The sequence below is a fragment of the Vigna unguiculata genome, chromosome 10 (genome assembly GCF_004118075.2).
Source record: "Vigna unguiculata cultivar IT97K-499-35 chromosome 10, ASM411807v1, whole genome shotgun sequence".
NCBI classification, from domain to species: Eukaryota; Viridiplantae; Streptophyta; class Magnoliopsida; order Fabales; family Fabaceae; genus Vigna; species Vigna unguiculata.
This window is the reverse complement of record NC_040288.1, coordinates 33068101-33140189: the sequence shown is the minus strand read 5'-3', so window position 1 is coordinate 33140189 and position 72089 is coordinate 33068101. Positions and strand designations below refer to the sequence as shown.

Sequence of the window (72089 nt, the reverse complement as noted above, 5' to 3'; positions counted from 1 at the left end):
ATTACAAAAGTGGAGAGGATATAACTTCATTTTGTTGATTTTTTTTTGTTGAATTAATCATTTTATTAATTATGAAAAGAATTAAATTGTACGGTATCTAAATTGTGATAATCGAATTTAACATAGACATTTTAGTTGAAGAACTTGTTTGTGATAAATGTAAGTTCAATTCTTTACCTAAAAGGCAAAAATAAAAAGATTTTTTCTTTTCCTGTAACGTATGTACTTAAACTCAAATGTAAAATGTCTCCATCATCATAGAAAAATAGAAATTTGATTGAGTATCTTTTTGGTCAAATAAAATTTTATCAATAGGATTGAAATAAAATAAATTTAATACAAATAAAAAGGCTTTTATAAATATCTTTATTACAAAAACTAGATCGAGACTAATTAATATCTCGTAGGCAACGATTAATAATTATTCAATTAACAAGTATTGGTACATGAGAACAAAGTGCATCAGCGATCTAATGGTAGGATTATACCCTACTTCGGTTCTGACCAAACTGGGCTCGATTCCCGGCTCGTACAATTCTTTTACTTTGAGTTCTCTTTTGCTGTTTCTATTATGTCTTTGGGTAATAAACTTTATACACGAAGAAATATTTCTATAATTTAAAACCAACACCTTCTTGTACAACAGGACAACTTTATTGAAAAAAAATGCTCATTTTACAACTTAAGAACCATAGGACATGCACACAAGTACATTTCAGTATTGTTCATGAAACACGACATGTCCAGAGATGCAATGCTCAGTTTCCAACTTATCCACGGAGCATCTTTCTCAACAAATAAAATCATGTCAAGTTTATTAACATAAAAACATTCAACAACTTATAATTTAAACCAGTTCAAATCTCCTAAAGCAACACGCTATCTTTCCTATAATTTAAAGGCAACACGCATTTGCTCCTTATGAATATAGGAACAACACTTATTGACAAACAACCTTATATATGTTGAGAACCATTCATGTTTCCTGTAGGTATATAGGGAAACTTAATTCATGAACACTGCACTTCAACACAAAGAAAAAGCCCTCTATTTGTTGATAGTTATAGTCATGTCGCTGTCATTTCCTTCTTTGAGTCCCCTGATTTCCTGCAACTTGAATATTTTTTTAAAGAAATACGGTTAGAGAGTGGAACAATTTAAAACTCGTGGGAAATTAAGTTGAATTTGTTCATGAGTGCAGTAAGTGAAATCCCAACTTTGAGAAGTAAGAGATTCACAATTTTTAAACTGGATCTCATAAGACATGAGAAAAATTGACTATCAAAATTTTGACAGTCTGAACTAGTGTTAAAATTCTAGTTCTGACTAGTGTCTATGCTTTATCAATTTTTTATGTCTGAACTTTCCTTTCCTTCCAATCTTTGAGGATAAACTTGTATTATAAAGATGGAAAATTATAAATACAAGAAGAAAAATATACTCACTAACATTCCATGTCTTCCCTGATTGTCTGCTTAATATAAAAATCAGAAAACATGTTTTCAAGGGTACCATAAGCGAACACAATGACAATAAGTTTCTTTCAGCTGACACAATTTCGTGAAGCAAATTATTCACAAAGAGGAGTTGATTAGAAATGACCAACACAGATTGGAGAAAAATATATTTTAATTTAACATTTCATATTTCTCCATTTATGTGAAATGCAGAAACAAAGAAAAGTAAATTAGATATGATGAATGCATTCACACCAAGTCAATAGCAGTTGAGCAGCATATGCCAATTCCATTTCGAAGAGGAATAAATAATGAAATAATGTACTTACAAGTGAAGGGAATTTGTCACCAAACTAATTCAGGAGGCCTCCTCCTCAAACTGTTGCATGATCAGAGCATTTTTATCACCACTACAACAGATTCCATCTATTATCACCCTAAATTTTAGAGGCACTTTATCAGGATGACGGAAAATTTTGGCTTTGAGGCATTTTCTGACAACCACTTTTCTCAAGGATGGGAAATTCAAAGTGGAACTCCCCGTGTAAAAGCTTTCTAATTTGTCTAATGAGACAAGAGTCAACTCCTCAAGCTTCATGAATATCATCTCATTTTCATATTTATATTCACCTTCACCTTTGGGTTCATCTTCATCTTCCTCTTTGGCCACTATTTCTTTTAGTGATTCACATTCTACGACTGTGATCTCTTTGAGGTTCACTAACTCTTTTGCGACTGAAGATGTAAATAAATACTGGAATTGGGGACATTGGTATGCACACACCTCTTTCAAAAAACAGAAAGACATTGTAGAAGTAGAATGCACTCCTATTTTCTCAACATTAGGGCATTCGAATGTATGCATTTCGTGAACCTTCTCGAAGATTGTGTTTAACCATGATGAGTTCTCTGATTGGTTGGTCCGGATAGCAGATACACAGAATAGTGTCAATTCTCTTAATTGTAAGAGCATCCCATCCTCACCAATTTTGGGGTATTGACCAAGAAAAGTATCTGTAGTATTGCAATTGTCTATAATCATCCCCATTTTTTTTAAGTTGGGTGTTGTATGGAGAATTTCATTGAGCACTATAGGAATCTCACTCTTATCACCGTCCAAGACCAGAATCATTTCATTTACAAATTTGAAGACGCCAGAAAATTGTTTAGACCTAAGCCTTGATCTTAATACCAGAATATGTTTCCAATCAAGCTGCAAACTTTTCAGGTTGGAAATGACCTGACAATTAAAGAAAAAACAAATCCAATAGAAATTAAGGACTGTAATAATTGACAAAAAAAGGGAAAAAATTGAGAGTGTTGATTCTTTGATGTGCACTTACCTCTAGACTTGAAATTAGAGGTTTTCTGTTAACTGAAGTAACTTCCCCCATTAAATCTGCACCTTGAAATAACTCCAATTTGTCACAGTCCGACACATATATTTTATTTAAGGCTGGGCATTCCAAAGTGAATGTGTGAGCGTAAAAGCAATTGAGTTGTGGCAAGGAAAGAAGAGCCAACTTCTCTAAACAAGGGAGCACAAAATTTGCTTCTGTGTCTTCTTCTTTTTCTACAATTTCACGGAACTCAGCACAACATTCTATTTTAAGATTTTTTAGACTTCGTAGATTTTTTGCCAGGGAAGCAGGAAATAAAGTTTGCAGGTTTTTACAACTTCTAACAATGACCCGTTGCAGATTTGGAAACATGAGAACTCCATTTTTCTTCTTTTCCCAAACTTGCGTCAGCTTCGATAACCTTTCTAAGGTCAAAATCCTCAACTGCGAAGCTATTTTTATAATCTCATTGTCATTCATATAAAAAAGTACCTCTATTGTTGCACTATCCCGTACTTCCAACTCTTTTAAGCTCTTTAGAAGAGAAAGAATAACAGATGGAATTGCACATGGGAGAGTACAGTTTTGTAGCTTCAAAGTAACCAAATCTCCCAACCATTGGTTTTGCAGGCCAAAATTACACTGCAGATCTTCTTGTAGCTCAATATTATCAGAAAAACACTCCTTGTCCACTGCTTCAAAAAACTTCTGTAAATATTGCAAAAGGTTATCTTCTAAATTACTTGTAAATAAGCATTCAATATGATAAGACCAAATAAATTATAAATTTCTTTCCAAACATATCATTAAAATTTTTACCTTTCGTTGTGAGATCCCTTTTATTCTGGTGTTAAGATCTTGTGGAGGGTGTACATCATCCGCTCCCTGGTCCGTGGATAACGCAACTCCCATAAGGGATTCATTTCCATGGGAGAAAATCTCCATGTTAGGGCAGCTCCGTATTGCCACAGTTTTCAAAGATGATAATTCTATATTGTCACTTCCAGAATAAAAGCATACTAAACTTGTTAAAGATTGTAGATAAATGGTGTGGAGTCGATCAAATTTAATGCCTTCTGAACTTGCATCTCCCTCTTTGGAAACTATTTCTGTTAGTGTTTCACATTCGGTGACCCTAATCTCCTCAAGGTTCATTAAATCTTTGGCAGCTGAAGATGTAAATAAATACTTCAAGTTTGGACATCTGTAAATATTTAGTTCTTTCAGACAAGAGAAAGACACCGCAGAATGTACTCTTAATATTGTTGTCAAATGAGGACATTGGGAAAGAGTTAATTTGTGGAGCCTCTCACAGATTATGTTTAAGCTTGAGCAATACTCTAACTCGAAGAACTGTGTAGTGGATACATTGCATAGCCTCAATATTGTTAATTGTCTCAGCATCTCCTCCTCGCCAATCTTGGGGTTTTGAGCAAGGAAATTTTCGATATTATTGCCATTGTTCATATCCAGTTCTATTAAATTTGGTGCCTTGAGTATTTCATTGGGCAACATAGGCACTTCATTTCCATCAATGCCAAAGAACGACAAGGAAATGGTGTTAAAATTTGTGAGGCCCTCTGTAGATTTTTGTGACTTAAACCATAAGCTTAATGCCAAAATTTGTTTACAGTCAAGAGTCAGTTTCTCCAGGTTGGAAATAACCTAACAATTAGAGACAAAAACGAATCAGATCGAAAGATGTGTGAATTAGATGAAAGGTGAAAAGAGAAAAAATTTGGAACTGCAGATTCTATGATGCTTCACTTACCTTCGGATCTGATATAAGAGGAAGTCTGCTGCTTGAAGTACCCTCACCCATGGGATCATACACACTTTGAAATAACCCTAACTCATCACAATTCCTCACAGATAAGAATTTTATCGAGGGGAATTCCAGAGTGAATGTTTTAGGACAAGTGACCTGAGGCAAGTCATTAAGTTCCAAATCCTCTAGACAAGGGAACACAAACTTTTCAGTTACAAATGTTGTTTCTTCCTGTTCAACAAAGTCATGCAAATTTTCACAGAAATCTATTTTAAGCTTCTTTAGATCGTCAAGACATTTGGCTAGGGAAGCAGGAAATAAAGTTGGCAGCTTTGAACAATCACTAACAACAACCTCTTGCAGATTGCGAAAGATTAGAATTCTGTGAGTGTCCTTTTCCCATACATGTGTAAGCTCTGATAGCCTATTTAAAGTCAATATCTTCAACTGGGATTCTGTTTCCTTAATCTCAGTGTCATCATTCATATCAAAAATTGCCTTTACTTTGTCGCTATCTCGTACTTCTAACTCTTTTAAGTTATTTAAAAGACAAAGAATAGAAGATGGAATTGCATATGATAGCTTACAGTTCTGCAATTTCAAAGTTTCCAAATTCGCCAACCAATTGTTTTGTAGACCAGTTTTACAACGAATGTCTGTTTGTAGCTCAAGATTATCAGAAAAGCATTCCTTGCCCACGGCCTTAAAAAACTCCTGTAAATATTACAGTAGGTTTATCATCAGATGTATCCATTGCATTCTCGACTTATTTTACGTATAAAAAATACTATAAATCTACAATGGTTATTGTTTTAGATTCTTTAAATTTACTCAAACTAGAGTCATAATTAATTTATTCAGAATTGAAAGTGGTTACCTGTTGTAGGAACACCATCTCTACCGAAGAGTTAAGATCATGGTAGAAGACCAAGTCATCACTTGAGCCGTTTGAAGCTTGAATTCCTCTAAAAGAAGAATTCAGGTGTATCTCTCCTCCAGAGAAAAACTCCATCTTGGGGCACATCCATATGCCCACTTGCGTCAAGCAGGGTAAGTGTAAAGTGTCATTGCTTGAATAAAAATATTCCAATTTTGGTAAAAGAGTTAGATCCATGCGCCTTAACTTCTGCAATTTGATCTCTGTTGCAATGTCTTTCTCTTCTTTCAAGACTATTGCTTCCATTGATTCACAGCCATTGATTTCTATATGCTCAAGGTTCTCTAACTTGTTCACTGATGATAATGTGAATAAATACTTCAATTCTTTACAGTTGTTTATGTACATTTTTTTCACATATGTGAAAGACACTGAAGGAGTAGAATGCACCAATGTTTTCAAATCAGGACAATCGATAACATGCAATTCTTGGAGCTTTTCACTATCACAAATCACGTTTAACCATGGTGAGTCCTCCGACCCAATGGACTGGAGTTTTGACACACTATCTAATGTCAATGTTTTCAAGTGTGTAAGCACCCCTTTTTCATCAATTTCCGAGATTTGAGTTTGGAATACCTCGAGGCAACTGCAATAGTATATACTCATTTGTGTTAAATTGGGCATCTTCTGGAGTATTTGAATGGGCAAATAAGGTCTTTCATTTTCATCAACAAGAAAGCACAAGTGAATATGATTCAAAGATTCGAGGTTGTCCATAGGTTCTCCCAACTTTGTCCTTAATACCAATATGTGTTGCCAGTCAAGTAACAGTACCTCAATGTTGCAAATATCCTAGTGAAAGAAAATCAAATAAAAAAGCAAGGATTGAGTATTAAAAGGTGAAACGTAGAATACATACATAGAGAGAGACAGACAGAAAGTGCGCATTTAATGTTACTTAATTACCTTTAGATCAAAGAAAATGGATTGTCTGTTAGCACTTCCAAATAGCTCCAACTCAGGGCAACCCACCACGGCCAATGTATTTAACGCAGAGCAATCCAAAGTGAATGATTGTCGGTAAAAGTAAATGAGCTCTGGCATATCGCAAAGATAAAGTGTAGTTAAGCAAGGGAGAACAAACATCGTTGTTGTGTCCCCTTCATTTTTAACAATTTCATACAATCCACCACAAGATACTATTTCAAGTTTGACAAGCTTCTTCAGATTTTTTGCCAAGGTAAAAGGAAACACAGTTTGCAGCTTTTCACATTTACTGACATGGACTAGTTTCAGATTTTGAAAGCTCTCAGTTCCTTTACCGTTACTTTCCCACACATTCTCAAGTTTTGGCAGCTGTTCTAAAATCAATTTCTGCAACTGAAATGTTGTTCCAGTACCTTCTTTAGCATTCATCTCAAAAATTACACGTACATTGTTGCAACCTCGTACTTGCAGTTCTTTTACGCTCCTCAAATAAGGAAGAATATTTGATGGAATTGCACATGGTCTAATTACACAGTTCTCAAGCTTTAAAATTTTCAAACTATAAAACTGACTATTTTGCTCTTGCAGACCAGCTCCACGTTTCCAGCTTTTATGTAGCTCTTTGTGTTGGGAGAGGCTCATCTCCTCCATACCCTCAAAAAATTTCTGTCAATATATAATTTGTAAGTTCATTGTAGGATGACATATTACACTCAAACAATCACTTGTCAATAATTTTTCTATTTTTTGTCTAGATGATAATTGGGTAGCGTTTTTAGGTTTTTGATTCTCTAAAAAGATAATTGAAGCCAAAAACATAATTATTTCTCTCATTTTCTATTACCCACAAATTTATACAAATTTTTAAATAAATTACTTTCACTGTTTTAAGTTAACTTTTAAAAATGGCTAAATAGAAAAGAAAAATTCAGTGAAAAAATGATACATAATTACATACCTTTTCCTCGAATATTTTTTTTATTGTAGCATTTATATCTCCTTCCCAACACAGTCGTTTGTTCTCTTTTCCATGTACAACATGTATATTCTGTAAAATTGGTGAGATGGTGACTGTTTCAGAAAATTTAGCCATATTATAACATGCACTCACTACCAATTTCTCCAATGATGGGAATTCAAAGCCACAATCAGAGACACAAAAACTCTTGAGTTTCTTCAGTGAAACAAGCTCTAGGGTTTTCAATTGTTGAAAAACAACTCTGTCAAATTTTTCTCCATCTTTTCTTACTATTTCCATCATGGATTCACATTTAACTACCTTCATGGTCTTGAGCTGAACCAAAGTTTTTGCAGTAGATGCTGACATTAGACTTTGCAATCTATCACAATTGACCACTTCTAGATTTGTCAGACGAGTAAAAGATACAGAGGAAGGTGCTATAGTAATCATACAAGGACAATTCTTCAAAATCAATAACTCTAGCCTTTCAAGAATTATGTCTGGTTCAAAGCCTATCTCTTTGAGATTCGGCAAGTCTATCAACGTTAAGCTTTTCAGATTTGGAACTACTCCCAAGTTTTCAATTTCAGTACCTTCCTTTGGAGGTACAATCTTCTCAAAGAAACAATTATTCAATAATAGGCTTTTCAAATTAGGATTTCTATGTAGGAAAGAATATAAAATGTCAGTATCCATTAATCTAGATAAGGAAAGCTCTTCTAAGTTATTCCTTCGATGGTTTCTTTTACCCATATAACTGCTTGGTGACTTTGCATGCCAAGACTCAATTTGCATGGACTTCAAGTTATTGATCACCTATAATTAACAAACATGTAAAGAAAATGATGAGTATATTCATATAAATGTACATATATTTGTCAAAACATCAAGGCAAAAGAAAGCATAATATATGGCATGATTTCTTTGTTTAGAAAAGCTAAATTGCATTCTTTAGTCTTTCTTTCTTAAATAGGAGGCATAACATATCTTTTACATATATATGAGAGATCAAGGAGATATACAATGAAGAAGAGGATTATAGGCGATTTCTTGAGAGTAACATTCCTAACAACTATAAAAAAGGTGTAAAATTGTTAAATACATGTATACACATTAATAATACTTAAATAAAAGTGGAACAATGTGTTACCATTTTGATAATTTTCTATCGAAATTAACAAGAACTAGAAAGTGTTATTGAAGAGTTGAGAGGCATAGTACTAGTACCTCTTTAGGAAAGAATACATGTCCATGATTTCTTTGTGCATGCTCTGTTCCTTTGCTGAATGGTTCTAGATTGTCACAAAGTTCAATAGACAACTCATTCAATGGACATGATAAATCATAAGTTGTTGGACAGAAACTCGTAAGTTCTGGAAGTTTTGAAAATTTGATGGTGCTTAGTTTAGCAAAGTTAAATCTGGCTCTATCTGTGTTGGTAGTTTCCCTTTCAGCAACAATGACACTCAATCCATAGCAATCACAAACCACAAGAGATTCCAGATTATCAAGACTCATGGCTACAGAAAATGGAAATATATATTCCAAGCTGTGACAATCTTGAGCCCATATCTTCTTCAGATTGTTAAACTTAGGAATCCCAACTCTATCTTCATAATTCATTTTCCATACAAGCTTCAATTTAGGGAGTGTTTCTAAATGAACATCTTGCAAGTTATTAGCTGCATCCCCAACTTGCTCACGAATATTAAATATTGCTTGCATGGACATGCAATTTGTAACTCTCAAGTTACATATACTCACAAATATTCCTTCCATTACATTTTCAAGTTTGTCACACTCCTCAATGATTAGAGTGTCTAGTTTGCTAAAGGAGTCTGAAGCGAGCTTCGGATTCCATATCTGACTCAGACTCTTCATGCTGCAAAGTTTCATATTCTTCAATTTTGGAAATATGTTACCCTATTTTGGTACATAGTAGCCAGAAGTTAATCAAATTATATGTTAAAATAGAGAAACCAAATCAATAGACAGAAAATGAAAAAAATATAACATTTATAGATCTACAAACAAATAACATTAGTTATCATACTATTTAAAACTACGATTGTCGGTTTGCAATTTCATATTTTAATACTAAATCTAATCAGACCAAGGTTCTTACCGTAACATCCTTCTCTCTATTTTGTTCAAGGAGGAAGATACTTCTCATCTTCTCACAGTCACTTACATAAAGGCTTTGAAGATTCACCAGACTCTTGGCCATTGTAAGTGACATCAAATATTTTAATTTCCAACAACCATTAACGTCCAAATGTGTCAAATTTTCAAAAGATAATCTTTTTGAAGATTGATCAATGACACTCCATATTACGTCAATCTGGATCGAGGACAACTCCAGTCTCTCTAATTTTGAAACTCTAACCTGCAAAGAGACACACGTGATTAGTGTCTCCAAAAACTTAAGGAATTGATTTTGACTTTCTTAACTTAATTTTCATAATAGATAAATAACCTTCTTGTATTTTTAAAGTTGAAATCATTACAAACTATTGTTTTTAGTTTAACAGAATAAAATGCGAAAAAAATTTTAGCTGTAAAAGATGAAGAAATTTAGAGGATAATTTTAAGCGCACCTTTTCATGGAAGAGTTTTCTTTCCTCTCCTCCTGTCTGAGGAATGGCATCAAACCCAACAAACTCACATAAAGATTGTAGCTTCAAATGTCGTAATTCAGGAAGCATAAGAAGCTCAGTTTTTTCAGGGTTGCTTTGTGGTCCCATATCAATAATTTCTTTCAAAGAGTTACATTCAGAAACCTCAATTGTTTCAAGAAATTTTAAAAGTATAACCATAGAAATTGAGAAGACATTCTTCAATTCACCGCAGAGACTGATCTTGATGACTTTCAGTTTACCAAAAGAGGGTTCTGAAAGTTTACATGAGCATATTTCATCCATCTTAACATTATGGAGACTTAACGACTCTAATTTTGGAAAAGCTTTCTCATGTTCCTGCCTGTCCTTTGGATGGATGAGAGATTGAAGGGTAGAATTATTTACAATCCATAAATGTTTAAGACATGGAAATCCTTTTAAATTCAATCTATAAAAAAGGTCGTGGACAATATTATGGGCTTCATGAACACTATTGCGCTTTTCATGGACACTATTAAGTTCTAGGAACAAATTCTCAACTCCTTCAAACAACATTTTAATCCCCTTCAGAGAATGAATGTCAGACCCATTTTTCAATTGTATTGCTAGAAATTTTATCATTTCATATTTCTCCGGCATCTTGAAATCAGTCTCTGAAAATGAACTCAAATCTCCAATAATAATCTTGTAACTATATAAGTTGTCAAAAAACAAATTCTTTGGCAAATAGGAAACATTTGGGATTTGTATGTCTAGAGCAGTTAATTGATTCAAATGTTTCAAATCAGAAAGAAGAGTTATTTTACTTTGGCGTGATTGATCTTCATCCTCCCATTGAATCGAGGTATTTCTCATATACAACTCCTCCAAACTTACCAAGCTTGATATGACACCATATGGAATTTTTTTAAGTTTAGAGCAATTACTTATGTCAAAAATTTGTAGCATTTTCAACTCATTCAACTCATTTGGCAAACTTTTAATATTAGATCCTGAAAAACTTAGAATTCTTAACCTGTTCAGCTCTCCTATGATGGATAGTTCCTCATCTTGCATGCGACATTGCTCCAAACAAAGCATTCTAAGCTTATGCAAGGATGAAATTGATGAATCAATAAGGGGGAGATGAATACCAGTCAATATCAACACTCTGAGTTCCTTCACTCCTTTGAAGAAGTTTTTGGGCATTTTCGAACGTGAAATATTGTTGACAATTTCAAGGACCCTAAGTCTTGGGTAATTTATTGTCGCAGGAAACTCTTCAATGAAGTTACAATGATGTAACGAAATAGCAGCATATTGTTCAAGTTCATCGGGCCATTCATCTACCTTTTCCTTTGTCATTGTAAATAAATGATTTTCCTCATATGCTATGGACAAAGCTGCTCTGCGAACAGTATCTGGCATGGTAAAATGGTCACTTGAATAACTGTCAGACAACATACCTAACTCTTTTAACTTTGCAACCAATGTATGTACTTTGTCTCTGGTTTGCCTTGCTGTGTTGATTCCTCGAAGAAAACCAAAACCAATACAATATTTCACTAAGTTCATAATCAATGCATCATGACCCATACGAGCACAAAGCAAGAAAGTGTACTTGAGTTCTGCATCTTCTAAAAGCTCATAACTCAACCTTGTAGAAAATTCAGGTGCTCCAGTTAAGTTTTGAGATTCAAGTTTTCGATTAGTTTCGTCCCATATCGAAAGGCTCTTATTTTTCAATGCCCTTGCAGTGGTAACTATTGTCATTGGCAACCCTTTACATTTGCTAGCAATTTGAGCTGCTAATTTGTCATATTCAGAATTCTTGGCATCTATTCCAGCCTTTTTCTTAAACAACATCTCTGCTTCCTTCTCCTTCAAGACTTCCACGGGGAAAATATACTCTTCTTTCCCTTCCATTTGATTTAGCAACACTTGTTTGATTTCAGAAATCATCAAAATCTTGCATCCTTTGTACCGAGGAACGGTTTTTTCGATTTTCGCCCGATCAGAAGCATCAATGGGGGGTTTTCCTTCGTTGACATTCTTTAAAGCACCCTCAAAGAATTCTCCTTTCTTGACATCCACAGAGTCAGCATAATCGGGGGATTTTACTTTTTTTTTGAAACTTGCCGAACCATCAAGGACGGGGGACTTTCCATCACTGAAATTCTTCAAGCTATTAACATCAAGGGATTTTCCTTTCACATTTATTATGCCATCATCTTTCTCTAGTTCACGTGGAATCCCCAGAAGGTTAAAGTTCACTTCTTCCCAAAGATCGTCTAGGATTATGAGCGTGCTCTTATTCTCATCATTCAATATCTGGTGTATCCTAGCAGCTCTTGCAATGTCACTTTCCTCCTCTAATACAACCCCCAACATGTCAGCAATTTGTCCTTGTATTTTGCTTACGTCGGGATTTTTTGTCATGCTTGCCATGGTCACCACTTCGAACATCTTATCTTTCAAGGCTTTCTTCACAACCTCTTTCACTAAAGAAGTCTTGCCAACGCCACTCAACCCATGAAGACCAATCATTCTAACACCTGGCTTTTGAAATTCATCAGTAATCTTTTTCACAGTATCATTTCTTGATGAATAACTTTCATAACCAAGGTTAGAAAAAAAGGCAGCCATGGAGGGTGGGCCAGACCAATAAGATAAAATGTCAAACTTTGCATTTTGTAGTAACCCATTTGCCTGCTTTGTGATATCATCTGCTTTTCTACTTCGACGATACCTTATCCCTGGCTTCGGAAGGAAACCACTCTCGAAAAATTCAAACACCGCACATTTATGGCATATTTCGTCATTATGGAAATTCCTATATATGAGAATGAGTTTATCCACCTTGTGCATCCATTCCTTAACTTCAACGTGAATTTTTCTTCCATGTCGACGTTCTTCCTCGTCCACTGTATTTTGAATAGAATCTCTCTTCTTCTTGAGCTTCTCCACAACATCTTCTACTTTACCAACTCTTGTCTCGTACAAGTCCAGTTGAATCAATTGCTTCTTTAGCCACGCCTTTGCTCGAGGTGATAGCGTTAGGAATTGACAACACGCGATTAGAGCAGCCATGCTACATCTCAACTATATATTTTCTGCAACACACAAGTAAATCACAAAGTAATATTAATTAAGAGAGGGTATAGTTGAAGTAACAAATCGATAAAATTAATTCCTGAAGGCAAATCTGGTTTGGGTCAGGTTAAGTCCTGCTGGAGATGGAACAAGACAGACTATCTTGTCAATTTTTTTAAATTAAAATAAAAAGAAAAATAATGTAAAAAAAAAAGTAATTTTCTTTTTTAATAGGATTTAAATGATGAAATATATAATAATATTTTAATTTAATTTATTAACACTTACAAATTAATATTTGATTATAAATTATAATAAAATAATTTAACATGTAAAAATAATAACTATTTTAATTTAATTTATTTAATTAGAGACATAAACTAGTTAATTAAAATTTAAATAATGCTTAATGTATACTTTTAATATATTTACACATAAAAAAAATTCAAAAATTAAAAATTAAAAAAAATAGCAGTCCCTATGTTGGTCTTTGAAAAAGATTGGATATTGATATTTTGACCCACTTCTAATCCACCATTATAATCACCTTTGAATTATTGCATCACATCACTAAACAAAAATCAAAATAAATAATTAAATAATGATCGAAATAATGAATTAAAAGTGGATCAAAAATAAATAAGCAAAATATCATTATCCGATTTTTGATCTCCTATAATGAACTAGCATCTTTTATTTTATTTTTGACAAGTCAACAACAAAAGAGTCAAAACAAGACGAGTTTGTACGTTTTGGTCCTTAATATTAGATGAAAAATTGTATTTTGTAAATACTATGTCCATATTCTTTTACCATTTTTATCTTTATAAACATAATTAATTTTATTAATTATAATTTATAAATATTACTCACTATAAATATTAGAAAAACTATAAATATTATAACAATTAATAAAATATCGTTATTTTATGTATATACATTTTATAAATTAATAATATTTTTTGTTTGAATAATTATGATAACAATAACAATAACTTTTTTTAATTACATAATTTTTTATTATATTAAAAAAATTAACAAGCATACTCATAAAGTATTTCTTTTTTACTTATGGATGACAAGGACAAACAGACATGAGTTTGACTATGTTATCTTATGCGATGGTGATAATAGATAATAAGATTAGGAATCAAGTTTGACTATTTTATCACAATCCGATGTAAAAATTCATTTTCATTCATATTCTTATACTCAACAAAGTATGAGATTTTTTCTCTTTTCTCATTTCTCTTGGGAACATGTATATTGTATCCTCTCTTCGCAGACTTACCTCTTTACTCTTTCAAATATTAATTGAATAACATTTAAAAAATAAATAAAAGTCACTAACAGAGATATTTTATGAAGTAGTCAATGTCTAAAGATAGAAAATTTTTGGTTAAATTACTCTTTTGGTTCTTTTATTTAAAATTTCAGTTTGGTTTCGTTATCTCAATTTGGTCTTTATTTTCTTAAAAATGATTCAATTTGGTATTTGCTATTAATTTTGACAAGACGATGTTAAAGTCAACGCCATGTGTCAATTTTTGATTTTCTTGAATCTTTTGAATATTTTTTTTATTTTTTTGAATTTTTTTTTTGAATTTTTTATTTTTTACATGTGTCACTTCACAGTTATGCCACATGTCAAAATGACTCAATTTAGTCTCTATATTTGTTTTTAGTTTCAATTTAGTTCTAATTTTTGTAAAAATAAAACAATATTGTCCCTTCTTGTATTGACACTCAATTTAATCTTTGTATCAATAAAATTGACGTTTTTATTAAATATTTGTAGAAATATTTTTAAATAAGTTTTTTTTTTAGTTTTATTATTAAACAAAGTTAAACCCCAAACTTAATTTCAAAAATTAACAATTTTTTCATCATATATAAAGACATCAAGTGTGTCATATTATACAAATTTAATGAAGATTAAAAATCAAATAACTTGTCACACATAAGTTTAGGAACTAAAGTTCAAAACAAAACCAAAGTCTAATGTTTTGTATAGAATTTAACGTTAATTTAAAATATTTATAGAAATATTTAATAAAAATGTTAATTTAGTAAAAATATCACCATAAAATTTATAAAAAAGTAAATTTAGTGTTAATTTAAGGAAGGACAATATTACTTCATTTTTACAAATATTGGGATTAAATTGAAACTAAAAACAAATATAGAAACCAAATTGAGTCACTTTGACACGTGACACAACTATGAAGTGACACGTGTAAAAAATTTAAAAAAAATTCAAAAAAATCAGAAATTGACTTTAACACCGTTTGGTAAGAACCAATTTGAACCACTTTTAAGAAAATGAAAATCAAATTAAGACAATCAAAAATTTGAAAACTAAACTGAAATGACAAATAGAATGATAAAAAGAGTAATAGAATAGAGTAAAAGACCCAAATAACAATTGGATAAAGATGGAACAGTAATAGAATAGAGTAAAAGTATTAAATCTGTCATAAGTTATGAAAATAACAAACAAAAGTTAATATAAATGTTTTAAATTAGCTAATACTGAAGGTGTGTTACTAATTTAAAATGTGACAGGACAAATATTGGAACAGGTTTGAGAATGACGATGGAGATAAGGTATATATATATATATATATATATATATATATATATATATATATATATATATATATATATATATTTACATTTCTGTTTTCATATTCAATTGAATTCATAGTTGTATTTAAATCAATGTGAAGATTTTCAATCAAAATTGGATGGGTTCAGACAAAATCAAATGAATAGGTTTATTTGTTATTTTTAATATCATTTTCATTCTTAAAGTAAAATTTTATTCTTGTTCCCAACTCAAGAACTAAGATTTTTTTCTTTTTCTTTTTTCTCTTCTCCTTAGAAAATGGGTATATTTGAACCTACATTCAGTGGGGAAGCATCTTGGGGGAAGGCAGATGCCACGGTCTCCCAAGTTGAAATTATGTTCATTAATGAAAATTTAAGAGTGTTAAATTAGATGGATTTTAAATTTTTTTATGAAGTAAATTATTTAATATTAATAAGTAATAAAATTAAAAATTAAAAATTATAGAGAATAAAAATGTTGATTAAGATATTTCTTTTTATTTTTTCTCTTCATACGTCCTAAGTTTCTCATTGTTTCTATTCATCTTTTATTTTTCATATCTTTATTTTTTGTTTGAAAAAAAAGGAAATTAAGTACAAATTTATTATTTCGATTCTCATTTCTTACTTGTTCTGTGTGAAGAAAAAAAATTGCTTTTGATATAGTATAATATTTTTCTTTTATCTTATGAATCTTTCTATAATATTTTTTTCAGAACATATGAGGGAAAATGACTATTATATGATGATAGTTTCCCTTTTAGTAAGAACTCTCTTAATATGTAATTATTAATTAGATTTTGATAGTTTTTTTTTCTTATATTAATGACCCTATTCTCAAATTTTGATAGTTTATTTTTCGGTCATAAACTTTGGTTTTTTTAAATATGTACATTAACGAAGAATAAATAAATAAATTTATTTGTTTAAAAGTGATAAAAGAGAAGTTATATTTGAAAATAAGAATAATACAAATTTAACTTCTTCACTTATCATAAATAAATGTATTCATGATTCAATTGTTCAATTAGAGATTTCCTTCTTTCCTCGTGAACAAATTTTATCTTTTAGATTTTAGTGATCAAGAAAAAACTAACTTAAAATTTTTACTCAACATTTTATTGTTGATACTCCTACTTAGCTATCCAACTTTAAAAAATTTATCAATTATACTTGAATTATGTCAATAACAGAAAAATCAAGAATCTTAGTTCATTGATCGCTCAATTCATCTTTTTTTAAATTTTTGTAGTTACAACAAAAATATCTTTTTTTTTTTAATTAGGATTATCAAAACAAGATTGTAAAATAAAATTGAAGATCAATTTGTTGTAAACAATATGATTGCTTACATTAAAAAAGACTGTGAATATTTTAGTTTTGATTCAATTAGATGAATTCAAACATTTGAAGAAACAAAAGATAATTATATATATATTAATTATTTTTATTTTTGTACTCTTTGAATATATTATTTTGACTTTTTCAATATTATTGGTCAAGATCTCTGGTGTGGCTACTTACACACCTCCTTATTGTTCCAAATATTAATTAATTGTTTTTTTTTATCTAAAGATAAAAATCCTAGCAAAAGAAATAAACTATAATGTATACAATCACAATTAGATAAAGTTAGATAAAAGTCAAATAATTATAGAAAATAAAATAAAAGATTATATGTGTAATCTAAAAATAAAGTACAAAATTAAGGATCAAATAAAAGTTAATATAAATATTTTTAGTTATGTAATAAATAAAAGGTGTTTTAGTAATCTAAACCAAAGATAAATATGAGCACAAGAATAGATATTGGGACCGAGAATGGAAATGAGACAAATGTTTCCATATCCATTTTCATCACCATATATACTTAACATATTGAATATTACCATAGACATATATGTACTTGATCAATATTACCATAGGTTAATTTCACATTTCTATTTCCATTATCTATATATGTAATTGAGTCAAACTAGCTTCCTTTAATTTTGGTGGGATTCATATTTTTATTCATGATTTCAAATCCCATGTTAAAAAAATTATAAATTTGGTGTGCATATCTATTTTTTAATTGAACCTTAATCTAACGTATGTATTTAAACTAGTACGTAGATTTTGGATGATTCATACACCTAAATTTCAAAATAAAAAAAAAAATCATTCGTATAGGTATTCTTAAGCAAATATACAATATACATATCTAAATTGTACAAGAAAAAAAAAGTTGCAAATCATGGGGAACCAAAATTAATAGTTTAGTATAAAATCTCTTTACTACTTATGATTGATCAACAAGTACTTAAGTGTATACATGTTAAAGTGAGTCAATCCACGAACCAGGTTGAAAATGAGTGAATTCAATCCGACTCATTTTATGGTGAATCAGAAATTTTACAACCCACCTCAATCCATCACGGGTTGGTGGGTTGACTCACCAACCCACATAAAAAAATTATCTATTTATTTATTTTTAAATATTCAAATATTTAAATACTTTTTTAAATAACCCATGAGATGACAATCACAATAAAATCAAGAATCAATGTCTTAATCATGCTTACCACCAATATATGATGAATTATTTCCAAAAAAATGTTCATATAGTCCAAGAAAACATGGCTAATATTACATATTTTCTATTATGCTATTCAACAAAATATAAATAAAAAAATTACACATTTTTGTCATGCTAATTTATAAAATTTTGTTTGTTAGACGGTTGCTTGAGTAATTTACTATAAAGATTATAATTAAAGATTAAGGTACGTGTATAACTTGATAATTAAATTAATTAAACATTCAAACTATTTCAATATTATTGAGAAACATTCTAGCATTTAAAAATATGAAATTGTGAACCTATATAATTAGGAGTAGTAAATAATTATTAAAAAAATTGTAAAAAAATGTTGGTAGATTAAGTGAGTCAATTCACCTTCAATCCGACTCGAACCCGCTTAACTCGTAGGTTAAGTAAGCCGGGTTGAGATCAACCCACCTTTAAAAAATATAAAATTTTCTCAACCCAACTCCGCTCAAACCCGTGATGAGTCAAGTTGGTTTCACAAATTGAAACTCATTTTAACATCTCTACTTAAATAAATTTTAATATATAAAAGAAGAAAAATACCTTACCATTTACATTAGAGAAGGTCCCCAGCCGTCGCGTGCTTAAAAATAACTTCAAGTAAGGTGACATTACTTCACTTCACAAAACAAATCTGTGACCTATTCAATCAAAATTATGTCATTCAATTATCATATAGACTTTTATCTTTTTGTTCTAAATTCTTAGAAAATTAAGATTTTTTCATACTCAAACGGAAATATTTAATATTTAGATTACTCCCGTTTATTAATTTATTACTGTTTATACTATTTCCAACAATTCATTATACGTCTAGAACAAAAAGGTAAAATTTCCAACACATACATATAATCTAAACTAAAAAAAAAAAAATTAAACAGAAATATAGTGACAAGATACAAATTTACAAAATTAAAAATTATTAATTATTAAAATAGTCACTATTATGAATAAATAATTATAATTATCACTGATTTGGTCTTTAAAATTAGTTATCATGATTTTAACTATAAAAAAAATAGTCAATAAAAACTAGTTATTTAAGTACCAAAATGAATTAATTTTTAAATTAGTCTCTAATTAATTAATAACAAATCTAATAATCAATTATAATTTTTTATTTATAATAGTGATTATTTTAATAATCAGTAATTTTTAATTTTGAAAATTAGTCGATAGAATAACTAATTAGTTTTTTTTTTCTTAAAATTAGTTTCTAAACCAAGATTTTATTTTACTTGGATTCTCTTTTTACTACTTTATTACACATATCAAAGTTATTTAACTGAAATAAGTTTTCTTACGCAACGAGATGTGAGGGTATTGAAATTCTAAAATAATGTACGTACTTTGAAACAAATCTATAAACTAAAATTCATATTATAATATACTCGTGCATGTGTATTATAATATATTTGTCATATGTATTTTTTAAATATGAATAATATGAATGGTAGTATATTAGTAGATAATAATAGTGTAATATTATTAATTTAATATATAAAATAAATTTATATTTATTAAAAATAAAGTAAAATTAATAAAGAAATTAATTGTTGATGAATAAAAAGAATTAAAAAAAATAAACAATTTTATAGAAAATAGGTTAAAATAACCGTTAATTTTAAAATTTGTAATAAATAATTATATTATAAAGGATAAAATTGACATTATGAAATGTGGATACATAACAAAGAATTTTCTTTATATATTCTTTTATATATATATATATATATATATATATATATATATATATATATTTCACTCTGTGGAAAAATGTAATAAATATCGACTTAATCTTCTTCAGAAATTCAATCACATATTTTCTTGTGATTAAAAGAAAAGCGATGAAATGAAAAAGAAATATATCGTCCAGTATATACTCCCTTTCATTCATATAATATGAAGACTCTTTTCTAATAGCTCGTGAACTATCAAGATTGATGAATTGAACCGTGAAAATTTTAGTAGCAGCAAAGTTAGAGGAAGGGAGTTTAAGATATATACTAAGAGGATTTAGATTATAGATAGAGTAAGCATGCATTATTCCATGGATGGAACAAACCTAAACTTGAAATAAGAAGGAGAAATATAGTGTGTACCTGACAACAATCAAAAAGTGTGATGAAGAACACAGAGAAAGAATGGTAGCTTCCTCCAATCACTTCAAAGCATTGAGATGACAATGAAAATGAAGTTGTGAGAACTCACTCAAAGGAAATATCTGCTTTTAATTATTGTATACCAAATACAACCTGTGTTGATGTTAGCACCCACCTAATGCGTTGAATTTCACTTTTATAATATTTGTTTTGGTTGTTATATATACATTTTCTTATATTTATTTATTGAATACTAAGCGTGATGTAGGTGTGAAATGGACTTTTGGTGTATAAAACAACATGTTGCACTAAATTAAACATTAGCTTTTAGATTATTTTTTATGACTACCTTTTGAAGTCTCTTAGAGTATTGTTTGCATTATGAGACTATATTCTAATTAGCTTCATATTTTTTTTTATAGTCCAAGCTTTAATCATAACAATTTAAACTTGTTATTTGAAAGTGTTTTGGTCATGATGTTTGCAATTTGTTTCTCTAAACTGCAATACTTCTAATTTATCTTCTTTTATTTATATATTTACTAACACAAAATAGACATTCTGTAATTTTAGGTCTGACCCACTAGAATCTGACATAAAAAATAACCGGTGACAAACTTGTAAATAAGTTATCAATTGCTTACGTCTGGTGCCTTAGGGTTAGACATAAATCTCATTTTTTACGTCTGATTGCACATGTCGCACGTAAATTTACGTATGACAGTCAGACGTAAATTTACGTCTGATTTATCTCAGCCAAATGTAAATTTACATTTGACTATAGTCCATCAGACGTAAATGTTAAAACATAAATCCCTAATCTTCTTCCCCACAACGTTGCGACTGTGCGAGAAAGCGAATTTGTTGTTTCGTGACTGCACCAATGTTTCATCGCGTGATTGATTGTTGAGAGGTTTGTTTCTCTTTTGATTCCGTTTTGGTGCACCTCCATTTACGTTGAAACCCCCAATTTTTCGCAAACGCAGCGACGGTGGTTTGGTCGAAGTGCAGCAACAGAGGACTGTGGTTGGCGACGTTGTAAAGGGTGTTTCCTCTTGGTGCGATGCCTCTCGTGTGCTTTTTCAGCGGCTGTTTGGAGATGGATATGCGGTTTGGTTGGCATCTTCGTTTCCGGCAAGATGGAGTGTTGCAGAAAGTGGATCGGATTTAGCAAGTGCTCGTTGTGGCTGGTGGTTGATCTGCACGGTGAAACGTGATCTGCTCCTATGGAGGTGGTGGTGCTTCGACGACTACGTTGTGGTTGCGTGGTGATTTCGTGGAGGACCTGCGGTGGTTAGTGCAAATGTGGCGTGCAGATGGACCTACGTGGAGGACCTACGTTGTGTTAGTGATTTCTCTGATGACATAATCTTTTACTTTAGATGTAGTTCTACAATACTAGATTTGCAATTGTAAAAATTGACTTTTTGTCAACCTATATGATACACTAATACGAAAAACGTTTTTAACAACGGTTAAATAAGGCTTTTAAAAATGGTTTCTTAACTGTCTTTATATTAAACATAATTAAAAGGTTTGAAATCCATGATGATTCTGAATTGTCGTTAAAAATTTAAGAAACGATAACGGTTCTAGATTCTAACCGTCATTAAAAATTTAGAGTTTGCTTGCAGAGGTTGTGTCAGTTTCTTGTGGACTTTTCATGAAGAATACATTGGGTTTCACATAGGTTGCTTGCGGGGGTTCTACACTGCAAAAGGCCACCGGTGGAGGGACAATGACGCAGTGCAACGAGGAGGAGCTTTGAGGGATGTAGAGGTCATGGCACATTGCGGTTGCGAGTTATGTAGTTTGCAACGCTGTGCGGTAGAGCTTTGCAAGGTATGGAGGTTTGCATTCGCATGATGTGGGGAGTGAACTAACGGTGGCGACCGCAGGATGCACAAACGAACAATAACATGAGAAGAATGCATAATAGTGGTGGCACAAGTAGAACACATAACAACGAGGCACGCGAATCAAAATGACGACACAACCAACGACACGAGTGACAACGACGCAAGCAACAACATTGGACTAAGTGACAAAGACAATGTGGACACTGAGGAGAGTGAATAATGTTGCAAATGAGAGAAAGTGAAATATGAAAAGTTGACGGAAACTTTTTAACTATGGTTATAGTAGCAACCTACGTCATTTCTCGTTGTGCCATTTTTAACGATGATTGCAGCAAGGAACTACCATCTTTTCTATGCTACATCACTTTTAACAACAATTTGTTTAGAAATTACCATTAAAATCTTTGTTAGAATTACAAAACTTTCACCATGTTTCATTTAACGACATTTGTTAATTTGTTGTAATTATTTGGCGTCATGAAAACCCTTTCCACTAGTAATAGAAAATACACCATCTAGTTTTTTCATATCATATAAATTTTTTCTAAGCCTAATGAGTTTATTTTTGCTGAAATATAATCATTTTGAATAGTAAAATGTGCCATCACTGTTGTTTCTTGGAATTTCAAAAAGAAAAGAAAAACATCACTACTAAATGAAAAAATATAACTTGAGATGCTAACATTATTATATATATATATATATATATATATATATTTTATTTTTTTTTTTGTAACGTCCCATTTAATTTATAAACGCAATTAAAGGAAACGCCACACATAAGATAGTATAATCGCGCAGTCCTGGGGTTCTCAACACAACCCCGACAAAACCCAGGCACACCACGATACCAAAGGAAAGCTGAAAACGAAAAAAAAAACATGGAGTGTAGAGTAGAAATACATAAAGAGATACATGGGCCATAGCCCTGAGGAAAACATGAAGAAAACTCCAAGCCCGGATGGCTAAGCGGCGGAATCACCATTCCCTTGTTGACCACGAGGACCTCGCCCATCTGCTCCCATCAACCAAGTTGATGATCATCGCAAGGAAAAACAGCCACATACAATACAACCATACAGCAAAACGGGTAAGCTAGAGCCAAAAACATAATCATCATACAGTCAATTATATTTTCTTCATCTCATACCCACATAACAACCAAACATGTCATGACCCTTCATGCAATACACTACGACTTGACTCGACTCATCCGGATACGTATAACCTGGTCAGATTCAGCGGATGCCCGCACTTGTGGTGGATACCTCTGCTCACCCCCGAGCTGCTCACCCCCGAGCAAAGTGTTGCAAGTGTTACGATGAATCAATTTTCCCTCACCACAAGGTTAGCCCTTAATGAATTTCAGGCCTCCTGCTACTCTCACCACATGAGTCAGTCCGCTCTAAGTGAGACTAACTGGCTCCTTAGAGTGTCAGGATGCAACCTTAACTTGAATCCTTACCTAGTTATACAGATGGGGCACCACCATGAACACCCACTAACAGGGGCCATGGGATTACGTCCCGACCACTAAAGCGCAACCCTGGAAGTCTCACCTAGAGACCCCAAGAAATTATGCACTGACACATATCGACCTCATTCACATAACCAAATAATAATTACCAAGCATAGATGTACATCACTCGTACCAACCTTTGAAGCCAACGCCTTTCGTGATCCAGGCCCCACTCATTTCCAACATCTCAAAGTTTATCCATGTAAATAAGGTCCAACTCATCATGTTATCATGCCACTTTAATATTATCCGTCTCATTTAATTCACATGTCGATTCTCATACCAACCTATCATCTACAATTCATGAATCATGCCAAACATACTTCATACTCCATTATATACATATCACTCACATACAATCATACTCAACCAAAACAGACCATTCAGGAATCAACAAACATCCAAACACAGCACTGTCTCGCCCAGCGCCTCGCTCAGGCTGAGGGGTCTCGCCCAGGCAAGACAGTCTCGCTTAGGCGAGTTCCCCCTCCGCCTAGGCGAGGGCACAAGATCAGGGGCGTGAGCAACGCGGGATCTCGCTTAGGCGAGACCCCTCTCGCCTGGGCGAGTTACCTGCTCGCTCAAATTTTTGAGCGGGTCGCCTGAGCGACCTCTCGCGCAAGCTAGCCTGGGCGAATCCCTGTTTGTCTCGCCTAGGCGAGACTGGCTCACTTGGGCGAGATTAACAGGTCTCGCCACTGTTTCACCCTGCAACAGCCATATCTATCGAACCACCAAGCATACAAAGCATTCAATCACACCAAACCGAAGGATTTATTCATACAATCAGTAACTAACTCAAGAACAGCCAAAACAACACCAAAAAGACTGGAACCCTAACTTCCCGTACCTGGGAAAAGCTAACCGAACTTCAACGCAGAACCTCGGAGCACAGCAGCTCAAGTGATGGACTTGAAGAACTGGCGAAACAGCGGAACAGTGGGAGAAAACGAGATTAGATCGAACCCTAAACGGTAAAACGCGAAGAATAGCTCAGGAAGTAAAGATGGTAGGGTCAGAGTTACTTACGTGGAAGAAGAATCACTACTAGAGCTTCTAGGCGAACTGGTTCGAGGTGGGAGTCAAAACCCTAGCAAAGCTCTAGCGGTACAGTGGAGAGGAACGGCTGAATGTTCTGTGAATGCAAAGAAAGTGAAGCATTAGGGCAACTGAAACGGGTTTTATCAGTTGGGCCAACTCTAGACCCAAGCACAAGGGGCAGCCCTTTACTCTAGGATAGAAAATAGTAAGCCAAAATTAATGGGCCTTTTATATATATATATATATATATATATATATATATATATAGATAAAAAACCTCCCTCCACCTTTATCCTTTAAAAATCATAAACCATTATTAATTGTGCCTCGTACTTATCTAAACACTCGTTATTGTTATGGTTGTTAGACATTTCCTTATCTATTGGAATACTAAAATTCTAAGCGTGTGGGTGTGAAATAGATTTTTGGAATATAATAAAACTTGTTGCACTTAGAATATTTATTCCTTGTGACTACTTGTCGAAGTCGTCTTATAATATTGTTTGCATGAGATGAGACTCATTCCTCGTGAACATAAATAATATACGAAGAGGAAAGGTGTTATAAACCAAAAACCAGTAAAAGGAATTATAAAATTAGAAAAACAGAAAAACAGTAAAAAGAGTCATAAAATTACAAAAACAGAGAAGAAGGATTTGATTAATGAAGTATGTAATGTATTTGTTACAATTTTGGCAAGCTTACAATATCGTTTTAGTAATCACAAAAACATAAAAAAAGTTATAAAATTAAAAAAACAGAGATGAAGGATTTTTGAGTGTACTTACCGAATGGAAGAACAGAGAGAAACAATTATGATTTTATGGTTTTTAGTAACTCGTATATTTAAATATTTTTAATTAAAGTTTTATTAAAAAAAGTTAAAATACCTTTTTGTTCCCATTTTCGTCAAGTTTTGTTAAACCAGTCCTAATTTTGTTTTTGGGTTCAAATAGGTCATAAATGTTATCAATTTTGTTCAATTAGGTCCTTTTTTGCTAACACGGTTTAAATCAATAACGATCATGAACACTGACGGTCACATATCACTTTGTGAATTTTTTTAATTTTTTTTAAATGTTCACGAGTCAATCCAGTAGTGTGTCACGTGTCAGAGTCAATGTTTTATATTCAATTTAGTCCATATATTCGTTATTTTTATTCAATTTAGTCCAAAATTTTCTTAACATGAACCAATTTTGTCCTCTCCAAATTGAAACCAAATTTAATTTTTATACTAAAATATAAATTTTTTTATTAAATATTTTTATATAATATATTAAAATTCACATCATTATAACTTTTATATAAAAATTAAATTTGGTCTTATTTTTGACAGGGACAAAATTGGTCTATTTAAAATAAATTTGGGAGTAAATTGAACAAAAATAACAAATATAGGGAGCAAATTGAATATAAAACATTGATTCTGACACGTGACATGTCGTTGGGTTGACAAGTGAACATTTAAATTTTAAAAAAAAAAATTTAAAAATTTTAAAAATTTTAAAAATTTTAAAAAAATTTAAAAAATCATAAAGTGACACGTGACAGTCATTGTTTATGGTTGTTAATGATTTAAATGGTGTTAGCAAAAAAGATCAAATTGAACAAAGTTGACGAAAATTGGGACCTATTGAGACCTATTTGAGCACAAAAACAAAATGATTTGACAAAATTTGACGAAAATTAGAACCAAAAAGGTGTTTTTCATATATGGTTATTGTCATTGAGAGATTATGGTTCTATATGATTATATGACATTGATTTTAGACATATAAGACATTTGACACCACTTTTAGTTACCTCTTTTGTGGTTCTATATATGGTTATATGATATTAGTCTTACACATATAAAACATTTGACACTACTTTTACCCCAGAACCTTAAGGCAATAATGTTATGAGTCTTTTTTCTTATATAGTGTTTAACTTTGTGTATTCTATCCAATGTGAGACTTTTGACTCACACTTGAACTATTTCTAATAAAAGATATTTTAACATTAAAAAAATATTTATTAATGTCTATAATATTTCTTTTTATTTTTTCTTAGCTCACCGTGGTTTATTTTTTGTATCAATAGGATGACATGGTCATTACTTATATCTTTTGTTGTCAACTGATGGATCAATTTGGTCATTTTCTCTGCAATATCCTCTAACTTGTTGATTTATTCATTCTTAGAGAACGAACAAACAAGTTCACTAAAAAGTTCATTGATCAAACAAGTCCATTAATGGTCATGCAATATCATCGATTATGAAAATTGAACGACACGATAATTGGAAAAACATAACAATAGTTATATATATATATATATATATATATATATATATATATATATATATATATATGCCCTCAATAAAAACAAGTGTTCATTGATATCAATCAAAATATTCAAATTTTTAAAATACTTCAAATTTAATTATGATAAATTTTAATTAGTGTTATAGACAATTCCTTTTAAAAAGATAAATCATGAAAGTTGTCTCTTTAATTAATTCACAAAAGAGAGATGTACATCTCCACAAAATAAGGACCAGTTCCTTTCTACCTGATTCAATTCAGAATTCACAAATTCAACTCAATTAAAAATGCAAAACAAGTTCAATCAAATTGTACTAAAATAGTATTGATTTATTGAATATGAATCAAAATTCACCAATTAGAAATTACGAAATTAAATTATTTTGTCGAATTTATTCTCATGAAATTCGAAATGATTAAACTAAGTAAAGATTAATACAAATTCATTATATAATTAAGCAAAACATACTTTAATCAACTAACATCTACATATTAAGTATGTTGTCAACAACCCACACACATTAAGCATGATTACAAATTGATTAAGGTGCACAAATATTTGATTAGCATTAAACATACATCAATTTCGTGTTTAAACATAAAAAATAAGAAGAAGGACAAATGTCAACAAGAATCTTTATGTTTTATTCCGTTCTCTTCAATAAATCAATATACAAACTTAGTTATCCATGAGATTCGAATTAGAACACAAAATAAAAGTGAAAAATGCAACATAAGAGTAAGGGAAGGAGGAATAAACAAAATTCAATGTTAGGAAAACAAAAATCCTATGATGGCTTGTGCTGTAATGAGTTCTACCCTGTTTGATTTTTAATCATGAATTTTAATTGAATTTTAGTGTTTAAAAGATTTATTTAAAATAATTAAATTTATTGAGTTTGAAATAAAAAGTGAATCAAAAATTTATTTTAATTATATAAAATAATTTTAAATATTCTAATTTTTATAAACGAAAAAGATGCTATATATAAATCACTTATAATTATATATATCCATAAGATTAATTTGAAAAAGTAGTAGAGATATAAAAAATAAATTGTCGGAAATATTCCTCTAATGAATTCTGTAGGAATGTGTTGATGCAAATAAATGAAGGAAAATTTATTTCATTAAATATGAAAAATTGAATTATTTTGAGTTATAAAATAAAATCAAAATTAGTAAATTATGAAAAAAAAGTATACAAAAAAAGTTAAATACATCCCTGATTTTTATTCGTAAACTCTACCTTCTTGGATGAACCATATAAAACCTAATCCTACACCCCTATTTTTCTATCTTCACCAACCTACCGCTTACAAAATCAGACTCATCCAGAACATGCCAATCCGCCATTTCCAAATCTGTCCAACCACGTCTTGTAACGTGGCCATGATCCTTCCACTTACGAGCTGACCAATGAGAACACACCACGTCATCGTCTTCTTCAACCTTCCATCTCGACCAGAAGCCCTAGGCAGTTTCCTGCACCTGGACGCCGGCAGCCATTGCGCCGTCACCACCGCCAGTTCACGTCGTACAATCACGAGCAAACCCTGGCCACCATTAAAGACAGATCTGCCATCATCTTCCACCTCCCTAACCCTAATCGCGGAACACCACCATCCTCGAAATCGCGCCACCATCGCCACCGCAACGTAGCCGTTCAACCACCATTGACAGAGCTTCGTTCACGTACCTACAGAAAACGAAGACAGCATGAACCCAGAACCAACGTTGAAACCGCAACACATATCGAAGAAGCAGAACCCCTTGCGACGGAGCTCTCGCGATCCAGATCTTAGGGCATGTGATATCTGCATAGGACATAGCTATGAATCCAAAAAAAGTGGAAGCAATGATAAAGTGGGAAAGTCCCAAGTCAGTAACAGAGATCAGAAGCTTTGTGGGTGTAGTTAGCTACTACAAGAGATTCATAGAGGGATTCTCCAAAATAGTGGTGCCTCTGACACAGCTTACCAGGAAGGACCAACCTTTTGCTTGGACTAATAGGTGTGAGGAAAGCTTTCGAGAGCTTAAGCAAAGGTTGACGAGTGCTCCAGTGTTGGTTATCCCTGATGTTGGTAAACCCTTTGAGATTTACTGTGATGCCTCTCATTAGGGTCTCAACTGTGTGTTGATGCACCAGTGTTGGTTATCCCTGATGTTGGTAAACCCTTTGAGATTTACTGTGATGCCTCTCATTAGGGTCTCAACTGTGTGTTGATGCAGGAGAAGAAGGCAGTGGCATATGCTTTGAGGCAGCTTAAGGTACATGAGAAGAACTACCCCACTCATGACTTGGAGTTGGCAACAATGGTAATTGCCTTGAAGATCTAGAGGCATTATCTTTATGGTGCCCAGTTTTGTGTGTTCAGTGATCATAAGAGCCTCAAATATCTATTTGATTAGAAAGAGCTGAAAATGAGGCAGAGAGGGTGGATAGAGTTCTTAAAGGATTACAATTTCGAACTTTTATACCATCTGAGAAAGGCGAATGTGGTGGCAGATGCCTTGAGTAGGAAGACGGTGTATGTTACACACCTTATGATCAAGGAGTTGGAGTTGGAGTTGCTAGAGAGATTGAGAGATATGAAGCTGCAAGTTGAGTTGGGACCTGAGTTCATTAGGTGTAGCACACTCACTATATCTATTGACGTTTTGAGCTTGGTTAAGGAAAAAACAGTTGGTGGATGCTAGTTTGAAAGGGATGAGAGAGTTGCTTGAATCAGATGAAGCAAAGGAGTTTGCCTTGGATAGTGACAGTATACTGAGATTCAGAGGCAGGGAATGTGTACCTGAAGATGCTGAGGTGAGGAGGTTGATCCTTGAGGAAGAATACAAGAGTCGTCTTAGCTTGCATCTTGGCATGATTAAGATGTACCAAGATCTCAAGGATACCTTTTGATGGCAAGGCATGAAGAAGGATGTGGCACAGTTTATATTCGCCTGTTTAACATGTCAGAAGGCGAAAGTAGAACACCAGAGGTTCGGTGGAACCCTATAGCCTTTGGACAAACCAATGTGGAAATGGGATAGCATAGCTATGCATTTTGTGACCCATTTGCCACGAATCTTGAGAGGTCATGATGCGATCTGGCTGGTGGTGGACCGATTGACCAAGAATGCTCATTTTTTGGCAATGAACTTGAGAATGTCTATGGCCAAGTTGGCTCAGTTGTACATCAAGGAAATAGTGAGATTGCATGGAATGTCGTCGAGCATAGTTTCAGATAGAGATCTGCGGTTCACTTCCCGTTTCTGGCAGACGTTACAAAGCACTTTGGGTAACAAGTTAACCATGAGCTCAACCTATCATCCCAGACTGATGGCTAGTCTGAAAGAACGATCCAGTCGCTTGAGGATCTCTTGAGGACATACATGTTGGATCATTTGAGTGCTTGGGATGAAGTTTTGCCTTTGAAAGAATTCACCTACAACAATAGTTTCCATGCAAGCATCGGCATGATGCCATATGAAGCTCTTTATAGTAGGAAGTGCAAGACCCCTCTATGTTGGTACCAAGATGGAGAAGCAATGTTGGTTGGACCAGAGTTGTTGAAACAGACTACAGAGAAGATGAAGATGGTGAGGGATAGGTTACAGGCCTCTTAGAGTAGGCAGAAGGCCTATGCAGACCGAAGGAGGAGACCCTTGGAATTCACGGTTGGAGATCACTTGTTCTTGAGAGTGACCCGAACCACTGGCGTGGGAAGGGCTATCTGCTCAAGGAAGCTTTCTCCTAAGTTTCTTGACCCTTATCAAATCTTGAGGAGGATTGGGCATGTGGCTTATGAGATTTCCTTGCCTCCTTTGTTGGTCAATCTCCATTCGGTATTCTATGTCTCACAATTGAGGAAGTATGTATTTGACCCATCTCATGTGTTGGAAGCCGAGGATGTACAAATCAGGGAGAACCTCACGATGGAAGTGCAACTAGTTGCTTTTGAGGATCACCGAGTTGAGAAACGCCAGGGAAAACCCGTCAATCTAGTCAAGGTCATCTGGGACCGGAGGACAGGTGACTCTACTTGGGAGCTAGAGGAGGATATGAGGAAGTCACATCCCCATCTATTTTCTGATAAGTCTTAATTTTCGAGGTCGAAAATTTTTGTTGTTGGAGAGAATGTAAGACCCACTTTTTTTCCTGTCCCTAATGTTTAAGGGCCTAACCTATTTTGTTGGGCTTAAGGCCAGCCCATAGGGTGCCCTAAACCCTTTCCAGCCCTAGCCCCCTCACTCTGCCCTATTCCCTGAAACAAGAACCTTTCTCTCTTCCACTACTGAAGCAACGAGCTTTGTCAGGGCACATCTTTCCCCTCCGAATCCGCTGAACATCCCACACCGGGTAAGTAGGACTTGAAACTCAAGCTCCCTTGTGTTCCTTTCTGTTTCCAAGTTTTGGTTCCACGCTAGTCCCTATCATAGCCTCATCTTCGTTCGCCTTTATTCTGTTTTCAGTTCTGTAAGTTGTTCCACACTAGTCCCTATCATAGCCTCATTGTAGATTATCTAATAAACTATTAACTTTTAGTAATTTAAACAGGAATGGGGATGTGTATTAGGACGAGAATGGAGACGGGTTAATATGTGCATAGTCATCCAGATTCCCATAACCAATTCAAAAAAGTGGATATTACTCATGTCCAATTAAAGCAAAAATTTCTTATGAAATGTAGATGAGGTTCGACAATATCTATTAAGACGAGTTTAGTTGTCATTCCTAAATAGATTTGACCTATATTGCTACTGTAAAGAAAGTCCCGTAAAAAACCTTTCTTAAATTTCGTCACAAGGGAGAAACTAGATATTTGATACCAACAAGACATAATTCAATCATATAAGAAATCATGAAATCACTAGTAAAAGTTCTCATACATGAGATTTTTCTTGCAAATTAGTTAAGAAAATCTGCAAGAAAAACTTTTTTCTGCTTGGTGAATATTATCTCATTTTCATATTTATACTCACCTTTGGGTTCATCTTCATCTTCCTCTTTGGCCACTATTTCTTTTAGTGATTCACATCCTAATGCTAGGATCTCTTGGAGGTTCACTAACTTTTTTGCGACTGAAGATCTAAATAAATACTACAATTGGGGGGACAATGAGATACATTAACTTTTTTCAGAAAAGAAAAGCACATTTTAGAAGTAGAATGCACTCCAATTGTTTCAACATGAGGACAATTGAAGACATTTAATTCGTGAAGGTTCTCGCAGATTGTGTTTAACCATGATGAGTTCTCTGACTGGATGGACCTGATAGCAGCTACTTGGAATAGTGTCAATATTCGTAACTGTAAGAGCATCCCATCCTCACCAATTTTGGGGTTTTGAGCAAAGAAAATCTCTGAATTTTTGCAATTTAGTATATGTATAACCATTTCTATTAAGTTGGGTGCTCTATGGAGTATTTCATTGACCATTATAAGCATTTCACTCACATCACCGTCTAAGAGCAGACTCATTTTATTCACAAGTTTGAAGACGCCAGTAAATTTTTCAGACCTAAGCCTTGATCTTAATGCCAGAATATGTTTCCAATCAAGTTTCAATTCTCTCAGGTTTGAAATGTCCTAACAATTAAAGCAAAATCAAATTCAATAGAAATTAAGCGAAACCAGAAAAGGAAAAAAAAATTGAGAGTGTAGACTCTTTGATGTGCACTTACCTCTAGACGTGAAATAAGAGGTTGTCTCTTAACTGAAATACCCTCACCCATGGAATGTTGACTTTGAAACAACTCTAATCCTTCACACCTCAACACAGATAATATATTTAAGGTTGGGCATTCCAAAGTGAATGTTTGAGGGTAAAAGCAACTGAGTTGTGGCAAGGAAGAAAGAATCAACCTCTCTAAACAAGGGAGCACAAACTTTGCTTCTGTGGATTCTTCTTTTTCAACAATTTCTTGGAACTTAGCACAATCTTCTATTTCAATTCCTTTCAGACTTTTAAAATTTTTTGCCAAGGAAGCAGGAAATAGCGTTTCCAACTTTTTACAATTGCTAACAATGACCTGTTGCAGATTTGGAAAGACGAGAACTCCATTTTTCTTCTTTTCCCAAACATGTGTTAGCTTCGATAGCCCTTTTAAGGTCAAAATCCTCAACTGGGATGCTATTTTCGTAATTTCAGTGTCATTCATATAAAAAAGCACCTCTATTGTACTATCCCGTATCCAACTCTTTTAAGCTCTTCAGAAGAGCAAGAATAATAGATGGAATTGCGCATGGCAGAGTACAATTCTGTAGCTCAAGATTATCAAAAAAACACTCCTTGTCCACTGCTTCAAAAACTCCTGTAAATATAGCAAAAGGTTATCTTCTAAGTTACTTGTTAATAAGCATTCAATAATATAAGGCTTTCAAAAAATCTTTTAAATTTTTACCTTTCGTTCTGAGATCCTTTTTATTATGGTGTTAATATCTCTTGAAGGGGGTAAATACCCCGCTTCCTAGTCCAAGGATAACGTAACTCCCATAAGGGATTGAATTTGATGGGAGAAAAACTCCATGTTGGGACAACTCCATACTGCCACAGTTTTCAAAGATAATAATTGTAGAGTGTCACTCCCAGAATAAAAACATACTAAACTTGTTAGAGATTGTAGATGAATGGTGTGGAGTCGCTCAAATTTAATGACTTCAGAAAATGCATCTCCCTCTTTAGCCATTATTTTTGTCAGTGATTCACATTCCATCACGCTAATCTACTCAAGGTTCCTTAATTTTTTAGCAGCTGAAGTTGTAAATAAATACTTCAAGTTTGCTGCTTGCCTTCACCCATGAGATCATATACACTTTGAAATAACCCTAACTCATCACAATTCCTCACAGATAAAAATTTTACGGAGGGGAATTCCAGAGTGAATGCCTTAGGACAAGTGACCTGGGGCAAGTCATTGAGTTCCAAATCTTCCACACAAGGGAACACAAACTTTTCAGTTACAAATGTTGTTTCTTCCTGTTCAACAAAGTCTTGCAAATTTTCACAGGAATCTATTTTAAGCTTCTTTAGATCCTCAAGACTTTTGGCTAGGGAAACAGGAAATAAAGTTTGCTGCTTTGCACAATCACTAACAACAACCTCTAGCAGATTGCAAAAGATTAGAACTCTGTGAGTGTCCTTTTCCCACACATGTTTCAGCTCTGATAGCCCATTTAAAGTCAATATCTTCAATTGCGATTCTGTTTCCTTAATCTCAGTGTCGTCATTCATATAAAAAATTGCCTCTACCCGGTCGCTATCTCGTACTTATAATTCTTTTAAATTCTTTAAAAGAGAAAGAACAAAAGATGGAATTGCATATGATAGCTTGCAGTTATGCAACTTCAATGTTTCCAAATTGGCCAACCATTTGTTTTGCAGACCAGTTTTACAATTTGGGTCTGCTTGTAGTGCAAGATTATCAAAAAAGCACTCGCTGTCCACTTGAAAAAACTCCTGTGAATATTACAATAGGTTTATCATGAGATATATCCATTCCCTGCTCGACTTAGTTTACCTATAAAAGAACTCTATAAATCTATAATTGTTCTTGTTTTAAATTCTTTAAATTCACTCCAACAAGAGTCAAAATTAATTGATTCAGAATTGAAAGTGGTTACCTGTTGCAGGAACACCTTCTCTACAGAAGAGTTAAGATCATGGTAGAAGATCAAGTCATCACTTAAGACGTTTGAAACTCGAATTCCTCTAAAAGAAGAATTCAGGTGTATCTCTCCTCCAGAGAAAAACTCCATCTTGGGGCATCTCCATATGTCAACTATCATCAAGGAGGGTAACTGCAAAGTGTCATTGCCTGAATAAAAGAATTCCAAGCTTGATAATTGATATAGATCTGTGCGCTTTAGCTGCTGTAGATTAATCTCTTCTGAAATTTCATTCTCTTCTTTCCAGACTATTGCTTGCATTGATTCACAGTTACAGACTTCTATATGCTCAAGGTTTTCTAACTTGTTCACTGATGATAATGTGAATAAATACATCAATTCTTTACACCCGTTTATGTACATTTCTCTCACATACGTGAAAGACACCAAAGGAGTAGAATGCACTAATGTTTTCAAATCAGGACAATTGAAAACATATAACTTTTGGAGCTTTTCACTGTCACATATCACGTTTAACCATGGTGAGTCCTCTGACCCAATGGATTTGAGTTTTGACACATTATCCAGTTTCAATGTTTTCAAGTGTGTAAGCACCATTTTCTCATTAATTTCTAGGATTTGAGTTTGGAATACCTCGAGGCAACTGCAATAGTTTATACTCATTTTTGTTAAATTGGGCATCTTCTGGAGTATTTGAATGGGCAAATCTGGTCTTTCACTCTTATTATCATCAAACAACAACTTTATATCATTTAAATATGAGGTTGTCCATAGGTTCCCCCAACTTTGTCCTTAACACCAATGTGTGTTCCCAGTCAAGTATCAGTACCTCAAGGTTGCAAATATCCTAGTGAAAGAAAATCAAATAGAAAAGCATGGACTGGGTATTAAAAGGTGAAATGTAAAATATATACATAGAGAGATAGACAGAAAGTGTGCATTTTAATGTTACTTAATTACCTTTAGATCAAAGAGAATGGATTGTCTGTTAGCACTTCACTACAAAAAAATCAGTTACCAGAGGAGGTTATTTAGTAGAGGTTTATTGGACCTCCACGAATAAATTTAATTAAGAGAGGTTTTGCTAACTTCCATTAAGTTTTAAAGGTGTATTCTGCAAACGTTTTAGACTTATTTCAAAATCTCTAAAATACCTTTTTATTTCTCTCTATTTTTTTCATTCATTCCCTCTTCCCTTATTCTGAACCCTAATTTTCTCAACAACTCTCATTTTCGATACTCCACGGCCAATGCATCAGAACTCTCCACTATTGAATTTGGCCTCACCACCATCATCTCTCACCCTAATTCTTCCGCAACTATACCGTAGGACACGCTTCAATCCCCTCATATTTTCGTTTTTTTCTTCTTGTTCCTCGAATATTTATGATGCGAAGATCTCCACAGTTCAGATGCACCTGGTGAGTCTAATGCCTTGCACACTATTTTCGTTTTTGTTGGAATCGATGATAGGGAGTACGTTTTAGTGTCCCTCTTGGGTCTCGTTTGTGTGATGCAGATTTCTAGGGTTAAGGTTTATTCTATTCTCATTCTCCCGCTTCCACATTGATTTTTGTAATTAGTTTCACGGTATGGCTTTTCTGAAACGAAGCTCTCAAGTGCGATTGGGAGTAAGAGGAGGGAAGAGAAAACTTTGGTGGTGTTATGGTTTCGAAACATAAGTGTGGTATAAGAAAGAAACAAGTTAGAGAAGGTGGGTACACACTTTTAGTAGTTTGTTTGGGGAAATTTCTTCACCTACTCCTCTTAAGTTAAGAAACATTTTCCTAAAAGCAAGTTTTATGCAACTGTATCCATTCATGGAATTAGAACCTTAGATTGTTTGTTATTTGGGCCATATTTATTTCAGAACTTTTGGCTCTCTGTTTGCATACATTCATGGAATGTTTAGTTCATAGATTTCTTGACAGCATTGCATTAGCTTGTACCTTTTCTAATTAAGTTTTTGGTTAAGATCTTTATCCTTGGCTTGTTGCCCTCTATTGCATTGTAGGTGGGTAATGCTCTTGGGGATGCTAGTCCCAACGTTCATATAAACATTTTGTTACTCTCAATCCGAATTAAGGTTTTTGTCCTTTGCATTTCTACCTTTTCTCAACATCTTTGTAATTATTTTATTTTACTTTCCCTTAAACCTCCTCTTTATCTCTGTGTTGCAGCTGCATAGTTTGATTGCTATGGAGAAATAAGGTAATTTAGTTTTTATTGCAGCTAATGATTTCACTGAGAAGCATTATAGCTAATGAGTATTTTGTTTATGGCTTTGTTTTCATCATGTTGTGATGTTTACTCTGTTGTGATTAAGATGAAAGTTGCAACAAAAGGAAAGAAAAGAATGCGCACAATATAGAGGCTTTTATCGGTAAGTTATTATTTGTCCCAATTGTAAACTATGACTAATAAATTTTCAAATCCTGCTCAATTTTCCGTCAATGTTTATTGTATAATGATTCTCTTATTGTCTTTTGTTACTTTTTTTCATTCAAAAAGTTTGAATTTGAGACTTGTATACTTATAGCAGTAAGTTTTTATTAATGAAGAAATATTGTTTGAATTTTTATTTTACATGATTTCGTGTGTATAGTTTGATTAAAAGGAAATAGGGTATACGAACTCGTGCTATTAACCGATTTTGATCAAATAATTGAGTAATAAAACATTTTGTACTTTCGCATTTTTAAATTTATAAAATGTAGCTGATATATTATTTTTTATTTAAAAATGAAATATTAATATTGCACTTTTATTAATTCTGTTTTAAAAATGAAAATATTAATATGTAGTCTGATTATGAACATGTTTTAAGTGCATTTTAGCCATTACAAAGAAAATGAACTTAAGATTTGTTCAATCAGAGTAAAACATCATTGCTACAAGCTAAGAATGGTTCATCCAAAAGTCATGACATTAAAGTGTTTTAATTGACCTGCTATTAATTAAAGTCATATATGAAAAAGGCCAATTGGAACGTGTCAAACTCCAGGGTGAGGCAGCTGCCAAACTTTATATCTCTCAAAGTCTTCAAAGATTACTAGTATCAAATTTCTAACATATGTTTGCAAACAGATTTGGAACTTGGAAGAAAAGACAAGATTCTGACATATGTTTGCAAACAAAATTATTGTATGTTTGTATGTTTGTTAACCTTATTTTTATTTTTAATTGCATTTTGATCTTTACCATATAATTTCCCTTTATCAACCTCATTTCTTTGAATCTGAATCCATCCCAAAATTGTTATTCTAGGACATTTATATTGTTGTTAAGGTTTTTTCTTATGAAATTTACAAGGTTAACTATTAATTATCTATAATAAATTTCTTATAACACCAATAATGCAGAGTCCATTTCTGAATAATATTTTTTTGTTAACTTTCTTTAAGTATTTTTGGTATTCTCTCCAATCTGAGTTAAAGTTTGACTTTAGCAATGCATATAATAAACTTGTGTTAATTTATTTGATAATAAGTTTGGTGCATCCTTGGCAGGTGAAGAACAAAGTAGAGTTGTTGAAAGCATTAAATGAGTATAATGTAGGAGATAAAGTGGTGTTGATGGTTCAAAGGGTAGTGAAAAGTTGGAGCTGCCTATGGTACTCGAGGAACAAAGTTCTTGAAATGTCAATTGTACTGAGAAAGGAGTTGATCTTTCAGGTTAGGTTGATTACTTTTAGTTACTTCCTATATTTGAATGCTCATCATTGGCATCAACTTCTTTCATTGTATGATGATATTTCTTCTTTTAACTGAAGCATGCATAGTTTTGATTAGCAAATGCTTCTTATAGTTGGTGGAACATCTATGTGACGCCTGCCTCTAAACTTTATTGATATTTCACTGTATAACGTTGTTGTGTGCATAGATGGAGCAAGGGATGCCTTGAGCCTGTCTGGTACCATGCTTGGATATTACCCGCTGAGAGTGCTGCCTTCAAATACTGCTATTGCACCTGTGAATCCAACATTTTTGCTTAGGGTAATATTTTTCTGTTCATGATGCCTATTACACATATTTGAAGATGTTTGGCCATAGTGAATTAGCATTGCTATTAACCTTCCTGATGGTGCTGTATTTCACAGTCTAAAGATGAAAGGGAAATGTGCTTAAGAAGCTCAGGACACAAGGTGCACACCCGCTCAATGCCTTTATATTACTGAATTAATTGAATGGATAGATTGTATTTAGGCCAGTTTCAGTTGCATATACCTTGTGAAATGAATTTCTTTGGGAATGAGAAGTTTTCTGTCGGTGTATATTTATGTTTGCATGATGGGTGTTTAGTCCCTTTTCTGGCAAGAGTAAGGCTGGGCACATTACCCTCTATAAACCTCATTAGATTGGAGCCTTTTGTGCTAGACTGTGGCCTCCGTCCTTGCAATAGAACTTGAACTGGTTTTTTAGCATGTGATGTCTCCTAAAATTTACTATATTAATTATGATATTGATATTGAAAATTGGCTTATTTTCTTTGATTTTTATTCCTTCCTAATCAATGTGGACAATACTGATTTCTTTTGAATAAAGCATAAAGATAAGTTAAGCTTTCAAAGACTGAGACACATATTTTATATTTGAAACTTTCACATGCTCAAAATTTTGAACATGTGCGTGCAGGCACCGTTGTTGATTGGGTGTGATGTAAGAAATTTGACTGCTGAAACACTTGAGATTATAAGGCAATGAAGAAGTCATTGCCATTAATCAAGGTCATACTACTGCTTTCTATTATTGTTACCAAGTTAATGCATAACTCTCTGTATGTGGTGCCAATGGTGTTTATTTTGTTACATAAAATGGATAAATTTGAGATGTATTAATCAGTAATTTGTTTTGTACCCTTGGTTTATTGTGAATCTGTGAGACAGATACGCATTCTTTATGTATTTAAATGGTCTATTATCAATACAAGTTTCACTTACTGATGGAAACATTGTTTCTTGAATTAGGTATAGGCTTATAGCTTGATTTAATGTAACTCCTACTTAAACCAATTACTTCAAAGGATATTTCTGGAATAACAGTATAATTAGGACATTATTAATTATAATTAACTAACTTAACTATTTTTAGTGGATTTGATGAAATTTATTAGTTGTTTCTTATGTAAAAGATCGGAAGGAGCACATTTTTCATCTATCTCAGTGACTATGGTAAGTAAGGATACTGATTATTTATTTTGTATCTCTGCAGACTCACTTGGAATCCAGGGAAGGAAAGTTCAAGCTTCTGGTGTAGATGGTTGCAGACAGGTAATATATTTTGAACTATTCCTTCTACTGAATCTCGTATACTTTCTGAATGGAAATCAACATCATTCAAGAGCCAAATCTCCTATACTTTGTCAGCAAATGTTCCTCTTTAGGTCTTCATGTGACAAAGTATGTCACTAAGACGAAGTTTAAAGTCGCATACATGCTACTATGTGCTAAATTTAGACTTTACTTTTCAATCTTTACAGGTTTGGGCAGGTCCTTTATCAGGAAATCGATTGGTTGTTGCTCTCTTGGAATCGGTGCTCAAAAGTTGCCACGATAACAGCTTCATGGGAAGCACTTGGGCTTGAATCTGGCATTCATGTTTCTGTGAGGGATCTGTGGCAAGTAAGCTAGCACACTTGCATGAAACTGCTTATGTCAGTCTGTGTTTCCTATTTATAAGAGCATATTATATGTTTTTTTGCCCCTTTTTTTTATCTTGCAGCACAAGTTAGTAGCTGAAGATGCAGTGTCATCGTTCAGTGCTGAGTTGATATCCACGACTGTAAACTCTACATTTTTACTCCATTTACAGTATCTCACTCTGCAGAGTAGTAGCTCATACTTCATCCACTCATGTTCCATCTGTATAGTCCATTATGGATTCGCTGCATGTTTCTTCTCTTCTCTTCTCGTCTATTGCATTATTTGTTGGTCAGATTCAGACATGAACGACTTAGAATAATTCAACATCTTGGGTTTACATCTCAAATACATTGTGTACAGGATGGTCTGGTCCCTGCTCATTCATCATGTTTACATAATTTCTGTACTAAAAAGTTCCCTCGAATGGATTTTATATATTTCAGAAACTATGATCGAGGTTTCTAATAAAACGGTTATTAATGATTTTGTATTTTAGTTTTCAATGTGAATTTTAGTATAAAAAAGTCTTTCTATTTTCAACTCTCTAACCCATGATTAAATATAGTTATTTTCAACATCATGTATTTTCTTTTTTTAGATTTACATTGTAATTGTTAATACTTTATGAAATCATCAATAAAAGTAACTTTGGTTAATTTTTGTGTAATTTACGAATTTATATATTTTATTTATTTTTTATTATAAAAATAATTCCATTAAATTAATAAATTATAAATGTTGGTGGGTAATTACAAATAAAGGAGGTTTCAAACCTCCACAAAATAATAGTTAGCAATAGAAGAGGTTAAAACCCTCCACAATATAATTTGGATACCAGGGGTTGTTCAAAACCTCTGCAAATAATTTGTGGGGACTCTAATTGTAGAGGTCCAAAAAACCTCTGCAAATTAATTTGTGGAGGGTGAAAACCTCCGCAGATCGAAAAAAAAACCTCCATTAAATATTAATTTTTTTGTAGTGCTTCCAAATAGCTCCAACTCTGGGCAACCCATCACGAGTAATAAATTTAACTCAGAGCAATCCAAAGTAAATGATTGTGAGTAAAAGTAAATGAGCTCTGGCAGATGACAAAGATAAAGTGTAGTTACGCAAGGAAACAAGAACACCGCTTCTGTGTCGTCTTCCTTTCTAACAATTTCATGCAATAGATGACAACTTATTATTTCAAGTTTTTCGAGTTTCTTAAGATTTTTTGCAAAGGTCAAAGGAAACACACTTCGCAGGTTTTTACATTCATCGACATGGACTAGCCTCAGATTTTGAAAGCTCTTGGTTCCTTTACCCTTTCTTTCCCACACATCCTTAAGCTTTGGTAGCTTTTTTAAACTCAATTTCTCCAAGTGGAATACTGATCCAGTTCCCTCTTCAGCATTCATCTCAAAAATTACCTCTACATTGTTGGAGGCCTGTACTTGCAATTCTTTTAAGCTCCTCAAATAAGGAAGAATATTTTATGGAATTGCACATGGTTGAATTACAGTTCTCAAGCTTCAAAATTTTCAAACTATAAAACCAACTATTTTTCTTTTGCAGCACGTTTCTAGCTTTTCTGTATTGGGAAAGACTCATCTCCTCCATGCCTTCCAAAAATTTCTGTGAACATATATTGTGTAAGTTCATTGTATTTTATGGTTATATGAGAATTGGGCAGCGTTTAAAGCATTTTGATTCTCTAAAACGATAACTGAAGCAAAAAATATAATTATTTCTCTCGTTTTCTATTACCCACAAATTTTACAATCAGTACACGTTTAACAACAGCCGTAGATGCATGGCCAAGCCTTGAATGCCAAAGAGAAAATGGAGATTGTACATAGTTACATGTAACAGTATTGACAGAATACATGTTTATGTTTTTAAGGGATGGAAAAATATATAAACCTTCTTTAACATTAATTATCTCCTTGGTTGTCTGATGTTTAACAAAGCATTTGTTAACATGTAAAAGAAATTATTATCTTGAGCACATTTTGAAACACTCATGAGATTCTTTTTGATTTCAGGGACATGTAAAAGATTGTGAAGAAAAATAGGTGACTGTGTGTGTAAGTTCATAACAAGCAGTGCCTATATGACGAATATTCATACCTACACCATTACCCAATTTGACAACGTCATTGCCATTAAAAGATTGTTTCTTGGTGTAGTTATTCACATCATTTGTAATATGGTGAGTGGCTCCAGGATACCATAGTGGATCGTTTATGGTGGAGGATGCACCCAGAATGGATTAAGTTATGTCTTCTGTTGAGAAAAACTAAGTAGAGTTAGCATTAATCACTACAAAAAAATTAATATTTAATGGAGGTTTTTTTTTCGATCTGCGGAGGTTTTCACCCTCCACAAATTAATTTGCAGAGGTTTTTTGGACCTCTACAATTAGAGTCCCCACAAATTATTTGCAGAGGTTTTGAACAACCCCTGGTATCCAAATTATATTGTGGAGGGTTTTAACCTCTTCTATTGCTAACTATTATTTTGTGGAGGTTTGAAACCTCCTTTATTTGTAATTACCCACCAACATTTATAATTTATTAATTTAATGGAATTATTTTTATAATAAAAAATAAATAAAATATATAAATTCGTAAATTACACAAAAATTAACCAAAGTTACTTTTATTGATGATTTCATAAAGTATTAACAATTACAATGTAAATCTAAAAAAAGAAAATACATGATGTTGAAAATAACTATATTTAATCATGGGTTAGAGAGTTGAAAATAGAAAGACTTTTTTATACTAAAATTCACATTGAAAACTAAAATACAAAATCATTAATAACCGTTTTATTAGAAACCTCGATCATAGTTTCTGAAATATATAAAATCCATTCGAGGGAACTTTTTAGTACAGAAATTATGTAAACATGATGAATGAGCAGGGACCAGACCATCCTGTACACAATGTATTTGAGATGTAAACCCAAGATGTTGAATTATTCTAAGTCGTTCATGTCTGAATCTGACCAACAAATAATGCAATAGACGAGAAGAGAAGAGAAGAAACATGCAGCGAATCCATAATGGACTATACAGATGGAACATGAGTGGATGAAGTATGAGCTACTACTCTGCAGAGTGAGATACTGTAAATGGAGTAAAAATGTAGAGTTTACAGTCGTGGATATCAACTCAGCACTGAACGATGACACTGCATCTTCAGCTACTAACTTGTGCTGCAAGATAAAAAAAAGGGGCAAAAAAACATATAATATGCTCTTATAAATAGGAAACACAGACTGACATAAGCAGTTTCATGCAAGTGTGCTAGCTTACTTGCCACAGATCCCTCACAGAAACATGAATGCCAGATTCAAGCCCAAGTGCTTCCCATGAAGCTGTTATCGTGGCAACTTTTGAGCACCGATTCCAAGAGAGCAACAACCAATCGATTTCCTGATAAAGGACCTGCCCAAACCTGTAAAGATTGAAAAGTAAAGTCTAAATTTAGCACATAGTAGCATGTATGCGACTTTAAACTTCGTCTTAGTGACATACTTTGTCACATGAAGACCTAAAGAGGAACATTTGCTGACAAAGTATAGGAGATTTGGCTCTTGAATGATGTTGATTTCCATTCAGAAAGTATACGAGATTCAGTAGAAGGAATAGTTCAAAATATATTACCTGTCTGCAACCATCTACACCAGAAGCTTGAACTTTCCTTCCCTGGATTCCAAGTGAGTCTGCAGAGATACAAAATAAATAATCAGTATCCTTACTTACCATAGTCACTGAGATAGATGAAAAATGTGCTCCTTCCGATCTTTTACATAAGAAACAACTAATAAATTTCATCAAATCCACTAAAAATAGTTAAGTTAGTTAATTATAATTAATAATGTCCTAATTATACTGTTATTCCAGAAATATCCTTTGAAGTAATTGGTTTAAGTAGGAGTTACATTAAATCAAGCTATAAGCCTATACCTAATTCAAGAAACAATGTTTCCATCAGTAAGTGAAACTTGTATTGATAATAGACCATTTAAATACATAAAGAATGCGTATCTGTCTCACAGATTCACAATAAACCAAGGGTACAAAACAAATTACTGATTAATACATCTCAAATTTATCCATTTTATGTAACAAAATAAACACCATTGGCACCACATACAGAGAGTTATGCATTAACTTGGTAACAATAATAGAAAGCAGTAGTATGACCTTGATTAATGGCAATGACTTCTTCATTGCCTTATAATCTCAAGTGTTTCAGCAGTCAAATTTCTTACATCACACCCAATCAACAACGGTGCCTGCACGCACATGTTCAAAATTTTGAGCATGTGAAAGTTTCAAATATAAAATATGTGTCTCAGTCTTTGAAAGCTTAACTTATCTTTATGCTTTATTCAAAAGAAATCAGTATTGTCCACATTGATTAGGAAGGAATAAAAATCAAAGAAAATAAGCCAATTTTCAATATCAATATCATAATTAATATAGTAAATTTTAGGAGACATCACATGCTAAAAAACCAGTTCAAGTTCTATTGCAAGGACGGAGGCCACAGTCTAGCACAAAAGGCTCCAATCTAATGAGGTTTATAGAGGGTAATGTGCCCAGCCTTACTCTTGCCAGAAAAGGGACTAAACACCCATCATGCAAACATAAATATACACCGACAGAAAACTTCTCATTCCCAAAGAAATTCATTTCACAAGGTATATGCAACTGAAACTGGCCTAAATACAATCTATCCATTCAATTAATTCAGTAATATAAAGGCATTGAGCGGGTGTGCACCTTGTGTCCTGAGCTTCTTAAGCACATTTCCCTTTCATCTTTAGACTGTGAAATACAGCACCATCAGGAAGGTTAATAGCAATGCTAATTCACTATGGCCAAACATCTTCAAATATGTGTAATAGGCATCATGAACAGAAAAATATTACCCTAAGCAAAAATGTTGGATTCACAGGTGCAATAGCAGTATTTGAAGGCAGCACTCTCAGCGGGTAATATCCAAGCATGGTACCAGACAGGCTCAAGGCATCCCTTGCTCCATCTATGCACACAACAACGTTATACAGTGAAATATCAATAAAGTTTAGAGGCAGGCGTCACATAGATGTTCCACCAACTATAAGAAGCATTTGCTAATCAAAACTATGCATGCTTCAGTTAAAAGAAGAAATATCATCATACAATGAAAGAAGTTGATGCCAATGATGAGCATTCAAATATAGGAAGTAACTAAAAGTAATCAACCTAACCTGAAAGATCAACTCCTTTCTCAGTACAATTGACATTTCAAGAACTTTGTTCCTCGAGTACCATAGGCAGCTCCAACTTTTCACTACCCTTTGAACCATCAACACCACTTTATCTCCTACATTATACTCATTTAATGCTTTCAACAACTCTACTTTGTTCTTCACCTGCCAAGGATGCACCAAACTTATTATCAAATAAATTAACACAAGTTTATTATATGCATTGCTAAAGTCAAACTTTAACTCAGATTGGAGAGAATACCAAAAATACTTAAAGAAAGTTAACAAAAAAATATTATTCAGAAATGGACTCTGCATTATTGGTGTTATAAGAAATTTATTATAGATAATTAATAGTTAACCTTGTAAATTTCATAAGAAAAAACCTTAACAACAATATAAATGTCCTAGAATAACAATTTTGGGATGGATTCAGATTCAAAGAAATGAGGTTGATAAAGGGAAATTATATGGTAAAGATCAAAATGCAATTAAAAATAAAAATAAGGTTAACAAACATACAAACATACAATAATTTTGTTTGCAAACATATGTCAGAATCTTGTCTTTTCTTCCAAGTTCCAAATCTGTTTGCAAACATATGTTAGAAATTTGATACTAGTAATCTTTGAAGACTTTGAGAGATATAAAGTTTGGCAGCTGCCTCACCCTGGAGTTTGACACGTTCCAATTGGCCTTTTTCATATATGACTTTAATTAATAGCAGGTCAATTAAAACACTTTAATGTCATGACTTTTGGATGAACCATTCTTAGCTTGTAGCAATGATGTTTTACTCTGATTGAACAAATCTTAAGTTCATTTTCTTTGTAATGGCTAAAATGCACTTAAAACATGTTCATAATCAGACTACATATTAATATTTTCATTTTTAAAACAGAATTAATAAAAGTGCAATATTAATATTTCATTTTTAAATAAAAAATAATATATCAGCTACATTTTATAAATTTAAAAATGCGAAAGTACAAAATGTTTTATTACTCAATTATTTGATCAAAATCGGTTAATAGCACGAGTTCGTATACCCTATTTCCTTTTAATCAAACTATACACACGAAATCATGTAAAATAAAAATTCAAACAATATTTCTTCATTAATAAAAACTTACTGCTATAAGTATACAAGTCTCAAATTCAAACTTTTTGAATGAAAAAAAGTAACAAAAGACAATAAGAGAATCATTATACAATAAACATTGACGGAAAATTGAGCAGGATTTGAAAATTTATTAGTCATAGTTTACAATTGGGACAAATAATAACTTACCGATAAAAGCCTCTATATTGTGCGCATTCTTTTCTTTCCTTTTGTTGCAACTTTCATCTTAATCACAACAGAGTAAACATCACAACATGATGAAAACAAAGCCATAAACAAAATACTCATTAGCTATAATGCTTCTCAGTGAAATCATTAGCTGCAATAAAAACTAAATTACCTTATTTCTCCATAGCAATCAAACTATGCAGCTGCAACACAGAGATAAAGAGGAGGTTTAAGGGAAAGTAAAATAAAATAATTACAAAGATGTTGAGAAAAGGTAGAAATGCAAAGGACAAAAACCTTAATTCGGATTGAGAGTAACAAAATGTTTATATGAACGTTGGGACTAGCATCCCCAAGAGCATTACCCACCTACAATGCAATAGAGGGCAACAAGCCAAGGATAAAGATCTTAACCAAAAACTTAATTAGAAAAGGTACAAGCTAATGCAATGCTGTCAAGAAATCTATGAACTAAACATTCCATGAATGTATGCAAACAGAGAGCCAAAAGTTCTGAAATAAATATGGCCCAAATAACAAACAATCTAAGGTTCTAATTCCATGAATGGATACAGTTGCATAAAACTTGCTTTTAGGAAAATGTTTCTTAACTTAAGAGGAGTAGGTGAAGAAATTTCCCCAAACAAACTACTAAAAGTGTGTACCCACCTTCTCTAACTTGTTTCTTTCTTATACCACACTTATGTTTCGAAACCATAACACCACCAAAGTTTTCTCTTCCCTCCTCTTACTCCCAATCGCACTTGAGAGCTTCGTTTCAGAAAAGCCATACCGTGAAACTAATTACAAAAATCAATGTGGAAGCGGGAGAATGAGAATAGAATAAACCTTAACCCTAGAAATCTGCATCACACAAACGAGACCCAAGAGGGACACTAAAACGTACTCCCTATCATCGATTCCAACAAAAACGAAAATAGTGTGCAAGGCATTAGACTCACCAGGTGCATCTGAACTGTGGAGATCTTCGCATCATAAATATTCGAGGAACAAGAAGAAAAAAACGAAAATATGAGGGGATTGAAGCGTGTCCTACGGTATAGTTGCGGAAGAATTAGGGTGAGAGATGATGGTGGTGAGGCCAAATTCAATAGTGGAGAGTTCTGATGCATTGGCCGTGGAGTATCGAAAATGAGAGTTGTTGAGAAAATTAGGGTTCAGAATAAGGGAAGAGGGAATGAATGAAAAAAATAGAGAGAAATAAAAAGGTATTTTAGAGATTTTGAAATAAGTCTAAAACGTTTGCAGAATACACCTTTAAAACTTAATGGAAGTTAGCAAAACCTCTCTTAATTAAATTTATTCGTGGAGGTCCAATAAACCTCTACTAAATAACCTCCTCTGGTAACTGATTTTTTTGTAGTGAATCGAAGAGATGAATCGTCATCATACCTATGCCAGTTGTCCAAGGCACTATGTCCATTCTTCCACAGATTTGGCATTGCATGCAAGCAGTGGTGTATGTGTTATTGTGTCTAAAGGGATTGCTATACGAAGATCTACCACCCCTGTTAGAGCGAAATCTGCCATCTCTGGAAGAATTGGACGCGGGTCTTAAAGAGATTCTTGAATGATTATTAGATGTAAAAGTCACATGAGCTTGCACCAGATGCTGTTCTTGGAGGCGATGTTTCTCAATCCTTTCTTCTTGAGCCAGCAGTAACGTTTCTACACCGTCAAATTCCTCAAGTAAGCCATCAAGAATGTCTTTGGTAGTAACAGGTGACCCAACAGTTAAGAGAGTGTCTACTATCTTCTTGATATCAAGAAGATAGTTAGCAATCGTTCAATTATTTTGGTTGACGTAATTGTACCTTTAGCTTTCGAATCTTGGCTTTTGTGTGTGTGGCATAGTACGTGCACAACCGATCCTAGACTTGTGCTGAAATACAAAGGCCCATCATCTTGGTCAAGATAGGTTGTGTCATAGAGGCCAAGAGTCAGGCAAGAAGAAGCCGGTCTTGTTGACAATGAAGGGCGGTATTTGGAGGAGTGTGGGTTGCTGTGTTATCAGAAGAAACTAAAGACTCATCCAAGAAATGTAATAGATCAAGACCTTCCACGGTGGCCAGAAGTTGTTGTTGCCAAAGGAGATAGTTCTCTTCATCCAATTTTAGAGTGATAGGTGTATTGAAGGTTTGGGGAGAAGAGAAGATTTTTTTTGTAGTGAGGTGGGGAGTAACCGAGGAAGAAGAAGTCATGGTTCAGCAAAATTTTTGGCTCTAGATACCATGTAAGATGAGAGAGAAAAGCGTATATTATTATCGTAAATAAAGAGCTATATATAGGATACAGAAGGTGTGCATGTAAAGTCACGTGATAGGAACACCTAAACTTGAAATAAGGAGAAATATAGTGTGTACCTGACAACAACAATATGATGAAGACAACAAAAGCAACCACAAACTGTGATGAAGAACACAGACAAAGAATCGTAGCTTCCTTCAATCAATTGAAAGCATTGAGAGATCAGAATGAAAAGGAAGTTGTGAGAACTAACTCAAAGGAAATCTGCTTTTAATTAATGCATACGAAATACAACCTGTGTTGATGTTACGTTAAAGCCTGGTAGCATCCTCCAAATGCGTTGAATTTGACTTTTATAATCATTGTTTTGGTTGTTATACATTTACTTATTATTATGCATTGGTATTCTAAAATCCTATAATAAAAAAAAAAAAAAACTGATACTTGATACAGAATTAATGTGATCGGTGCTGCGTTAACAAAAAGAGCTAAATTGAATTACATTTTAAATAATGGGAACCTAATTAGAACAACATAAAATCATAAGACCTAATTAAAATTTTAAAATAAAAACAAAAACATTGAGAAGATTTAAATCTATTTTTTTAATAAAAAAATTATTAATTAAAATAATTAAAAAGTGTGTATGAACATCATGATTAGTGAAAACCCACCTATATGAGATGAGATAAGAATGTTATACTTGTTTACTGTTTGTATAACAATGAGGATAATTTTTTTTTTATAAATAGATACAGAATAATGAAACTCATTCCTATTCTGTCTTGCCTGTTATCATTTCTATAATACCAAGGTTTCTTGATTTTACATTGTTGAATACATATGTTTTTTTGTTAAATTATTGTAAAAGAGTATATTTTATTTTAAAATTAAATTACTATTTTTTGTTTCTGTATTTTGTGAAATTTATATAAAATATCTTTCCAATAAACAACATATTATAATTTATTACTGTATTTATTGGAAAATAAAAAAATTCATATACCATTTATTTTGTAAAATAATCCATAAAAAAATAAATATATAATTTAATTTAAAATGAAACACAATTTTTACAAATAATTTGAAATATATTTAATTTGATTTATTTTTATATTACAAAAGTGGAGAGGGTATAACTTCATTTTTTTTCTTGAATTAATGATTTTATTAATTATGAAAAGAATTAAAGTGTACGGTATCTAAATTATGATAATCGAATTTAACATAGACATTTTAGTTGAAGAACTTGTTTGTGATAAATGTAAGTTCAATTCTTTACCTAAAAGGCAAAAATAAAAAGCTTTTTTCTTTTCCTGTAACGTATGTACTTAAACTGAAATGTAAAATGTCTCCGTCATCATAGAAAAATAGAAACTTGATTGAGTATCTTTTGGTCAAATAAAATCTTATCAATAGGATTGAAATAAAATAAATTTAATACAAATAAAAAGGCTTTTATTAATATCTTTTATAACAAAAAATAGATTTTAGACAAATTAATATCTCGTAGGCAACGATTAATAAGTAGTCAATTAACAAATATTGGTACATGAGAACAAAGTCACCAACGATCTAATGGTAGAATTGTACCCCACTACGGTGCAGACCAGACCCGGCTCGTTCTTCCTGCCCTTGCCACACATTCTCATCAAGCAATATCTTTATTATGTCTTTGGGTAATAAACTTTATACATGAACAAATATTTCTATAATTTAAAACCATACACCTTTATGTACAACAGGACAACTTTATTGAAAAAAACGCTTATTTTACAACTTAAGAACCATAGGACATGCACACAAGTACATTTCAGTATTGTTCATGAAACACCTTATAGCAGAGAAACAACACACGACATGTCCAGAGATGCAATGCTCAGTTTCCAACTTATCCACGGAGCATCTTTCTCAACAATTAAACTCATGTCAAATTTATTAACACAAAAACATTCAACAACTTATAATTTAAACAATTCAAATCTCCTTGAGCAACACGCTATCTTTCCTATAATTTAAAAGCAACACACATTTGCTCCTTATGAATATAGGAACACTTATTGACAATATCTTGAGAACCATTCATGTTTCCTGTAGGTATATGGGAAACTTTATTCATGAACACAGCACTTCAACACAAAGAAAAAGCTCTCTATTTGTTGATAGTTGTAGTCATGTCGCTATCATTTCCTTTTTTGAGTCCCCTGATTCCCTGCAACTTAGTTTTTTTTTGAAAGAACTACGATTAGAGAGTGGAACAGTTTAAAACTCGTAGGAAAATAAGTCGAATTTGTTAATGAGTGAACAACTAAAATCCCAGATTTGAGAATAGATTTACAACCTTTTAAACTGGATTTTGCAAGGCATGAGAAAAATTGACTATCAAAATTTTCAGTTTAAAATAGTGTTTAAATTCTAGTTCTGACCAGTGTCCATGCTTTATCAACTTTTTATGTCTGAACTTTCCTTTCCTTTCAATCTTTTAGAATAAATTTGTATTATAAATATGGAAAATTACAAATACAAAAAGCAAAATATACTCACTGAAATTTCATGTATTCTCTGATGGTCTGCTTAATAAAAAGAAGAAAACAAGTTTTGAAGGGTACCAGAAGCGAACGCAATGACAATAAATTTCTTTCAGTTGACACAATTTCTTGAAGCAAATTATTCACAAAAGATGAGTTGATTAGAGATGACCAACACAGATGGGAGAAAAATATATTTTGATTTAACATTTCATATTTCTCCATTTATGTAAAATGCAGAAACAAAGAAAAGTTAATTAGATATGATGAATGTCTTCATACTAAGTCAATAGCAGTTGAGCAGCATATGCCAATTCCATTTCAAAGAGGAATAAATAGTGATTCAATGTACTTACAAGTCAAGGGAATTTGTTGTCACCAAGCTAACTCGGGATACCTCCTCCTCAACTTGTTGCATGATCAGAGGTTTTTTATCACTTCTACAACCGATTCTATCTATTATCACCGTAAATTTTGGAGGCACTTTATCACGATGACGAAAAATTTTGGAGTTGAAGCATTTGTTGACCTCCACTTTTCTCAAGGATGGGAAATTCAAAGTGCAACTCCCCGTGTAAAAGCTTTCTAATTTGCCTAATGATCCGAGACTCAACTTCTCAAGCTTCACGAATATGATCTCATTTTCAGAATTATCTTCACCTTCTCCTTCTTCATCTCCTTCTTTGGCTATTATTTCTTTAAGTGATTTGCATTCTTGGACAATGATCTCTTTGAGGTTCACCAACTCTTTGGCGACTGAAGATGTAAATAAATACTGCAATCGGCGACATCGGAGTACATCAACCTTTTTCAAAAGAGAGAAAGACAATGTAGAAGTAGAATGCACTCCAATTGTTTCAAGATGACGACATTGGAAGACATTTAAATCGTGAACCTTCTCGCAGATTGTGTTTAACCATGATGAGTTCTGTGACTGGATGGACCTGATGGTAGATACATAGGATAGTGCCAATATTCTTAAATGTAAGAGCATCCCATCCTCAGCAATTTTAGGGTTTTGAGCAAGGAAAATCTCCGGGCTATTGCAATTGTATATACCCATAATCATTTCTATTAGGTTAGGTGTTGTATGGAGTATTTCATTGAGCACTACATGCATCTCACTCTCACCACCGTCCAAGACTAGCTTCATTTTATTTACACATTTGAAGATGCCAGTAAACTTTTCAGACTTGAGCCTTGATCTTAATGCCAGAATTTGTTTCCAATCAAGTTTCAAAATTTTCAGGTTGGAAATTACCTAACCATTAAACAAAAACAAATCCAACAGAAATTAAGAACTATAATAATAGATAAAAAAAAAGGGGGGAAAAGTTAAGAGTGCATATTCTTTTATGCACACTTACCTCTAGACTTGAGATAAGAGGTTGTCTGTTGACTGAAGTAACCTCACCCATGGAAGGTGCACTTTGAAATAACTCCAATTTGTCACACTTCAATATAGATAATTCATTTAAGGCTGAGCATTCCAAAGTGAATGTTTGAGGGTAAAAGCAAGTGAGTTGTGGTAAGCAGAAAAGATCCAACTTCTGTAAACAAGGGAGCACGAACTTTGCTTCTGTGGCTTCTTCTTTTTCAACAATTTCTTGGAACTTAGCACAATCTTCTATTTTAATTGCTTTGAGACTTTTAAGATTTTTTGCCAAGGAAGCAGGAAATAGTGTTTCCAATTTTTCACATTTTCTAACAACGACCTGTTGCAGATTTGGAAAGATGAGAACTCCATTTTTCTTCTTTTCCCAAAAATGTGTAAGCTTCGATAGCCTTTTTAAGGTCAAAAACCTCAACTGGGATGCTGTTTCCAAAATCTCAGTGTCATTCATACAAAAAAGTACCTCTACTGTCGGGCTATCGCGTACTTCCAACTCTTTTAAGTTCTTTAGAAGAGCAAGAATAGCAGATGGAATTGCACATGACAGAGTACATTTCTTTAGCTTCAAAGTAACCAAATCTCCCAACCATTGGTTTTGCAGGCCAAACTTACAATGCGGATTTTCTTGTAGCTCAAGATTATCAGAAAAACACTCCTTGTCAACTGCTTCAAAAAACTCCTATAAATATACCAATAGGTTATCTTCTAAATTACTTGTAAATAAACATTCAGAATGATAAGGCCAAATTAATTATAAATATATTTCTAAACACATCCTTGAAATTTTTACCTTTCGTTGTGAGATCCCTTTTATTCTGGTGTTAAGATCTTGTGGAGGGGGTAAATAGCCCGCTTCCTGGTCCATTGATAACGTAATTTCCATAAGAGATTCAATTCCGTGGGAGAAAATCTCCATGTTGGGGCAGTTCCATATTGCCACAAATTTCAAAGATGGTAATTGTAGAGTGTCACTCCCAGAATAAAAGCATTTTAAACTTGTTAAAGACTGTAGATGAATGGCGTGGAGTCGCTCAAATTTAATAGCTTCAGAAGTTGCATCTCCCTCTTTAGCCACTATTTCTGTTATTGATTCACATTTGATCACCAAAATCTTCTCAAGGTTTGCTAACTTTTTGGCAGCTGAAGTTGTAAATAAATACTTCAAGTTTGGACATTTGTGTATACTCACTTCTTTCAAACAAGAGAAAGACACTGTAGAAGTAGAAAGTACTCCTAATGTTGTCAAATGAAGACATTGGACAACATTTAATTCGTGCAGCCTCCCACACATTATGTTTAAGCTTGAGGAGTACTCTAACTCGAATAATTGTGTAGTAGCCACATTGTATAGCATTAATATTGTTAATTGTCCCAGCATCTCCTCGTCGCCAATCATAGGGTTTTGAGCAAGAAAATTCTCGAGACTTTCACAATTGATTATATCCATTTCTGTTAAATTTGGAGCCTTGAGTATTTCAACGGGCAACATAGGCATTTCATTCTCCTTGGCTCCAAAGAAACACAAGGAAATTCTGTCTAAATTTGTGAGGCCTTCTGTAGTTTGCTGTGACTTAAACCATAAGCTTAATGCCAAAATTTGTTTCCAATCAAGAGTCAGTTTCTTCAGGTTGGACATGACCTAACAATTAGAGACAAAAACAAATCAGATAAAAAGGTGCGTGAAATTAGAAAAAAAGGTGAAAGGAGAAAAAAGTTTGAAGTGCAGTGCAGACTCCATAATGCTTCACATACCTTTGGATCTGAGATAAGAGGAAGTGTCTTGCTTGAAGTACCCTCACCCGTGGGATCATATACACTTTGAAATAACCTTAGCTCATCACAATTCCTCACAGATAAGAATTTTACGGATGGGAATTCCAGAGTGAATGTTTTAGGACAAGTGACCTGGGGCAAGTCTTTGAATTCCAAATCCTCTAGACAAGGGAACACAAACTTTTCAGTTACTAATGTTGTTTCTTCCTGTTCAACCAAGTCTTGCAAATTTTTACAGAAATATATTTCAAGCTTCTTAAGATCTTTGAGACTTTTTGACAAGGAAGCAGGAAATAAAGTTTGCAGCTTTGCACAATCACTAACAACAACCTCTTGTAGATTTCGAAAGATGAGAATTTTGTTTGTGTCATTTTTCCACACATGCGTCAACTCTGATAGCCCATCTAAAGTCAATATCTTCAATTGGAGTTCTGTTTCTTTAATGTCAGTGTCGTCATTTATATAAAAAATTGCCTTTACTTGCTTGCTATCTCGTACTTCTAACTCTTTCAAATTCTTTAAAGCAGAAAGAATAGAAGATGGAATTGCATATGATAGCATACAGTTCTGCAACTTCAAAGTTTCCAAATTGACCAACCATTTGTATAGCAAACCATTTTTACAAAGCGGGTCTACTTGTAGCTCAAAATTATCAGAAAAGCACTCCTTGTCCACGGCTTCAAAAAACTCCTGTAAATATTATAATACACTTATCATTAGATATATCCATTGCCTGCTCGGCTTAGTTTACCTATAAAAAACGGTATAAATCTATAATGGTTCTTGTTTTAGATTCTTCAAATTCACTTAAATTTAGAGTCATAATTAATTGATTCAGAATTGAAAGTGGTTACCAGTTGTAGGGAATCCTTCTCTACCGAAGAGTTAAGATCACGACAGAAGACCAAGTCATCACTTGAGACGTTTGAAGCTAGGGTTCCTTTGAAAGAAGAATTCAGGTGTATCACTCCTCCAGAGAAAAACTTCATCTTGGGGCATATCCATATGTCCACTAGCATCAAGGAGGGTAACCGCAAAGTGTCATTGTCTGAATAAAAGCATTTCAAGCTTGATAAACGAATGAGATTTATGCTCTTTAGCTGCTGTAATTTGATCTCTTCTGAAGTGTCATCTCGTTCTTTAAAGACTATTACTTCCATTGATTCACAGTCACTGACTTCTATATGCTCAAGGTTCTTTAACTTTTTCAACGATGATAATGTGAACAAATATTTCAATTCCTGACATCTGTGTATGTACATTTCTTTCACATACGTGAAAGACACTAAAGGAGTAGAATGCACCAAAGTTTTCAAATCAGGACAATTGCTAATATATAAGTGCTGGAGCTTTTCACTGTCACAAATCACGTTTAACCATGAGTCCTTCGACCCAATAGATTGGAGTTTTGACACATTATCCAGTGTCAATGTTTCTAAGTTTGTAAGCACCTTTTTTTCAGCAATTTCCGAGATTTTAGTTTGGAATACCTCGAGGCAACTGCAATAGTATATACCCATATCTGTTAAATTGGGCATCTTCTGGAGTATTTGAATGGGAAAATAAGGTCTTTCATTCTCATCAGCATCAAAGAACAACTGAATATGATTTAAATAGTTGAGGTTGTCCATAGATTTTCCCAACTTAGTTAACACCATTGTGTGTTCCCAGTCAAGTAATAGTTCCTCAAGGTTGAAAATATTCTAGTGAAAGAATATCAAACAGAAAAGCAAGGACTTGGTATTAAAAGGTGAAACATAAAATATATACATAGAAAGAGACAAACGAAAAATGCACATTTCATGTTACTTAATTACCTTTAGATCAAGGAAAATTAATTGTCTATAAGCACTTCCAAATAGCTCCAACTCTTGGCAATTCCACACGAATAAGCTATTTAATGTAGAGCATTCCAAAGTAAAAGATTGTGGGTAAAAGTAAATGAGCTCTGGCAGATCACCTAGATGCAATGTAGTTAAGCAGGGGAACGCAAACACCGTTGTTGTGTCCTCTTCCTTTCTAACAATTTCTTGCAATACATGACAACGTGTTATTTGAAGTTCGGCAAGTTTTTTAAGATTTTTTGCCAAGGTCAAAGGAAACACACTTTGCAGGTTTTTACATTCACTGACATTGACTAGCTTTAGATTTTGAAAACTCTCGGTTCCTTTACCATTTCTTTCCCACACATCCTTAAGCTTTGGTAGCTTTTGTAAAGTCAATATCTCTAAGTTGAATGTTGTTCCAGTTCCCTCTTCAACATTCATCTCAAAAATTACCTCTACATTGTTACAGGCCTGTACATGTAGTTCTTTTAAGCTCCTCAAACAGGGAAGAATATTGGATGGAATTGCACATGGTTGAATTTCACAGTTCTCAATCTTCAAAATTTTCAAACTATAAAACCAGCTATTTTTCTCTTGCAGACCAACTCCATGTTGCCAGCTTCCTTGTAGCTCTTGGTGTTGGGAGAGGCTCATCTCCTCTAAGCCCTCAAAAAATTTCTGTAAATATATATTGTGTAAGTTCATCGTATAATGACATAATCCACTCAGACAATTACTTTTCTATTTACGTAAAGCAATTTCATTGTTTTAAGTTAACTTTTACAAATAACAAATCAGAAAAGAAAAATTTAACCAAGAAAATCATACATAATTACATACCATTTCCCGAAATATTTCTTTTATTGTAGCATTTATATCTCCTTCCCAGCATAATCGTTTGTTCTCTTTTCCATGTACAACATCTACATTCTGTAAAATCGGTGAGCTGGGGACTGTTTCAGAAAATTTGTCCATATTATAACATGCACTCACTACCAATTTTTCCAATGATGGGAATTCAAAGCCACAATCAGAGACACAAAAACTCTTGAGTTTCTTCAGTGAAACAAGCTCTAGGGCTTTCAATTGTTGAAAAACAACTCTGTCAGATTTTTCTCCATCTTTTCTTACTATTTCCACCAGGGATTCACATTTCTCTACCTTCATGGTGTTGAGCTGAACCAAACCTTTTGCAGTAGATGCTGACATTAGACTTTGCAATCCATCACAACTGACCACTTCAAGATTGGTCAAACGAGTAAAAGATACATAGGAAGGTGCTACAGTAATCATACGAGGACAATTCTTCAAAATTAAGAACTCTAATCTTTCAAGAATGATGTCTGGTTCAAAGCCTATCTCTATGAGATTCGGCAAGTCTATCAACATCAATCTTTTCAGATTTGGAACTACTCCCAAGTTCTCAAATTCAGTATCTTCCTTTGGAGGCACTATCTTTTCAAAGAAACAATTATTCAGTGAAAGGCTTTTCAAATTAGGAATTCTATGTAGGAAAGAATATAAAATCTCAGTATCCATTATTCTTGATAAGGAAAGCTCTTCTAAGTTATCCCTTCGATGGTTCACTTTACCTATATAACTGCTTGGTGACTTTGCATGCCAAAACTCAATTTGCATGGACTTCAAGTTATTGATTACCTATAATTGACAAACATGTAAAGAAAAGGATGAGTATATTTATATAAATGTACATATATTTAAATAAAAGTGGAAGAAAATGTTTTCATTTTGATTTCTATTTAATTTTGCATGAATTAGAAAGTGTTGTTGAAGAGTTGAGGGGCTTAGTACTAGTACCTTTTGAGGAAAGCATTCATGTACATGATCGGTTTTGTTGTTGAATGGTTCTAGATTGTAACAAAGTTCAATAGACAGCTCTTTCAATGGACATGATAATGTATAAGCCGTTGGACAAAAACTCGTAAGTTTTGGCAGTTCTGAAAATTTGACGATGCTTAGTTTGGGAAAGTTAAAGTTGACTTCATCCGTGTTGGTAACTTCCCTTTCGGCAACAATTTCACTCAACCCATAACAATCACAAACCACAAGAAATTCAAGATTATGAAGACTTTTGGCTACAAAAAATGGAAATATATATTTCAAGTTGTCACAATCTTGAGCCCATATCTTTTTCAGATTGTTAAACTTAGGAATCCCAACTCCATCTTTATAATTCATTTTCCATACAAGCTTCAATTTAGGGAGTGTTTCTAAATGAACATCTTGCAAGTTATTAACTACATCCCCAACTTGGTCAAGTATATTAAATATTGCTTGCATGGACCTGCAATTTGTAATTCTCAAGTTGCATAGACTCCCAAATATTCCATCCAATGCATTTTCAAGTCTGTGACATTCCTCAATGATCAGAGTGTCTAGTTTGTTAAAGGAGCCTGAAGGGAGTTTCGGATACCATATCTTACTCAAACTCTTTATGTTGCGAAGTTTCATATTCTTCAATTTTGGAAAGATGCTACCCTGTTTTGGTACACAATCGCCAAATCGAGTTATATGTTAAAATAGAGAAACCAAATCAATAAACAGATAAAAATATAACATTTATGTGTCTACAAACAAATAACATTAGTTATCGTACTATTTGAAACTACGATTGCGGGTTTGTACTTTTAAATCTTAACACGAATTCTAATTAGACCAAGCTTCTTACCGTAATATCCTTCTCTATCACTTGTTCAAGGAAGATGCTTCCCATCTTCACACAGTCACTTACATAAAGGCTTTGAAGATTCACCAGACTCTTGGCCATTGTAAATGACATCAAATATTTTAATTTCCAACAACCATTCACATCCAAATGTGTTAAACTTTCAAAAGATAATCTTTTTGAAGATGGGTCGACACTCCATATTGTGTCAATCTGGATTGAGGACAACTCCAGTCTCTCTAATTTTGAAACTGCAACCTGCAAAGAGACACACGTGATTAGTGTCTAAAAAGACTGAGTTGATCATGATTTTCTAAACACGTGAAAAAATAAGTTTTAGTTCTAAAATATAAAGAAATTTAGAGGATAACTTTAAGCGAACCTTTTCGTGGAAGAGTTTTCTTTCGTTTCCTTCTATGTGAGGAATGGCATCAAACCCAATAAACTCAGACAAAGATTGTAGCTTCAAATAGCGTAATTCAGGAAGCATATGAAGCTCGGTTTTTTCAGGGTCGCTTTGTGGTTCCACATCGATGATTTCCTTCAAAGAGTTACATTCAGAAACTTCAATTGTTTCAAGAACTTTTAGAAGTCCAACCACGGAAATTGAGAATACATTCTTCAATTCTCCACAAAGATTGATCTTTATGACTTTCAATTTACCAAATGAGGGTTTTGAAAGTTCACAAGAGCATATTTTATCTATCTTGAGATTATAGAGATATAATGACTTCAATTTTGGAAAAGCTATCTCAGAGAGCTGCCTGTCCTTTGGATAGATAAGAGATTGAATGGTAGAATTATTTACCATCCATAAATGCTTAAGATATGGAAATCCATTTAAATTCAATCTATAAAAAAGGTCGTGGACAATATTTTGGGCTTCATGGACACTATTAAGTTCTAGGAACAGATTTTCAACTTCTTCAAACAACATTTTGATCCCTTTTAGAGAATGAATGTCAGATCCATTTTTCAATTGTATTGCCAAAAATTTCAACGTTTCATATTTCTCTGGCATCTTGAAATCAGTCTCTAAAACTGAACTCAAATTTCCAATAACAATCTTGTAACTAAATAACTTGTCAAAAAACAAATTCTTTGGCAAATAGGAAACATTTGGGATTTGTATGTCTAGAGTTGTTAATTGATTCAAATGTTTCAAATCAGAAAGTAGAGTTATTTTACTTTGGCGTGTTTGCTCTTCATCCTCCCATTGAATCAAGGTATTTCTCATATACAACTCCTCCAGACTTACCAAGCTTGATATGACACCATTTGGAATTTTTTTAAGTTTAGAGCAATTACTTATGTCAAAAATTTGTAGCATTTTTAACTCATTCAACTCAGCTGGCAAACTTTCAATATCAGATCCTGAAAAACTTAGAATTCTTAACCTTTTCAGCTCTCCTATGATGTATAATTCCTTATCTAGCATGCAACATTGCTCCAAACAAAGCATTCTAAGTTTATGCAAGGATGAAATTGAAGAACCAACGAGGGGGAGATGAATACCAGTCAATATCAAGACTCTGAGTTCTTTCATTGTTTCGAAGAATTTTTCAGGTATTTTCGGGCGTGGAATATTATTGACAATTTGAAGGACTCTAAGTCTTGGATAGTTTATTCTCCCAGGAAACTCTTCAATGAAGTCACAATGATGTAAGGAAATAGCAGCATACCTTTCAAGATTATTGGGCCATTCATCTAATTTTCTCTTTGTCATTGTAAATAAATGATTTTCTTTATATGCTATTGACAAAGCTGCAGTGCGAATAGTATCTGGCATGGTGAAATGATCACTTGAATAACTGTCAGACAGCAAACCTGACTCTTTTAGCTTTGCAACCAACATGTATACTTTGTCTCTGGTTTGCCTTGCAGTGTTGATTCCTTGAAGAAAACCAAAACCAATACAATATTTCACCAAGTCCATAACCAATCCATCATGACCCATGCGAGCACAAAGCAAAAAAGTGTACTTGAGTTCCTCATCTTCTAAAAGCTCATAACTCAACTTAGTAGAAAATTCAGGTGCTCTAGCTAAATTTTGTGATTCAAGTTTTCGATTAGTTTCGTCCCATACGGAAAGGCTTTTATTTTTCAATGCCCTTGCAGTGGTAACTATTGTCATTGGCAACCCTTTACACTTGCTGGCAATTTGAGCTGCTAATTTGTCATATTCATAATTATTGCCACATATTCCAGCCTTTTTCTTGAACAACATCTCTGCTTCGTTCTCTTTTAAGGCTTCCACGGGGAAAATACTCTCTTCTTTCCCTTCCATTTGACTTAATAACACTGGTTTGATTTCAGAAATCATCAAAATTTTGCACCCCTTGTACTGAGTAACATTTTTTTTTGTTTTCACCACATCAAAAGCATCAACATGTGATTTTCCTTCATTGATATTCTTCAAACCACCAACACCGTGTAGCATTCCTTTACGGAAACTTGTCGAACCATCAAGGTCAGAGGATTTTCTATCATTGACATTCTTCAAGATATCAACATCTAGTGATTTTCTTCTGTCAATGGTTACATCATCATCTTTCTCTAATTCATGTGGAATCCCCAGCAAGTTAAAGTTAACTTCTTCCCAAAGATCATCTAGGATTATGAGCGTGCTCTTATTCTCATCATTCAATATCTGGTGTATCCTAGCAGCTCTTGCAATGTCACTTTCCTCCTCCAATACAACCCCCAACATATCAGCAATTTGTCCTTGGATTTTTCTTATGTCAGGGTTTTTTGTCACACTTGCCATGGTCACCACTTCGAACATCTTATCTTTTAAGGCTTTCTTTACAACTTCTTTGACTAAAGAGGTCTTGCCAACGCCACTTAAACCATAAAGACCAATCATTCTAACACCCGGCTTTTGGAATTCATCAATAACGTTTTTCACAGTGTCATTTCTTGATGAATAGCTTTCATAACCAAGGTTGGAAAAAAAGGCAGCCGTAGAGGGTGGGCCAGACCAATTAAAGAAAATGTCAAACTTTGCATTTTGCAATAACTCATTTGCCTGCTCTGTGATATCATATGCTTTTCTACTTCGACGATACCTTATTCCTGGCTTCGGAAGGTAACCACTGTCGAAAAAGTCAAACACTGCACATTTATGGTATATTTCGTCATTATCGAAATCCTTATATGCGAGAATGAGTTTATTCACTCTGTCCATCCATTCTTTAACTTCAACGTGAATTCTTCTTCCATGTCGACGTTCTTCCTCGTCAACTGTATGTTGAATAGAATCTTTCTTCTTCTCGAGCTTATCCACAACATCTTTTAGTTCAGCAACTCTTGTCTCGTACAAGTACAGTTGAATGAATTGCTTCTTCAGCCACACCTTTGCACGAGTTGACGATGTCAGGAATTGACAACACCCGACTGGAGAAGCCATGCTGCATCTAAACTACATCTTTTCTGCATGCATACGTGTAGATCACATATATAGTAATATTAATTAAGAGAGAATTAATATAGTTGAAGTAGATAAGAGTGACGAGCTATGTTGTTCTTTGAGACTGGAATTTCATGTTTTATAATACAAAAACTAATATCGTGTAAGAAAAAAGATTGAAATAACTTTTCTAAAATTCTCATCTCTACAAAGATTGAATTCTCTTTGTATTTCTCTGAATAAATTCTACAACTCTTCTATTATGTTTATCTTGGAATATTGATTTAACCATCTGAGTAACCAATGATAAATAAAAATGATAGTACTAATGAATAATTAACAAGTTAAATGAAGTTCTTACCTATTTACACATAAAGAAAGTTCTCTCATTATTTCTCAATAACTTATTTTTGTCCTAATCAGACATTTTAAAACACTTATTTTTAACAAAACCACTAAATATTCCATGATTTATGATTAGGTAAGGCTTAAATAAGTTTAAGCTTATATATGCTTTTATGTTTAAGTACTCAATAATTGTGTTTTAGATTGTGTATCTAATAAATTAAACCAAAATATATTGTGTAGTGGTATTCAAAACTGAATTAATACAAAAGGGAATTGAAAATTAAGAACAGAATAAAATTGAATTAATTTGTATAATAGTTTTTAACCATAAAATTGTATGATTTATTCGCAAACGTAAGAGGTAATTGAAATTATAAAAACTAATGTAAATATAGACGTGATAAACACAACGTTATCGTGTTTGCGTGTAAGCATTTTTTTAAATATGTATAATATTATATTAATATGAATCGTAATGTTATTAAGTTAATAGACAAAATAAATTTATATTTATTAAAAAGAAACTCAAATTAGTGGAGAAAAGAATGAGAAAATAACGGTTGATAATTAGGAAAAAAAAGAAAGAAGATAGACAACTTTATAGAGACCATTGATGAATAGAAAAAAAAGGAAAGAAGATAGACAACTTTATAAAATACATGTATAAGAGAAAAATTGGAATTACGAAATGTGGATAAAAAAAAATAAATCATCTTTACATATTATTATAGATTATAGTAATTATAAAAAGAAGTCACACATGCTTCTTTATTTAAAAATTTTATATATTTCTAATTATTAAAGTATAGTAGCAAATTTTAATAAGTTTTTAACCGATAAGATTATACAATTTATTTATGGATATAAGAGAAAACTTATTGAACGTGTATGTTAAATGTAAATGTAAACAAAATATTGAATTTTGATATTTGATTGAATTGTGTTTTACTTAAATGATTTATAATATATGAAAAAAATTATAAGAATTATTTGAACATGAAGTTACAAAAAGATGATGATATGTGAACTATAGTTCAAGTTATGTTTTAAGTAAAGCTATGTTATAACAAATATGTCTTGACTTTAACTCATATAAGATATCAAGTGGTAATACTAAAAAAACTATTAAATAATAATTAATTTTAATGACAAAAGATTGTTAGTCACTAGTGATCAATTTATATATCAATTTACAAAATAAAAAGTTATTGATTACTAAAATAGTCACCATTATGAATAAAAAATTATAATTGGTTTCTAGAATTTAGCTACCAAGGTTTTGGCTATCAATAATTTTTTATTTTGTAAATTGATATCTAAATTGGTCACTATAGTGACTAACAAATTTTTGACACTAAAATTGGTTTTTAATGAGGGATTTTCTTGTAGTGTAAGAAGTTGAAAGAGAGTCTTACAAATCATGATATATGTATGTGGTTTGAGTTGTAACGAACTTATCTTGATTTGTTATTCTTAGATTCACTTGTAAATCTAAATACTTTTTGGATCAAATGGAAGTCCCTAATGAGACATGCTTAATACGAGTCTTCCAAAAAACATTATACCAGTGAACATTATAGTGGATATTATATTTGTTGAATACCATTTTGTATATAGACCCTTTTATGGTTTTTATTCTTGATATGTGTGTATTGATAGAACATTTGTATTATTTGGTTTGTGGATTTGGTAATTATAAATTTTTCTAAATAATAACTAAATATATTTTTATTTTTATATGAAATATATTTCTAAAATTGAATGATTTCCTAAAAACTAGTTTAACTAAAAATGATATTAAGATATTAAGTAAATATTTTCATTATTCTTCCTTCCTTAAAATCTATTTATTTGAATTTCAAATCTTCAAATTTAGTTCTCCTTCTTTTGGTTGTACTTTTTACTTTTCTCTTTCTTTCATGGCACTAACACAAAAAAGGGTTATAATGTCTCCAAATCAACGTCTATACAAGAAAAAATTAATGTAAAAAATGATCGGCGACATTTTTGTAAATAAAATAACAAGTTTGATGTCTGCCCCTCACGAGATAAATGTCTAATTGTGGTTTGATGTCAGCACCCCATCATCTGACATCGAAGGACGTCGGGCTCCCAACAGCCGTTGTCGAAGGACATCAACTCCCCACTTATAGCACGAAGGTAGTTTCACTACATTGTTTCTTCATGCTTTCTCTTCCAGGTGTTTAGGTTCATTTAACATAAAATGCATGTTGCTTGGTTGCCTTCGGCGTTATTCTTTTCATGTAGGGAGTGTGTTGTGAACCCCCTTCAAACAGCGCGTGAGTCCTCTATTCTCCATTGTGAGCGACGAGTCCTCCACAACAACAACGACTCCTCCAATGGCCGTGACAAGGCTTGAAGTGCTTAGTTCACCTTCCAACTTCGTAAGGTTTGGATATGGACCAAATTTTAAATAGTTTTTGGTTTATCTTTGTTGAAGTTTGGTATGGCTAAACTTTTGTAGGGATTTTAAGAACTTTGTTGTAAGTATTTCTTACCACTTTTTGTTCTTGGTTTATTGACATGTTTGTTTCATTTAAATTTGTAGAATATTTTTAGTATCAAATTTGGTTTTTTGTGAGTCTTAAAATAAATATTTAGATAAGAAATATTGATTAATTATTGATTGTGTTTGAGTAATTATTAGATTAATTGTTATTTTATTTTAAGATTTATTAGGTGATTTATTGAATTGTATTTTTAGTTTATATTAGATATTTGATTCATTTTAGATTTATTAGATGTGTATATTTAAATAATTTTATTTTATTAATATTTATTATAATTTTAATTTAACACTAAGCGAACCTTAGTTCCTGTTTGAGATTTATACAACTGATTAAACTTTTGATCGTTTGTATTAAATCTTGAATTGTCCGATAGGACAGTTTGAAAAAATTATTTTTCAAAATTGGCTATAACGTGTACATTGATGTTTATACATAAATTTGATAAAATTTTGATTGAGACAATTTTGTGTTGTTCTTTGGATGCATACTTGATTGTGATAATGAGTGATCACTTTCATTTGATGTACTTCGGAGACCAATGCAAAACACCATCAAAATTTATTAAAATTTATGATGTTTGACTCCTTTGTATACGTGTTAGCAAATTATGAAAATTATTTTTCCAATAGGTAAGGCTTCACCTTGTGAGAGTTAAAAGTTTGAGATAGATGGAATTTTTGCAATATACACAAGAACACGTAATCTTTGTTAATGGGATATATTTTTGTCCATGTGTTCATTGTCTTTATCAAATACGCCCGGACTTGGACACAATGTGTGATCATCTATTCATCTTTGGTATAGTGAGGAGTTATACATTTTGAACTTGTCATGGAGAAGTATTACACAAGCCTACGACGTCATGAAGAACATATTATGTAGACGAATGGATGAGTGATCATTTATAAGACATGGTACATGATCTTGGTAAAGAAAATTTTGGAAGATTTCACTTATATGATGATCTAAGTTTGATTCAAAGGAAGATTTCTACCCATGATGTACTAACTTTACACGACTCTCAGCAACTTTGAAATTGTTCAGTTTAAAAATAAGGAATGGATGAACGGATAAAAATTTCACAGAATTGTTGGAGTTGCAGCCTAGGAAAAACAAAGGCTTAATGATGCACCACACGTACTCTTTCGAGGTGGCTATGCATTATTGGAGAAATGAATGAGAAAGTCTTGTGCAGAGGCTTTACGATTCGAGTCTCTTGACTAGTACCTGCGATTCCTAAGTACATGATGTGGAAATTTAATCGAACTAAGTTCGATAGACACATGACATCACAATCAGCTCAAATCATATATGAAAAGAATAGTAAGTGCAAACCCTATTCGACACCCATAGTTCATATGCAAACTTTATGATTAAACTTGCTTATGTGGTGCAAGATGAGTTAGTTGAGCAAGAGACTCGGGGTTCATTTGTTGGCCATGATTAGGATGATATACTCACAACGACGATTGGAAAGCTAGAGCACTCAGGTCGTGTGCATGGTGTTGGAGCTGCAATTGCTCTTCGAGATTACTTTGGTCCTCCACAAAGAAGTAATGAATCCTTGAGTCAAAAGGTCCTTAGGAAAATGAAACTTCAAATGGAGGAAATAATCAACCAACGCATGGTAGTTATGGAGCAACACTTGATGGAATAACTTCAACAAAAATAACAAATACAAATAGCACTTGAAGAAAAGCTTAAGTCCAAGCAGCAGCAAAATATGGAGTTACCCACTAAAGCTCCAACAAAACGTCGTGTGAGCACAAAAGGACCATGCTTTGTTGCAGATCATACTAACAACATAAGTCAGTATGAGTTAATAGTTGATAGATATCCCCCGCACGCAGTGGCCATAGGATGACAACTTGAAGGTGGGGAGACTATCCATGGTGTTTCTCTACTGCCCCAATACGCACATGTGACGATTGATGAAGTTCAAGATCCCCATGGTCAAGTGCTTGTGCTAACTTCAGAAATCCAATTCGTGGGGGAGGCCTTAGGCACATTTATAGTTTGGCCTAAAGCATTGATCATGCCATACTTTGGCCCACCAAAGGTATTATGGCATCAAATTCTTAGTATTTTAATCTTACAGTTTATAAATAAATGATCCATACCTTTCAAAATCTTTATTTCAGTACTCTCATCCTAAAAAGTAGGTTATATGTCAACCTGTTATATGTGAATATGATGACATGGCAGAAGCAGAAGATGATCCTCTAGGAAAGTTGCTGACAAAATTAAATAAGTTAAAGAAAGGATTGATAATGTTAGAGTTAGAGTTAAGAGTATTTGGCCTCCAACCTCTCATGTCTCATTTTACATTAATATAAATGATGCACTAGAGATCATTTCCGGAGACAGAATGTTAAATATTTCAATCATACAACTATGGCATGTACGATTTTTCATTGTATTCCATATTTAAAATGTGGGATCACATCTTCATTCAATTTGACATTCTTTATTGTATTTCTTCTTCTATCTGCATCATCTCCTTTGTCAATTACTGATTCCACGGTAGTGACATTGGACCTTTGATGAATGTTAGAATGCGAGCCTCCATCTACTTTCTTCACTAGGACATCAAAATTCTTCAAGAGATATTTATCTCCTTTTGATTTTGAACATTATTTTATTTTCTTTATTTGTAGTCAATTCCTCTTTCATCAAATCCAAAGCAAATATTTTTTCTTTCATGTGAACTTTGAATGCTTCTAGGGTTGTTACATCTTTTATCACACAAAATTTGTTTTCAAAGGAGACCTTATAGCCTTTCTCTAACATTTGAGAAACACTTAAAAAGTTTTAAGTAATCTATGAACATATAAGACATAAAAAATTAATTTGATACTTGAGTGAGTTTTACTTGAAATTTCTTATACCTTTCATAACAAGTTGAAATTTTTGATTTGTTGAGCTCTTTGAAAAGTGTTCGATTATGGATCATGTGGTTTGTACAACCACTATATATGTATAATCCAATATTTTATAGAATTGTTTGTTGTAACACATGATGTTGTAAGAAGTAGTACCTTGTCTTATTCATGCTCTACGATCTTGACATCTTCTTAAGAATCTTGGGATTTCCATACATTTTCCCCATGTCCTGATTGATCACATTTGTGACATTTTGCATTTGGCCTCCACTAACACTTGTTATGTTGATGATTATTTTCCTGGCAATAGGGACAAGATGAAAAAACCTATTGTTGTTATATTTGTTACTATCGTTGCTCTTGCTCATGAGAGCATTCTCACTAGTATAAAGTAAAGTAGCATCAATCACATGATCTTCTCTCACTAATCTTCGTTGCTTTTGTACTTATAAGATATGTATCACTTCTATCAAAGTAATTGTTGACTGGTTTTTTGCGTTTTATAATGAAGTAATAAATGTTTTGTATCTCTTTGGCTCAAGTCACATTTATGTAGTTTCTCCCTAATGAATCGCCTTAAAAAAAAATCATCAATGATATCAAAGTTGATGGTTCATCTTTGTGACTGCTTAAACTGTTGTGACAACAATAACAACACATTATAACAACACCACAAGCACAACAATTATAGTTTATATAAAGTTCATGGTATACTTGAGGGGAAATATATCATATAAAAGGGATTCATACTTAAGAGGGATATTATTGTGAATAATCAAAGTGTCGCAATGTCAAAGTTAAGTAGAAATGACAAAGTTAAACATCAGCTAAGAAAAAAGGTTCATAAACTCTATGTCTCAGTTTTTGGTTAAACGTGGTGTCAATCCTTTATGTAAGTTAAATTCAAGTCACATATATATAATCCCTCCCTAATGAACCTCCTCGAAAGAAAAAAAAAACACCAGTTATGTGTATGCTACCTTAGTATGATGTATTGTGTACATGAGCAAACACATGTAAAATTCCAAAAAGTATATTTAAAGATCTATTTTATATTATTTTCCAGTAAGTATCCTATTAGGATTTCAAGTGTGAGTCTAAGTCCCACATTGACTAAAAATGAGAAAGTGGAACACTATATAAGGATAAAAACTCATAAATCCATTGCCTTAAGGTTTTGAGTTGAGAGTGATGTCAATGTTTTATGTGGTTGGACTTAGGTTTCATTGGTGTTATATCTTTCAAATAAAACTCCTTCTTTAGACCTAACACATCCTTATGAACACATTACGTTTACATTAAAATTTATTTGAATGGTTGAACTATTTATGTAGATCCTCTTATGAGCTATAGATCTAAACACTGTTCAATAGATCTCGTCACTAAACATAAAGTGACATTTAACCATATTACTTAAAATAGTTATGATCGACAGAATTTAAAAGATAAAATGATTGAATATAAACAACTTATTTAGGTCACGTTGTGTTGCTTATGAAAGTTGACTAAAGAAAAACAAAGTTTATTAATTAATAAAATCTAGCGCAAGAGCACATGGCGTGAAATTCTTTATTCAATATCACTGTTTTGTATAAAAAGAAATATTTCTTGAAATAATTCACGTAGGTACTACGTACGCTCATGGAGAAAATATTTTAAATTAATATTAGATTAATGGTAGGATTCATGCAAACATCTGTCAAATAATGCATAAGCAAATATGCGATATTCATGCTCTAAGATTGCACAAAAGAAAAATAATTCAAGGATTAAAGTTTCAAATCATGAAGAACCAAAATTAATAGTTTAATATAACGTCATTTTACTACCTACGAATGATCAACAAGTACTTAAATGAATGTCATGATATAGACGAAGAAAAATGTGTTACCATTTACATTAATTGGAGAAGGATCCACAACCGTCACATTCTTAAAAATAACTGCAATTAAGGTGATATTACTTCACTAGACAAGACCAACCTGCAATATAAAATATGATTCAATCAAAATTATTTCATTTAATCATTAATTCTTTTCATCACAAAATTTTAGAGATTTAAGATTTTTTTTTTCTTACTCATTTAAAAGTACTTAATCTATACAAATTAGATTAAATTACACTCATTTATTAATTTATAATTGCTTATACTATTTCCAACAAATCATTCATTTATACCTCTAGAAACAATTTTCTAAACTACTTTCACTATATAATTAATATTAATTCTGTTATGAGTACTTTATAAAGATCTAAGTTATTTCATTGAAATATGTTTGTTTCTCTCAACTATAGATGTGACGGTACTTTCTAAAATAATCAAAATATTATGAAAAAAAATGAAAAACTAAAATTCCCAGTTTTTAAAAGATGGGAGATGTTTCACTGAACCTGTGGCAAAATTTAATAAACACTGACTTATTCTTCTTCAAAAATCCAGTCACATATTTTCTCTCATTATTAAAATAAAAGTGATCGATTTAGAAATACAGTCGAGTATATATAATTGGTTTCGTTCATGTATAATAGAATCAGTAATGAAATTAGAATAACTGATTTTTTTTCTTGAACTTTCAAGATTTGATGAATAGTTTACCTGTGAAAATTTTGGTAGCAGCAAAGTTCTACCAGAGAGGAACGGAGTTTAAAATACTAAGGATTTAGATTATGTGTAAATGAAACATGCATTGTTGCATCGATGGAACAAGTAAACTTTGAATAAGAAGGAGCAAGTAGTGATTATAGTGATTACCTGAAAACAATGAAGACAACTACAACAACCAGAAACTCTTTATGAAAAACACAGACAAAGAACCCTAGTTTTCTTCAAAAGCATTGAGATCACGTTGAAAATGAAGTTGTGAGATTCTGAAAGGAAATATGCTTTCGATGTATACAAAATACAGGCTGGCACCACCCACCAAATGCGTAGAATTTTACTTTTAAACTCATTGTTTTGTTTTTATACATTTGCTTATGTATTGGAATACTAAAATACTGACCGTGATGTAGCTGTAAAATGGATGTTTGTCGTATAATAAAACATGTTGGACTTACTAAACATTATCTTTTCGATTATTTATTTTTTGTCTACTTCAAAATATGACTTTGGTCGTCTTTGAGTATTGCATACTACTGAAAAATATGGCTTTAACGATGACTTTATACGCATTCGGACAAAATGATCATTAAAAATACCTTTAGACGACAGTCACAACTGTCATCATAATTATAAAACCATAAATCAGTAAAATGAATTATAAAATCAACGAAACGAATAATAGAGTTTTTTTTTTTTTTTGTGAATAGTTACTCGACGCAAGTAGGTAGTGTATAAGAAAAAATAATAACACATTAATTAATAACTCACACCCAACCACTAAACAATTTAAAAAATAAAGAACGGGAATCATATGATAATCTTCCTTTATTTAATACATAAGTGAGAGATATACACTTTTACAAAACAAAGGACCCGATCCTCTTTTTTACCCTACTATTAACCACATAACCAATATTTTACTATAAAATAAGAA

The 72089-nt window shown here is 32.7% G+C and overlaps 3 protein-coding genes and 2 pseudogenes across 7 annotated transcripts; 1 reads left to right on the top strand and 4 right to left on the bottom strand.

Annotated features, from left to right (window-relative positions):
- Positions 1 to 651: 651 nt before the first annotated feature.
- Positions 652 to 20535, bottom strand: LOC114166030. 2 transcript variants are annotated; one of them, XM_028050683.1, is made up of 13 exons: positions 20386 to 20535; positions 18832 to 18924; positions 9991 to 13103; positions 9519 to 9779; positions 8621 to 9316; positions 7391 to 8209; positions 6412 to 7098; positions 5443 to 6297; positions 4569 to 5279; positions 3617 to 4462; positions 2801 to 3505; positions 1787 to 2697; positions 652 to 1113 (listed from the first exon to the last, which is right to left on the bottom strand). In XM_028050683.1, the coding sequence occupies exons 3-12, from the start codon at positions 13078 to 13080 to the stop codon at positions 1816 to 1818; spliced, it is 9552 nt and encodes a 3183-aa protein (XP_027906484.1). In that variant the 5' UTR covers positions 13081 to 13103; positions 18832 to 18924; positions 20386 to 20535; the 3' UTR covers positions 652 to 1113; positions 1787 to 1815. The 2 variants fall into 2 exon arrangements, with proteins under 2 accessions (XP_027906484.1, XP_027906485.1); XM_028050684.1 differs by having other exon boundaries at positions 652 to 1107.
- Positions 20536 to 31349: 10814 nt separating this feature from the next.
- On the bottom strand, positions 31350 to 33364 carry LOC114165565. The gene is made up of 3 exons (XM_028050154.1): positions 32786 to 33364; positions 32347 to 32690; positions 31350 to 31443 (listed from the first exon to the last, which is right to left on the bottom strand). Exons 1-3 carry the CDS (start codon positions 33260 to 33262, stop codon positions 31350 to 31352), a joined length of 915 nt encoding a protein of 304 aa, XP_027905955.1. The 5' UTR covers positions 33263 to 33364.
- Positions 33365 to 35843: 2479 nt separating this feature from the next.
- On the top strand, positions 35844 to 41027 carry LOC114166489 (annotated as a pseudogene).
- Positions 41028 to 42995: 1968 nt separating this feature from the next.
- Positions 42996 to 47855, bottom strand: LOC114166833 (annotated as a pseudogene).
- Positions 47856 to 50974: 3119 nt separating this feature from the next.
- On the bottom strand, positions 50975 to 71451 carry LOC114166830. Of its 4 annotated transcripts, none has more exons than XM_028051689.1 (14): positions 71306 to 71451; positions 70445 to 70535; positions 68710 to 68853; positions 59766 to 62815; positions 59387 to 59641; positions 58516 to 59196; positions 57538 to 58356; positions 56689 to 57375; positions 55726 to 56574; positions 54851 to 55561; positions 53889 to 54737; positions 53073 to 53777; positions 52062 to 52966; positions 50975 to 51395 (listed from the first exon to the last, which is right to left on the bottom strand). In XM_028051689.1, exons 4-14 carry the CDS (start codon positions 62790 to 62792, stop codon positions 51350 to 51352), a joined length of 9534 nt encoding a protein of 3177 aa, XP_027907490.1. In that variant the 5' UTR covers positions 62793 to 62815; positions 68710 to 68853; positions 70445 to 70535; positions 71306 to 71451; the 3' UTR covers positions 50975 to 51349. The 4 variants fall into 4 exon arrangements, with proteins under 4 accessions (XP_027907490.1, XP_027907491.1, XP_027907492.1 ...); XM_028051690.1 differs by having other exon boundaries at positions 70452 to 70535; XM_028051691.1 differs by lacking the exon at positions 68710 to 68853.
- Between the last annotated feature and the right edge of the window lie 638 nt (positions 71452 to 72089).

Excerpts from the sequence above, each read along its gene's own strand:
- LOC114166030 (XM_028050683.1), bottom strand. The coding sequence starts at position 13,080 with ATGGCTGCTCTAATCGCGTGTTGTCAATTCCTAACGCTATCACCTCGA. Across the intron at positions 9,780-9,990 it reads GAAAACTCTTCCATGAAAAG|GTTAGAGTTTCAAAATTAGA; the intron begins GTGCGCTTAAAA and ends GTCTCTTTGCAG. Across the intron at positions 4,463-4,568 it reads CTCTTATATCAGATCCGAAG|GTTATTTCCAACCTGGAGAA; the intron begins GTAAGTGAAGCA and ends TCTAATTGTTAG.
- LOC114165565 (XM_028050154.1), bottom strand. The coding sequence starts at position 33,262 with ATGAATGACACTGAAATTACGAAAATAGCATCCCAGTTGAGGATTTTG. Across the intron at positions 32,691-32,785 it reads CTCTTATTTCACGTCTAGAG|GACATTTCAAACCTGAGAGA; the intron begins GTAAGTGCACAT and ends TTTAATTGTTAG. Across the intron at positions 31,444-32,346 it reads CAGTCAGAGAACTCATCATG|CGGATTCGGAGGGGAAAGAT; the intron begins GTTAAACACAAT and ends TGGGATGTTCAG.
- LOC114166830 (XM_028051689.1), bottom strand. The coding sequence starts at position 62,792 with ATGGCTTCTCCAGTCGGGTGTTGTCAATTCCTGACATCGTCAACTCGT. Across the intron at positions 59,197-59,386 it reads TGATAGAGAAGGATATTACG|GGTAGCATCTTTCCAAAATT; the intron begins GTAAGAAGCTTG and ends GTACCAAAACAG. Across the intron at positions 57,376-57,537 it reads AAGAAATATTTCGGGAAATG|AAATTTTTTGAGGGCTTAGA; the intron begins GTATGTAATTAT and ends ATATATTTACAG.